Here is a 72,089-nt window from a genome sequence, read left to right as displayed (position 1 = left end):
CTTACTTGACAGAGATAGGAGTGCTTTGGGACAAGGAGAATGATGACATCGAGGCTAAAGCTCTAGGACCATATGATGTTACTCATGTACTAGAGCTAAACATGGGAAGGGCTTCTAAGTTCACTATTCAACAGTTATTTGAGCAGATGCAAGCTGATATGCAAGAGAACAGGGCTGAGTTGATTGCGACTCATGCAGAGTTGAGTGCCACTAGAGGTGAGTTGATTCAGACTCGTGCGGATCTAAGCCGAGTCCAGACTAAGCAGTCAATGATGATGAGGGAGTTATCACTACTTCTTCGTGCTTTGGTTCAACGTACAGATATAGATATCTCACATCTGCTTGCATCATCCACTGTTGGACCATCTACCTCTGCTCCTACTATGCTCCCTGGGTCTCCATCCTCGATGCCTATTGAGACCGCCGTGCTGCATGCTACAGACTCAACTACACTTGGTGATGATAGGACTGTGACTAAGCCCCCTATTCGTGAGGATGATATTTCTAGGCCATAGGGGGCCATGATAGATGTCGTGGATGCTTTGAGTACTCACTGAATTGTTGCCACTACAACCGCCCCGGCTTCCCAGACCACTGCTACTGATGCTCCTCCACAGACCACGGAGGAGCCCTCCACATCGACTTGAGGGAGTTTCTTCTTAACCTACTCTACTTTATTTGTGTGCATTAGGGACAACACATGGTTCTAAGTGTAGGGTTGGGGTTATTCATTTTTTTGTGTGGATGAATGTACTTAACTATTACAATGTTTGTTTCTTTTGATACTTTTGGGGCTGTTATCTTCACTGAATTAACGGCTTATAATAGTTAATAAATTCATCTATAAGTAGTAGCTCTCAGTCTCTTGTTGTTTACATTTGTAGTAAGTAAACAAATCAAAAAAAAAATAGAGGACTTTTCCCGATGACGGACTACCTAGACAATTCTCTCGAGGATCGGTTCTTTTCCAAGGGATGAATTTGTGAACCGGGTATTAGTTTTTCTTTTTTAGAGTAGTGTATGATATAAAGACTCAGGCTAAATTCAGCACATTCTGTGACTTGTTTGATACCAACAGAGTTAGACCTGAGCATGTGGATTATAAGTTTCTCCATGTGTTTGTGAGAACTATTTTTGCCTTGAAAAGTTGAATAGTTTTTTTGTCACGCTTAGGCTCATTTTCTTGACTCCTGTGCTGTGTGCATTAAAATTGTGGCTTAACTCCATACTTTCTTTGATTGAAAGTTGGAATGTAGCCATCCTAATGTCACGACCCAATTCTCCCTCCGTAAGACGTCGTGACGGCAACTAGTCTCTACGACTAGGTAAGCCTAACAAAAGCGAAAATAACAACAATGGAGGCAAAACCTAACAACTAACTGCAACAGATAACTAAATAACTAGTAACAATGCCGCTCGACAGTTAAAATAACCAACACTCTAGTAAAACACAGTATTCCCAAAACCCGAAATATCACAAGTCACAAGCTACAGAAATAAACTAGTATCTCTATACACCAGAGTTTAATAAAAGAAGTACGAAAGGTAAATGACACAGGGGGAATAGAAGTGGACTCTGAGGTCTGCGAACGCGGCAGATGTACCTTGAAGTCTCCATACAACAACAAGAACACTCAGCTAATAGCAGGGCTAATAAAAAGTACCTGGATCTGCACACAAAACATGTGCAGAAGAGTAGCATGAGTACTCCACAATGGTACCTAGTAAGTGCCAAGCCTAACCTCAGCCGAGTACTGACGAGGTCAGGTCAGGCTCACTGGTAAATAATAAATAAGGCAGGAGAATATACAGTATAATAAGAGACTAGAATTTAGCATAAGGAAACACAACAAAGCAACAATACAACACAGGGGTAAACAACAGGGATCCCAAAAGTAAATGTATAGGGAGAACTCCTGAGGAACCGCCTCGTAGTCTCAAAAGTAAACACACAGTTCAAACCGATAAATAAAATAGTTAACAGTAAGATTTCCACAGTTAATACTGATAAAGAACAAGGAAAAGCAGGAAATCAACTAGGCATGCTTCACTGAGTTCAAATAAGCAGTTATAGCACGTATATACGCGATATTAGACTAAATAGGATAACTACACAGGTTAGTATAGTGCAATTAAGAATGAAAAATAGATTACTACTCCGAAAAATGGTAATAACCCAAATTAAAGGAAAACAAGATGTTACTCAGTAAAATTGGATTTTACAACAAATAGCCCGTGTACGTACTCGTCACCTCGCGTACACAACACTCACATATCACAACAGTACCAAATCCTAAGGGGATTTCCTCCACACAAGGTTAGGCAAGCCACTTACCTCAAACCAAGATCAATCAATCAGTAAGAATGCCCTTTCCTTGATTATCCGACTTTGAATGTCCCAAATCTAGCCAAAACAATTACATATCATAAATACAACTATAATAGACTAATCTACTTAATGAAATCAAGACTTTAACAAATATTTTGAAATGCGTCCTAAAATGTCGACCCGGGCCCACATCTCGGAATCGGGTAAAAGTCACAAAATACGAACACCCAATCAACCACAAGTTCACTCGTACCAAAATTATCTAAATCCGATATCAAAATCCGAATCAAAACTCAAAACTTAGTTGAAAAACTTCCAACCTTTTCCCCCAAATTTCTCAGCCAAATTCCTTAATTAAATGATGACAACAACTATAGATTAGTAGAATATAACCATAAATGAGTTTAGAATCATTACCCCAAAGTTCTCTCTGAAACATCCTTGAATTATCACCTCAATCCGAGCTCTCAAAGACCCAAAATTGAAAATGGGATAAAACCCTCGAACTTGGCCTTTTCTGCCCAGCAATTTCGCACCTGCGGACCTCTAATCGCACCTGCGGAAATTCCATTGCAGGTACGGAAATGGCTTACGGTGGCTGGGACTGCTTCTGTGATCAGGTGGTCGCACCTGCGGACAATGGTCCGCTTCTGTGGTCTCCCTCCACGCCTGTGGTTCCTCTAGCGCATCTGCGGACATCGCATATGCTGCATTTTTCAGGCAACTGCGAGCCCTGATCAAACCTCCTAACTCTGCTTCCGTGAGATATTGCTCGTACCTGTGGGCTTGCACCTGCGGTCAGACTTGCGTAGGTGCGATTACACCAGAACCAGAAAGTCTTCAACAACTAGCCTAAGTCCAAAAACCAATCTGTTAAGCATCCGACACACACCCGAGGCCCCCGAGACCTCAACCAAACATATCAACAAGTCCAAAAACACCATACGAACTTAGTCGAGCCCTTGAATCACATAAAACAATGCTAAAAATATGAATCACCCTCCGATTCAAACTTAATAAATTGGAAACTTCAAATTTCTACAACCGATGCCGAAACCTATCAAATCATGTCCGATTAACCCCAAATTTTGCACACAAGTCATATTCAACATTATGGATCTACTCTAACTACTAGAATCGGAATCCGACCCCGATATCAAAAAGTCCACTTCCGATCAAACATCCCAAAAATTCAACTTTCGCCATTTCAAGCCTAATTTAGCTACATGCCTCCAAAACACCATCCGGACATGCTCCTAAGTCCTAAATCACCCAATGAAGCTAACGGAACATATGAAACTCCATTCCGGAGTCGTCCTCACACAGTTCCAACTACGATCAAAATCCTAAGACTTAAGCTTCCGTTTTAGGGACTAAGTGTCCCAAAATACTCCGAAACCACGAACAAAACCTCCCGACAAGTCACATAAGCAGAAAAAGATATGGGGGAAGCAGTAAACAGGGGATCGGGGCTATTACTCTCAAAATGACCGGCCAGGTCGTTGCATCTGCCTCCTCTTAAAACAACCATTCGTCCTCAAACGAGTATAGAGACATACCTGAAGTGATGAAATAATGAGGATAACGGCTGTGCATATCGAGTTTGGTCCCCCAAGTCGCCTCCTCGACTGGATGACCCCTCCATTGAACCTTCACGGAAGCACTGTTCTTTGACTTCAGCTTTCGAACCTGCCTGTCCAAAATAGCCACCGGCTCCTCAACATAAGATGAATCCTTGTCCAACTGGACTGAGCTGAAATCCAATACATGAGACAGATCGCCGTGATACTTTCGGAGCATCGAAAAATAGAATACTGGATGAACTCCTGCTAGGCTGGGAGGCAAGGCAAGCTCATAAGCAACCTCCCCAATACGTCGCAACACCTCAAATGGGTTGATAAACCTTGGACTCAGCTTGCCCTGATTTTCGAACCTCATAAAACCCTTCATGGGTGACACCCGGAGAAGGACCCGCTCTCCAACCATGAATGCAACATCGCGAACATTCCGATCCGCATAACTCTTCTGTCTGGACTGGGCTATGTGAAGTTGATCCTGAATCACCTTAACCTTCTCCAAAGCATCCTGAACAAGTCTGTACCCAATAGCCTAGCCTCGCCTGGCTCAAACCAACCATCTGGAGATCGACACCGCCTACCATACAGAGCCTCATGTTGTACATCCCTCCAAAACCATGATGTAAATTGCGTACCCCGGTCAGATATGATAAGATACCGGTACGCCATGAAGCCTGACAATCTCGCAGATATAAATTCGAGCCAACTGCTCGGAAGATGGGTAGTCATCACAGGAATGAAATGAGCTGACTTGGTCAGCCTATGCACAATTACCCAAACTGCATCAAACTTCCACTGAGTCCGTGGAAGCCCAACAACGAAATCCATAGTGATCCGCTCCCATTTCCACTTCGGAATCTCTAACTTCTGAAGTAATCCGCCTGGCTGTTGATGCTCATACGTTACCTATTGGCAATTCAGACACTGATCTACATATTCCACTATGTCCTTCTTCATTCTCCTCCACCAGTAATGTTGTCTCAAGTCCTGATACATCTTCGCGACACCCAGATGAATGGAGTACCGCGAATTGTGAGCCTCCTGGGGAATCAACTCATGCAACCCATCTACATTGGGCACACATAGCCTGCCTTGCATCCCCAATGCACCATCATTTCCAATCGTGACCTCCTAAGCATCAATGTGCTGAACTGTGTCCTTAAGGACAAGCAGATGAGGGTCATCATACTGACGCTCCCTGATACGATCATAAAGCAAAGACCGAGAGACTACACAAGCCAATGCTCGACTCGGCTTAGAAATATCCAATCTAACAAACTGGCTAGCTAAGGCCTGAACATCCAACGCCATGGCCTCTCTGCTACTGGTAGATATACTAAGCTCCCCAAACTCTTCGCCCGATGGCTCAAAGCATCGGCCACTACATTGGCCTTCCCGGGATGGTACAAAATAGTAATATCATAATCCTTAAGTAGCTCCAACCACCTCCGCTGATGCAAGTTAAGATCCTTCTATTTGAACAGAAGCTGCAAACTCCGGTGATCGGTGTAAATCTCACAAAGGACACCGTAAAAATAGTGCCGCCAAATCTTCAAGGCATGGACAATAGCCGCTAACTCAAGGTCGTGGATAGGATAGTTCTTTTCATGCACCTTCAGCTGTTTGGACGCGTAGGCAATCACCCTACGGTTCTACATTAACTCCGCGCTGAGACCAATCCGCGACACATCATAATATACTGTATAAGAACCCGAACCTGTAGGCAATACCAATATTGGGGATGCAGTCAAAGCTGTATTGAGCTTCTGAAAGCTTTTGGGTCAGCCTGGTCATAGGTGTTGCAATAGATGAGAAACCCTTTGCAAATCGATGGTAATACCCCGCCAAACCAAGAAAACTCTGAATCTCTGTAGCTGAGCACGGTCTGGGCCAACTCTGCACTGCTTTAACCTTCTTTGGATCTACCTTGATCCCATCACACGATACTACATGACCCAAAAATTCCACTGACTCTAGCCAAAACTCACACTTTGAAAATTTTGCATATAACCTCTTTTCTAGGGTTTGAAGCATAGTCATCAGGTGCTGCTCATGATCCTCCCGAGTCCGGGAGTAGACTAGAATGTCATCAATAAACACAATGATGAATGAGTCAAGATAGGGTCGGAACTCACTGTGCATCAAGTGCATAAATACTGCTGGGGCGTTGGTCAGCCCAAATGACATCACAAGGAACTCGTAGTGACCATACCGAGTCCTAAAAGCAGATTTTGGGATGTCTGCCTCCCAAATCTTCCACTGATGATAGCCTGAACGTAAGTCAATCTTGGAAAATACTCTGGCACCCTATAACTGATCAAATAAGTCATCAATACGAGGCAATTGATACCTGTTCTTCACTGTAACTTTGTTCATCTGGCGATAATCAATGCACATACGCATAGAACCATCCTTTTTCTTCACAAACAAGACAGGAGCACCCCAAGGTGACACACTGGGCCGAATGAAGCCCTTATCAAGAAGCTCCTATAACAGCTCCTTTAACTCCTGAGGAGCCATACGATATGGAGGAATAGAGATGGGCTGAGTTCCCGGCAATAAATCAATGCCAAAGTCAATATCTCTGTCGGGCGGCATGCCCTGTAGATCAGCTGGAAATACATCTGAAAATTCCCTCACTACTGGGACTGACTCAACTATAGGGGTATCAAAACTGAAATCTCTCACATAAGCTAGATACGCGTCACACCTCTTCTCAACCATTCGTTGAGCTTTAGGAAATGAAATAACTCTGCTGGGAGTATACTCTAAGGTACCTCTCCACTCTAATCATTGTAATCCTGGCATAGCCAGTGTAACAGTCTTAGCGTGACAATCAAGAATAGCATAATGGGGCGACAACTAGTCCATGCCCAAGATAACATCAAAGTCTACCATACTGAGCAATAGTAAATCGGCTATGGTTTCTAAACCACTAAGAGCAACCAAACACGACCGATACACACGGTCCACAAGAAGAGAATCTCCCATAGGAGTAGACACATAAACAGGGGAACTTACAGAATCCCGAGATACGCCCAAGTACGGGGCAAAATAAGAGGACACATAGGAATAAGTAGAGCCTGGATCAAATAAGACCGATGCATCTCTATGACAGACCGGAACAATACCTGTAATGACATAGTCGGAAGCAACTGTCTCTGTACGAGCTGGAAGAGAATAATATCTGGCCTGGCCTCCCCCTCTAGGGCAACCTCGACCTCCACCTCGAGCTGGCTGAGTAGGTGGGGCAGTAGATGGTGCTGGAATCATAGCCCGAGGACCCGGTGGAGCAGGCGGTAGCTGAGAAGTTTGTGGAGATGCACCTCTCCTAAGTCTGGGGAAATCCCTCACCATATGGTGAGTGTCGCCAAATAGAAAATAAACTCTCGGAGGGCGTGGCTGCTGTGACTGGCTCGGGCCAGGTCTGCTGGACTGACCGCTAAAATCACTCCGTGCAAGAGGCACACTAGATACTGGTGGTTCTTAATAAGGCTCTTGGGGCCTAGAAGGGACCGAAATACCACTGGCGACTGGAAGAGCTGAATGAACTGGGCGACTCCCATAGCCCCTACCATGACGAACTATAGCTGTGGAACGAGTACCACTACAAGTGCCAAACTCTCGAGACCGCTTGGCCTCCCTCTCCTCTCTCTCCCGAGCAAGCATACCCTCCAATCTCCTAGCAATACTCACAACCTACTGGTAAGAAATATCCATCCCTAACTTCCGGGTCATGTTAAGCCTGATACTGGGGTGGAGTCCCTCAATATACCGACGAACCCTCTCTCGAACTGTGGCAACCAAGGCTAGTGCATGTCGGGCCAAATCACTGAAGCAAACTGCATACTCTGATACAGTCATAGCATCCTGGCGCAACTGCTCAAACTTCGCGCGCCATGCATCCCCGAGGCTCTGAGGGACACACTCTCTCAAAAACATGTCCGAGAACTGAGTCTATGTAAGTGAAGCTGCCTCAGCTGGACTACTCAACTCATACGCACACTACCACTGATAGGCTTCTCCTCTAAGCTGTAATGTAGTAAAAGAAAACCCACTCGACTTCGCTATGAACATAGTACGAAGAATATGGTGACAATCCTCCAGAAAACCCTGGGCATCCTCTGACGCCAATCCACTGAAGGTAGGAGGGTGGTACTTCTTGTACATCTCAGGTCTGAGCTGCTCCGCCTCAGAAACTACTGCCCTAAGCTCGGGCTGAGCTGGAGCTACCGGCTGCATCGGTAAAATCTCTGGAACCTGGTCGACCTGAACTAGCTGCTCTAGAGTACCGACGATGGGAGTCTGTGCTCCTCCCCGGGCCTGAGATTTGGCAGGAGCAAGTGGAATCAATCCAGCTTGAGCTAAGATGCTGAACATGCTCAGAAACTAGGCTAGAGTCTCCTGGAGGGCTGGTGCAACAACAAGTATCTTAGGTGTCTGCTCTCTAGCTTGAGCTACTAGGGGCTCCTCTGTGGAAGCTCGTGCGGGTGCTCTGGCTGCACCGCGTGGACGTCCTCGGCCTCTACCCCGGCCTCGACCTCTCACGGCTCTAGCAGGGGGCACAGGTGCCTGGTCATTAGATCCGCCTGTATGTGTCCTCACCATCTGTGAGAGAATAGAATACAAAAAATTAGAATTTTGAAGTCAATAATTTTCGCACGACAAGGAATCAAGGAGCGTAATTGTTTTCCTAACAGTTCCGCCTCCCGAAGATAAGTACAGAGGTCTCCCTACCGATCCGTGAGACTCTAATAAATCATCTTATGACTCACGACAACTACGAACCTATATGCTCTGATACCAACTTGTCACGACCCAATTCTCCCTCCGTAAGACGTCGTGACGACATGTAGTCTCTACGATTAGGTAAGCCTAACAAAAGCGGAAATAACAAAAATGGAGGCAAAACATAACAACTAACTGTAACAGATAACTAAATAACTGGTAACAATGTCGCTCGCCATTTAAAATAACCAACACTCTAGTAATACATAGTATTCCCAAAACCTAAAACATCATAAGTCACAAGCTACAAAAGGAAACTAGTATCTCTATACACCAGAGTCTAATAAAAAAAGTACGTAAGGTAAATGACACATAAGAGAATAGAAGGGGACTCTAAGGTCTGCGAACGCGGCAGATATACCTTAAAGTCTCCGTGCAGCAACAAGCACTCTCAGCTAATAGCGAGGCTGATAAAAAGTACCTAGATCTGCACACAAAACATGTGCAGAAGAGTAGCATGAGTACAACACAATGGTACCTAATAAGTGCCAAGCCTAACCTCGATCAAGTAGTGACGAGGTCAGGTCAGGCCCACTGGTAAATAATAAATAAGACAGGAGAATATACAGTATTATAAGAGACTAGAATTTAGCAAAAGGAAACACAACAAAGCAACGGTACAACACAGATGGGTAAACAGTAAGGGATCTCCCGAGATGTCGTCTCGTAGTCCCAAAAGTAAATGTACAGGTAGAACTCCCGAGTATCCGCCTCGTAGTCTCAAAAGTAAACACACATCTCAAACCGATAAATACAAAAGTTAACAACAAGATTTCCACAGTTAATACTGATAAAGAACAAGGAAAAGCAGGAAATCAACTAGGCATGCTTCACAAAGTTCAAATAAGAAGTTAAAGCACGTAGACATGCGATATTAGACTAAACAGGATAACTACACAGGTTAGTATAACTCAATTAATAATGAAAAACAAATTACTACTCCGAAAAATAGTATAACCCAAAATAAAGGAAAACAAGTTGCTACTTAGTAAAATCGGGTTTTACAACAAATAGCCCGTGTACGTACTCGTCACCTCACGTACATGGCGCTTACATATCATAACAGTACCAAATCCTAAGGGGATTTCCCCCACACAAGGTTAGGCAAGCCACTTACCTCGAACCAAGATCAATCAATCAGTAAGAATGCCCTTTCCTCGATTATCCGACTCTGAATGGCCCAAATCTAGCAAAAAATAATTACATATCATAAATGCAACTATAATAGACTAATCTAATTAATGAAATCAAGACTTTAACAAAAAATCCAAAATTCGTCCTAAAAGGTCGACCCTGGACCATGTCTCGAAATCGGGTAAAAGTCACAAAATACGAACACCCAATCAACCACGAGTTTACTCATACCAAAAGTATCCAAATCCGATATCAAAATCCGAATCAAAACTCAAAACATAGTTGAAGAACTTCCAACCTTTTCCCCGAAATTTCTCAACCAAATTCCTTAATTAAATGATGAAAACAACTATAGATTAGTGGAATATAACCATAAACGTGTTAAGAATCATTACCCCAATGTTCTCTCTGAAAAATCCTTTAATTATTGCCTCAATCCGAGCTCTCAAAGACCCAAAATTGAAAATGGGATAAAACCCTCGAACATGGCCTTTTCTGCCTAGCGATTTCGCACTTGCGGACCTCTAGTTGCACCTGCGACGCCGCACCTGCGGAAATTCTATCGCAGGTGCGGAAATGGCTTAAGGTTAATGGGACCACTTTTTCGATCAAGTGGTCGCACCTGCAGACAATGGTCCGCTTCTGCGGTCTCCCTCCGCGTCTGCGGTTCCTCTAGCACATCTGCGGACATCGCATATGTGGCATTTTCCATGCACCTGCGACCCCTGACAAAACCTCCCAACTCCACTTCCATGCCATATTGCTCGCACCTGCGGTCTTGCACCCGCGGTCAGACTTGCACAGGTGCAATCACATCAGAACCAGAAAATCTTCAGCAATTAGCCTAAGTCCAAAAATCATTTCGTGAAGCATCCGAAACACACCCGAGGCCCCCGGGACCTCAACCAAACATATCAACCAGTCTCAAAATACCATACGAACTTAGTCGAGCCCTTGAATCACATCAAACAATGCTAAAAACACGAATCACCCTCCAATTCAAACTTAATGAATTTGAAACTTCAAATTTCTACAATTGATGCCGAAACTTATCAAATCACGTTAGATTGACCACAAAATTTGCACACAAGTCATATTCAACATTACAAACCTACTCCAACTTTCAGAATCAGAATCCGACCCCGATATCAAAAAGTCCACTGCCGGTCAAACTTCTCAAAAATTCAACTATTTCCATTTCAAGCCTAATTTAGCTACAGTCCTCCAAAACACCATCCGGACGCGCTCCTAAGTCCAAAATCACCCAACGGAGCTAACAGAACCGACAAAACTCCATTCTGGAGTCGTCCTCACACAGTTTCAACTACGGTCAAAATACTCCGAAACCACGAACAAAACCTCTTGACAAGTCACATAAGTAGAAAAAGATACGGGGAAGCAGTAAACAGGGGATCAGGGCTATTACTCTCAAAACGGCCTGCCAGGTCGTTACACCCAAGTGAATCATGTGCCATTGTGTGGTGAGACTTTTGTATATGTGTTTTGTAGTACATTTGTGTCTAGAACTTGTCCTGCATGTGAGTTGAAGCGAAATCCTAGGGTTTTCTCGGTTTGAAATATGATTTTAGGCCTTCTTTGATCCTTTTGAATTGTAATGCTACAACAAATAAAATCATCCCTAGTTAGCCATTTTGAGCCTGTAGACCTTTAATTTGGCACCCACAGTACGAGCCTGTACCTTTTTGTTTTTAAGTGAAACTTTTGATCCTTTCACCCTTTAAAGCACTTTAATTGTGAAATGAGCGATAAATGAGGTAAGGAGGGGATTTGGGTGGCTTTTGAGTGGAACCAATGAAAAGGAGAAATGTGCACTTATTTTGTTAAATAATACACAACTGGCATAAATTGAAAAAAAAAGAATAAAAAGAAGGAAGAATAGAGATGAGTAAATATCTTATTTTTGCTAGCGGAGTGTAAATGACGATAGTTCTTAAAGAAAAAGGGAACCTTGTTGGGAGTGATTTTAGTTGTGAAATTGAAGTTGAGATTGAAGAATTTGCGCTTAAAGTTGATTATGTGATGTGTTAAAGTGCTTAGGAGGGTGAACCACTAGTCCTAAATATATCCTATCCGTCCCTTAGCCCACATTATAACCATGAAAAGTCCTAATTGATTTTAGATCGAGCGAGGTTACATTAGTAGAGATTTATATTAAGGGCAAGCATATGGTACCTTTTGTGCGCATGTGAACTTCTTTGAGAGAGTGAGTGATTTCCTCAAATTACGTTTGAATTTTATTTGAGTGTGTGGACTATCTTTCTTTGATTTGTGGTGAGGGCATATGTTTCATGATGGATATGTGACTTTATTAAGCTCTTCAGACAAAGTGAGTAAGTTGGCCTGAAAGTAGTTATGCTAAGGAGTCACTTTCTGAGGTTGAGATGTACCAAATTTGCTATTTGATTGGTTTGAATTGGTTAATAGCGTGCTAGAGATGACTTTAACATGGAGAATAAAGTCTGAGAATGTATATGCAAGGGGATAATTGTTGGTATCAACCAAAGTCATGGGTGCTTGAGCGTAAGTGAATTTGTGGCTTTATAGCGATAAGCTTAATTTTGGTCGATCTGTTGTAGGTTAATTCTACTTTTCTCGAGGGCGAACAAAGGTTTAAGTGTGGGGTGGTGATGTTGGGAATATTTCTATATGTTATAATGTTACTTTACTCACGTTTCAACAACTTTTTAATGCTATTTGATCTTTAAAATGCCCAACATGGGTTAATTATTGATTTTATGACTAATTGAGTTGTGTGTGATGATTTAGGATATTTGAAGTGCAAAAATATGAAGAAAAGGTGCTCCAGCCATAGAAGAAGAGGTTGGATGCGTCGCATCCAACCTAGGAAAAATCGTATTTTGAGCACCCTTAGTAGTGAAGTCGGGCCAAGGCATCCACCTTAGCATCCGCACCTGGGCACAACAGAGATGAAGGAACAAACATCCACCCTAGCATGCGAAGCTGAAGAAGTGGAAGCTGAGTCAGATTAGGAAAAGAAGAACTTTGGCCCACGACTTTTGTACGCAATATATAAGCCAAAAATGCCTCTTTTAGGTCATCGAACACATTGGGAAGCGGAAAAAAGCCATTACAAAGCTTGGAAACCACGAAATTTGTCTTGAGTTCTGAATTTTTCCTTATTTTATTGATTTTTATGTATTTTTAGGAATTACTTGAGATTCTTACCATGAGCATGCGTGGCTAAGAACCCTATTATTCTGGAGTCATGGGTGCTACATGAATGTTGACGTTTGAAGTTTAAATTGACGAGTTTGAGTTTATTATATTGGGTTATTTACTTAATTCTATTTTTAATTATTTTGCTGAGCAGCTAACAGTGAAATACTATCTAAGAATCTAGAGTTGAACTAGAAAGTGGGAATTGTAGATTGCATATAGAATTAAATAGAGCAAGTTCTTGAACCCGGGCATCGTGGAACGAATTCACAATTAGGATAGAAATATACCTAATTTCCTTGCTTGGTTGAAATACAGGAAGTGTAAATGCTTGAATAGGCGAGTAAGAACTCGACATATTCTTATGAGTAATATCAACCCTGTCAATCAACAATCCAGATAAAACAATTAGTCATTTTAAGCCAAGAACGCAACATGATTGTTAGCTAGCCTGTGACCCTGGAATATCCTCTCCTACAGATTGTTATTCGAAATTGCTTAAGTGTTGTGGTTGCATCCTAGTTATTTCATTGCTTGATGGTTTCTTAGGTAGTAAATTACTCACTTACACATTTTGTGAGAAATCTCTTGAATCGACAAGTTAATTGTCAAAAGTTAATCATAAGTCTCCTTGGGAAGGATACTCTACTCATTACTTTATTACTTGATGACCATGTATACTTGCGTTAGTGTGTTTGGTCGCAACAAGCTTTTGAACTATTGTATAGCCATTTGAGTCCCCATAATCATGTTAAAGATTATGTTTATGCCGTTGATGCTTAATTGGACATAATGATCATTTGATGGATAGATTACATGTTAAAGTTGTAAACATATATTATATACACGAATATATCATACATAGAGATTATCTCTTATTCATATGCATAAACTCAAGCATATGGTTCTATGATATAGACTAAGATCATGGCATGTGAGTTTTCTATGTAGTTGAGATGAACGTGCGACGACCCGATAGGTCATTTTGAGTTCTAGCCCTTATTTTGGTGTCTCGAGGTCTTGAATAGCTTAGTTACATATTTCTCGATTTGCGTACGTAGTGTGTGTCTTTTTCCGAAAAGATTTTATGTGAAAAGTTGAAGAAAACATGATTTTAGCTTTAAAAATGACTTGAGTTGACTAAGGTCAACATTTTGTGTAAACGACCCCGAATCGGTATTTTGATGATCCCGGTGGGTCCTTATCGTGATTTTGGATATGGGAGTATACCCGAAATTGAATTCGGAAGTTCCTAACTTTATTTGACTTGATTTCTTAAAAACTAGTAATTTGAAGGTTTAAAGAATTCCTAGGTTTGACCGTAGGTTGACTTTATGGCTACTAGGTTCAAATTTTAGTTCCAGGACTTGGTATAGGTCTATTTTACTATTTAAAACTTGTCTGCAAAATTTGGTGCAAAACGGAGTTGGTTTGATAGGATTCGAGCGCTCGGTTGTGAATTTGGACGTTCTAGAGTTTCTTTGAAAATTTCATGCATTTTGATATCCGATTCATAGTTATAGGTCTTATTTTGGTGTTCTGATCAAGCGAGAAAGTTCGTACGATGTTATTACACTTATGTGCATATTTGGTTTGGAGCCCGAGGGGCTCGAGTGAGTTTCAGATAGGCTACAGACCATTTGAACTCAGAAAAATTGCTTGTTCAACCATCTGCTGGTGTCTGTGCAACGTGCTTCACGATCATGAAAGGGAAACTGGGACACGGGTGGAGTTCTTTTATGCGAACGTAGAGAACCGGTCGTGAACGCGAAGCAGTGGAGGGATTACCCTTCACGAACGCGACCGTTCACAAGCGAACATGAAGGTTTAAGGGGATTCTGGGGGAGGCTTGTGGTTACCCTACGCGAATGCGGGCGTTGGCTCGCGAACGCGAAGGCATGTGGGATCAAGCCTTTGCGAACACGAAGGGTTTACCTCGAATGTGATGGCCTTATGGCCACGAATGCTTCGCGATCGCGTCAGGTGTCTTGTGAACGCGAAGAACATCTGACGCCCACTGATTTAAAGTTTTAAAATTGGGATCTCTTCTCATTTTTCACCATTTTCAAGTTTGAGCTCAGCCTAGAGGCGATTTTGAAGAGATGTTTCGTCCCAACTTCATAGGTTAGTAGATTTTAACTTATTTCCTTACATTTCCATAAACACACATTGATTTTAACCTTTAATCTATGCTTTTTCATGGTAGATATTAGGGATTTAGGTAGAAATTTAGAATTTTGAGAAATTGAGATTTAGACCTCAAATTCAAGTTGGATTTCGAAACTAATCACATAACCGGGCTCGTGGGTGAATGAGTAATTGGATTTTGGTCCGAATCTCGGGTTTTGACCAAGCGGGCCTGGGGTTGAGATTTTTCCAAAATCATTAAAGATTGAATCGTTTTCACTCGTGGGTAGTTCTTAAAGCCTATTTTAAATTATTTGAACTATATTTGGTTAGATTTGATTGGTTTGGAGGCTAAATCTAGAGTAAAAGCCATGATTGAGCATTGAATTGGTTGCGGAGTGAGGTACGTATCGTGGTTAACCTTGACTTGAGGGATTAGGACTTATTGGTCTATTTGCTATGTGTTTTATATGTAGGGACAATGTATATATGAGGTGACGAGTATCTATGCGTTGTCATTGGGTTAAAGCATGCAGGTGGAAATTGTTTCTTTGTATTAAATTGTTTGATTAATTATGTTATCCATGATTAGGTTTAGATTATTACTTCTTTTAATTATTCGTTTCGTATTCATTGTTTATTTCAAAGATGTTGTATATTTTGATTGTTGAGTTTGATATCGTGTCACTATAACTGAAGTGAAATTGTTTCCCCGCCTTGGTTTTTATTATTCAGATTTGTATTGTTGCTTGGTGAGGAAGAGAGAAAAGCATGAAGGGTGTTGTCGTGCCTTATTTGCATTCATGATCATATATTGAGAGATTTGAGAGTAAAAGCCCGAAGGGTGATGCCGTGCCGGTGAGTAAAAGCACGAAGGGTGATGTTGTGCCATTATATTCATGATATTACGTGGTGAGGATGAGAGAAAAAGCAAGAAGGGTGATGCCGTGCCATTCATCTTCATTTCATTGCCTTGTTTGGTTTCCAGTTTTGGTGATTTACTTGGTTACATTGTTGTTTATTTCGTAGAATGTTATTTGGTGATTTCGTACCTGCATTTTCTATGATATCTCCCCTTTCGCATGTCCCCTCCCAGTTAATATTTTATCATTCTTCTTGTTATTTTGCTGCTTTAATATGCTTGTACAAGGTTTTTACGTGGGTGGCTTGCCATAGTTTCGTCACTACTTCGTCGAGATTAGGCTCTACTCTTACGGAGTACAGTGAATCGGTTTTACTAATTCTACACTTATGCACTTCTTGTGCAGATAGTGGTATTGGTACCACTGGCGCTTAGAGGTGCGTCTGCTTTAATCTCTTTCACTTTGGAGAATTGAGGTAGATCTGTTGGCGTTCACAGACCTTGAAGTCCCCTTCCATTTCCTATCTTTACTATTTATCTAGCTTCAAACTGTTGTATTTGCTTCAGACCATGTATGTAGTATTCTAGTAGCTCATGTACTTGTGACTCCAAATTTCTGGGAGTAATTAGTATCACATTGCTTATATTCATGCTGCGTTAAATTCAGAATTTATTTCTCATTAAATATCATCACTTTATTTTTAACTATTAAAATTTTGTTAACTACCTTATTCACGTCGGCTTGCCTAGAAAGTAGATGTTAGGCGCCATCACTGTCCCGATGTTGGAAATTCTGGGTCGTGACAAGTTGGTATCAGAGCACTAGGTTACTTAGGTCTTACGAGTCATGAGCAAGATTAGTAGAGTCTGGAGGATTGGTACAGAGACGCCTGTACCTATCTTCTAGAGGCTATGGAGTTTTAGGAAAATTTCACTTCTATCTTTCCTTATCGTGCGATTTTATTCTATCGTTGATGTTTGAATCATTCCATTCGTATTCTCTCGCAGATGGTGAGAACACACACATTATCTACAACCAGACAAGAGCCAAAACTCCCTGTTGCAGCCACTACCAGGGGTAGAGGTCGAGGTTGAGCCAAAGGCCGAGGCAGAGGCAGAGCTCAGCCTAGAGCTCGTGCAGCAGTACCCGGTGTGGAGCCTCAAATTGATCATGCGGAGGATATTCCAGCTCAAACTGCACCAGTCGGAACCGCTCAGGTCCCGGAGGGATTTATAGCCACTCCCGTGCTTTAGGACTCTCTAGTCCATTTAGTAGGCCTTATTGAGTGTGTGGCCCAGACCGGTGCATTTCTGGTGGCACCAGTTGTCTCTAGTCCATTTAGTAGGCCTAGAAGGATCAAGATGATTCGTGGTCAGAATAGGGATGCAATATTTGAGAAGAAGCCTCATCATTCTGGTAGTTTCAGTGGTGCCTCGTCTAGAGGCAGGGGTTCATTTGGTAGGGTCTATCCTCCCAAGACATTTCAGTCAGCGCTTCAGGCATCCCTCGGTGCTTCGGATAGTCATGGTTCTTAAGTGTCTCATCTTGAGTAGCTAGTCTATAGTGCACCATCAGCACCTATTAGTACACCTCTGATCCAGAGTTATCAGGGTGGTTTTCCCGGTCAACTGGGCTAGTTCCAGGGTCAACAGTCTCAGCAGCCGAGGGCTTGTTATACTTGTGGAGATCCGAGGTACGTTGCTAGATTTTGCCCTAGGTCAAAGGGCGGCATGCCCCAACAGAGTTCTCGTGCCATGGTTCCGGCACCTGTTGATTCACCGCCCACTTGGCCAGCTAGAGGTAGGGTTCAGGCTACCAAAGGTGGAGGTCCAGCCATTAGAGGTGGAGGTCAGGCTGTTAGAGGTTGGAGGCCAACCAGCTAGAGGCCGTCTGAGAGGCGGAGGTCAGAGTGGTGGCCCCCAACCCTATTGTTATGCATTTCCAGCTAGAACTGAGGCAGAGTCATCTGACGCTGTCATCACAGGTATTATTCCAGTTTGCCATAGAGATGCCTAAGTTTTATTTGATCCCGACTCTACTTATTCCTACGTGTCATCCTATTTTGCTTTATATCTGGTTATGCCTCGTGATTCTTTAAGTGCTCCTGTATATGTGTCCCTGCCTGTGGGATATTCTATAATTGTAGATCGTATTTATCGCTCGTGTGTGGTTTTTATCGGGAGCCTTGAGAATAGTATAGATCTCCTACTTCTTGATATGGTGAACTTTGATGTTATTTTGGGCATGGAATGGCTGTCACCTTATCATGCTATATTGGACTGTCATGCCAAAACGGTGACCGTATCCATGCCGGGGTTGCCTCTATTAGAGTGGAGAGGGACTTCTGACCATTCTACTAGTAGGGTTATTTCTTATGAGAAGGCTCAACATATAGTCGAGAGAGTATGTCTAGCATATTTGGTCTATATTGTTGATCCCAGTGTAGAGGTTCCTTCCATGGATTCAATAGCAGTTGTGCGTGAGTTTCTAGAGGTGTTTCTTGCAGATTTGTTCGGGATGCCACCCGACAGAGATATCGACTTCTGTATTGACTTGGCTCCAGGAACTCAGCCCATTTCTATTCCACCCTACCATATGGCCCCAGCTGAGTTGAAGGAACTGACCGAGCAATTGCAAGATTTGCTTGATAAGGGATTTATTAGACCTAGTGTCTTGCCCTGGGGTGCACCGGTGTTGTTCGTGAAGAAGAAGGATGGTGCGATGAGGATGTGTATTGATTATCGGCAGTTGAACAAAGTCACTATCAAGAACAAGTATCCTTTGCCGAGGATTGATGACTTATTTGATCAGCTTCAGGGTGCCAAGGTGTTTTCGAAGATTGATTTGAGGTCTGACTACCATCAGTTGAATATTAGGGCATTGGATGTCCCTAAGATAGCTTTCCGGACAAGGTATGGGCATTATGATTTCCTAGTGATGTCATTTGACTTGACAAATGCCCTAGCATCATTTATGGATTTGATGAACCGGGGATTCAAGCCATATATGGATTCTTTTGTGATCGTCTTCATTGATGATATTTTAGTATACTCCCGCAGTCGAGAGGAGTATGAGTAGCATCTTCGGATTGCCATGTTTTCAAAGAGTGAGTTCTGGCTGGATTCGGTTTCTGTTTTGGAGCACATGGTATCTTTCGAGGGCATTAAGTGGATCCTAAGAAGATTGAGGTTGTTCAGAACTATCCAAGACCTACTTCAGCTATAGAGATTCAAAGCTTCTTGGGTTTGGTGGGTTATTATCGCCGGTTCGTGGAGGGTATTTCATCTATTGCAACCCCATTGACTAGATTGACCCAGAATGGTGCTCCATTCAGATGGTCCGAGGAGTGTGAGGCGAGCTTGAAAAAGCTCAAGACTGCTTTGACTACAACTCCGATGTTGGTGTTGCTTATGGGTTTGGGGTCTTACATTGTGTATTGTGATTTGTCACATATTGGGCTTGGCGCAATGTTGATGCAAGACAGTAAGATATCATATGCGTCTCGTCAGTTGAAGGTTCATGAAAAGAATTACTCTGTTCATGACTTAGAGTTGGCAACTATTGTCCATGCATTGAAGATTTGGAGGCATTACCTCTACGGCATGTCCTGCAAGGTATTCACTGATCTTTAGAGTCTACGACACTTGTTCGAGCAAAAGGAACTAAATTTGAGGAAATAGAGGTGGTTACAATTGTTAAAAGACTATGATATCACCTTTTTGTACCATCCCAGGAAGGCTAATGTGATGGCCGATGTCTTGAGTAGAAAGGCTGTGAGTATGGATAACCTTGCATATATTCCAGTTGGTAAGAGACTGCTAGCATCGGATGTTCAGGCCTTGGCCAATCAGTTCGTGAGCTTAGATGTTTTGGAGCCTAGTCGGGTTCTTGCTTGCACGGTCTCTCGGTCTTCTTTGTATGACCGCATCGAGAGCGTGAGTATGATGACCCCTATTTGCTTTTCCGTAAGGACACGGTGTAGCACGGTGATGCCAAGTAGGTTTCTATTGGAGAGGATGGGGTGTTGCGGATGCAAGGTCAGATTTGTGTGCCACAGCTCGTGGTGATGCTAAGGAGGTTTCGTGAGTTGATTCTTTAGGAGGCCCACAGTTCGCGGTATTCCATTCATTCGGGTGCCGCCAAGATGTATTAGGATTTGAGGCAGCATTATTGGTGGAGAAGAATGAAGAAAGATATAGTTGAGTATGTGGCTCGATGTTTGAATTGCCAGCCGGTGAAGTATGAGCATCAGAGACTTGGCAGTTTGCTTCAGAGACTTGGCAGTTTGCTTCAGAGACTTGAGATTCCCGAGTGGAAGTGGGAGCGTATTACCAATGATTTCATTGTTGGGCTCCCACAGACTTTGAGGAAACATGATGCAGTATGGTTCATTGTGGATAGGTTGACCAATTCAGTGCACTTCATTCCTTGGCAACTACCTATTCTTTAGAGCGGCTGGTTGAGATCTATATCCGTGAGATTGTTGTTATACCCCATGTTTTTGTACGTAAGAGTACGTCATAAGTCAATTGATGTAAACTCATAAATGAGATCATCTTTGAAGGTACATAAATTAAGTAACTCATGTTATCTTGGAGGTTACAAATATTCAGATCATCAATAACAAGTACCAAGAGGGTTGGAAGGCTTAGAAACTAAACGAATTGAAGAAAATAAGTGTCGTCGGAAGTCGACAAGTTGGGAATGTTATAACATGTACTTTTTTGGTGAGGCTAGGATGCTTAACATGATAATGAGGTTATGTTATGAGTTATTTTAGTCTTATGATAGTCATGTGTGTCACGCCCATCTTCGGGAAGCGCGACCAACGCTCAACCGAGTGAACCCGGCCGAGCAAGCCTGTTAGATACTTTCTACCCAATTAACCCATGACCAAGAGAAGACGTGATTTCATTAATTATACAATAGGAGTCTCATTCATACAATCCTAAATCACTTCATCGGTCATTGCGCTTTTAAGTCCCAAAAATACACATTTCTTAAAGTTCTAGTGGAACAAGTGATCAAACACAACATGACTTGTTTAACATTCCCAAACACCCATATACAACCCACATAATGTCTACGGAGACTCTAAAGATACAAAAGAGAGTAAACATGGTGCCGACAACAAGGTCCCGCTATACCTCAAAAAGTGACCATAATATAAACAAAAGGTACAATACATGACCCCGGAATGAAATGGGACTCACGGAGTTCGCTGAGAAGAGGATGCAGCACTATCTGTGATCCGCACTGTCTGCTATGTAACCACCTGCATCCATTTAAAAATGTAGCGCCCCCAGCAAAAGGGACGTTAGTACCGTCAAATAGCACTAGTATGTATAGCTAAACACCAACTCAATAGAATGAATAACAATATAAGAGGAACAACCAAGAATTCAATAAGGGATTCAAATAATAGTAAAACAACAAGTTAAGGATCATATACAATTTCAAGACAATTTCCATATTACTAGGTTGGGTGACCTTTAGTACCGATGTTCCACAATTCACAATACCTCCGTATTCTTACACGGAGTCCGATCTCGTCTAGGCCGCTTCATCTGAGACATTTCCACAATTTTATTATAACTTTTCAGCACAGTACTACCATGTGTACGGCATGGCGTCCGATCACGGCCCGATCGGCTAGGTCATCTCACTTGAGACATCAATCCTTTTCAAAATTTCATCCATAATACATCCGTGTTCTTACACGGAGTCCGATCTCGGCCCGACCGGCTAGGCCATCTCATTTGAGATATTACCTTTTTAGTGAATCATCTCACATCGTACTTCTTTCATGTACTTTCGATTTATTGACACTAGTGATTACGATTACAAAGTCATTCTTGGCACTTGGCCGTATTTCATAGTTATAGACCCCTTTTTCACATTCAATATCATTATCAAAATCAATAGGGCTCCCCATATAAGACATTAAATTTACATATGAGCAATTTGGGAATCTTAGGCACATAGAGGCTTTTCATACAATTTGGCATAACAACGTTTATTTCGACCTTGACATGAAGTCTTAACATTTCTAACATATATTCCATATTTTAAAACACATCCTCAATGACAAGATAACATGATGAAACATTTAGAATAAATATTGAACTTACATCCTTCAACACAAACATGTTAGAAATCGCCAATTTTATAATGATCAAGGGCTTACTCCAATTACATGATCACTGTGGGGTTCGATTCTAAGAAGAAGGGGGTTTAGCCATCATACCTCAATTGAGCTCCTTAAAATTCTAAGATGTTCTGGAATATTAGCCACTTCAATCTATTTTACCAATATAACAAAATTGAAACAAAATTAGGAAGATGGACATGGTTTTATCTCATTTGAGCATATTATCAAACACTATGTGTGTAACAAGGTTTTTAAAGTCCTTTGATGAAAGATTCTACCACCCCTCAACCCATTCTTAGCTCACAACCTTCCCCACATACTATAAGAACACATGCATGCGAGATATCCATCCCTACACCTAAGATTTTGTCTTTCTAATTATCCCCTTTTTACTAAATTTTTGAAACTAAGAGTTAGGGCATAGATTCTTACCAATGATGTGAGAGCATTCTTGATAATCTACAAGGGTTTAGCAACAATTGATGGATATAGTGTGAAGGTTATTTCCTCTCTTTAAGAAACTTCTCCCTCACTTTAGAACTATCAAAAAATAGCTCAAATGGTGTTTAATATGTGTTTTTAACGGAATAGGGTCGGGTTTAAAAATCCAAAAAATGATGCTCCAGAACAAGGTCTGCAATCGCATAATCGATATGCGGATCGCATATCAGTCACATAACTGCTGACCAAAACGACCAAAAATTGGTCCATGTTTGCGGTCACTAAGCGGTCCGCATAACTGTTCTGCAGTCGCATAATACATCGTAGAACAGTTATGCGGTCGCATAGTTGACCGCATAATTTCATCCAAACTGGCCCAACTAACTGCCTCACTCTGCGGCCATTATGCGGTCCGCAGAGTGATTCTGCGGTAGCATAATGGACTGCAGATATGCATAACACTGCCAAACATTTGCCTTTACTTTCCGGTGCATTATTCAACCCAAAAAGTCCGAACCCGGGTCTCTACTATTATTAACCTCTACGCCTACTTTGGCATCACTGAACCTGGGTTTTTAGGAAAATTTTACGGGGCCTTACATCCTCCCCCACTTAAGATCATTCATCCTCGAATGAGGATCAGAGTCCATTATTAGCACCTTGTGCAACTCAGTTAACATATCCTACATTAGCAACCCCAAATTTAACTAACTCTCTAAATTCTCAAAAATTTCGCCAGAGTTTCGTTTGTAACTAGGCCTATCCACCTGTCAGAGAACCCAAGAAACACATCTTACAAACATGCATAGAACCCAACGACATAGCATAACTCATAACCACACCAATCGTGGCCTCATGTAAACAACATATAATCAAAAGGAGCATCTTTACATTAACTGAACAAGTGATACAAAATTCTTAGGCGACAGGTTCATAAAAGAAAGGATTACACAACTATTCAAACAAGTGAGGATACTTCTTCTTCATCTCTTCCTCGGCCTCCCACGTGGCCTTTTCAACCTGCTGGTTTCGCCATAACACTTTCACGAAGGCAATTTCTTTATTCCTCAACTTCCGGACTTGCCAATCAAGAATGGCAACTAGAATCTCTTCATATGACAATTCTTAATTAACCTCAATGGTCTCAACCGACACAATAGCTGAATGGATCTCCAACTACCTTTTTCAACATAGACACATAGAATACCGGGTGCACTAATGATATCTCGGGTGGTAGCTCAAGTTTGTACGCCACCAGACCGATCCTTTGGATGATTTTGTATGGCCTGACATACCTCAGACTCAATTTACCCTTTTTCCCAAACCACATAATACCCTTCATTGGGGAAACCCTCAAGAATACCAAATTATCTTCTTTGAAATCTAAGTCTCTGCGATGAACATTCGAATAGGATTTCTGACGACTCTAAGCAGTTTTCAACTGCTCTTTTATGATCTTAACTTTTTCCATAGCCTGATGTACAAGGTCTGGCCCTATCAACTATGCTTCACCAATCTCAAACAAACCAATGGGAGATCTACATCTCCTACCATATAATGCCTCAAATGGTTCCATCTGGATACTTGCATGAAAGCTGTTCTTGTAAGCAAATTCTATGAGTGGCAAATGATCATCCCAACTACTGTTCTGCGGTCCACATAACTGTTCTGCGGTCGCATAATACATCGTAGAACAGTTATGCGGTCGCATAGTTGACCGCATAATTTCATCCAAACTGGCCCAACTAACTGCCTCACTCTGCGGCCATTATGCGGTCCACAGAGTGATTCTGCGGTAGCATAATGGACTGCAGATATGCATAACACTGCCAAACATTTGCCTTTACTTTCCGGTGCATTATTCAACCCAAAAAGTCCGAACCCGGGTCTCTACTATTATTAACCTCTACGCCTACTTTGGCATCACTGAACCTGAGTTTTTAGGAAAATTTTACGGGGCCTTACATCCTCCCCCACTTAAGATCATTCATCCTCGAATGAGGATCAGAGTCCATTATTAGCACCTTGTGCAACTCAGTTAACATATCCTACATTAGCAACCCCAAATTTAACTAACTCTCTAAATTCTCAAAAATTTTGCCAGAGTTTCGTTTATAACTAGGCCTATCCACCTGTCAGAGAACCCAAGAAACACATCTTACAAACATGCATAGAACCCAACGACATAGCATAACTCATAACCACACCAATCGTGGCCTCATGTAAACAACATATAATCAAAAGGAGCATCTTTACATTAACTGAACAAGTGATACAAAATTCTTAGGCGACAGGTTCATAAAAGAAAGGATTACACAACTATTCAAACAAGTGAGGATACTTCTTCTTTATCTCTTCCTCGGCCTCCCACGTGGCCTTTTCAACCTGCTGGTTTCGCCATAACACTTTCACGAAGGCAATTTCTTTATTCCTCAACTTCCGGACTTGCCAATCAAGAATGGCAACTAGAATCTCTTCATATGACAATTCTTAATTAACCTCAATGGTCTCAACCGACACAATAGCTGATGGATCTCCAACTACCTTTTTCAACATAGACACATAGAATACCGGGTGCACTAATGATATCTCGGGTGGTAGCTCAAGTTTGTACGCCACCAGACCGATCCTTTGGATGATTTTGTATGGCCTGACATACCTCAGACTCAATTTACCCTTTTTCCCAAACCACATAATACCCTTCATGGGGGAAACCCTCAAGAATACCAAATTATCTTCTTTGAAATCTAAGTCTCTGCGATGAACATTCGAATAGGATTTCTGACGACTCTAAGCAGTTTTCAACCGCTCTTTTATGATCTTAACTTTTTCCATAGCCTGATGTACAAGGTCTGGCCCTATCAACTATGCTTCACCAATCTCAAACAAACCAATGGGAGATCTACATCTCCTACCATATAATGCCTCAAATGGTTCCATCTGGATACTTGCATGAAAGCTGTTCTTATAAGCAAATTCTATGAGTGGCAAATGATCATCTCAACTACCCTTGAAATCAAGAACACAAGCACGCAATATATCCTTAAGCGTCTGAATAGTCCGCTCTTCTTTCCCGTCGGTCTGTGGATAGAAAGTTGTACTAAGATTCACCTGAGTACCCAAACCTTGCTGAAATTTCCTCCAAATTTTGGCCGTGAACTGAGCCCCTCGATCGGAAATGATAGAAACTGGAGTGCCATGTAGCGTGACTATTTCCTTGATATACAACTGAGCATATTGTTCCGCTATGTCGGTAGATTTAAGTGGCAAGAAGTGTGCTGATTTCGTGAGTCGGTCCACGATCACCCAAATTGAGTCAAACTTGCATGGAGTGCGTGGTAATACTACTACAAAATCCATATTAATCATCTCCCGCTTCCACATTGGAATTTCTATGTTCTCCTTTTCATGTCATTCCACCAATTAGACTTGTCGTGATACATCTTCGTAGAACCTGGATGTACAAAATACATAGAAGCGTGAGCTTCGGTCATGATTCTTTCCCGGAGACCATCTACATTGGGAACACATAGTCGCCCTTGGTACCTTAGTGCACCATCATCCATGCTAAGAGCAAAAGTCGTAGTCTTATGTTTTTGAATCCCCTCCTTCAATTGCACCAAAAATGGATCGTTGTATTGCTTCTCTTTGACTTCTACAACAAGCGATGATTCTGCCCTATTTTGCACAATTACCCCTTCTTTATTGGAGTCCGTAAACGAACTTCCAAACTAACCAATCGATAGACTTCCTTGGCTAATGGACTTTGATATGCCTCCAAGTTTTCCACACTACCCATAGATTTCTGGCTAAGAGCATCCGCCACAATATTGGCTTTCCCCGGGTGATATAGAATATCGATGTCGTAATCCTTGAGTAACTCAAGCCATCTTCTCTGCCTCAGATTCAGTTGCTTTTGTTTGAAAATATATTGAAGGCTCTTATGGTCCGTGAATATATCCACATGGACCCCATATAAATAATGATGCCAAATTTTAATGCAAATACCACTGCCGCAAGTTCTAAATCATGTGTTGGATAGTTCTTTTCATGATTCTTGAGTTGCCTAGAAGCATAAGCTATCACCTTGCCATGTTGCATTAATACACATCCAAGCCCGATTTTTGAAGCATCACAATATACCACAAATCCATCTATACCCCCTGGTAGAGTCAACATCGGTGCCGTAGTCAATCTTTCTTTCAATTCCTGAAAACTCTTTTCTCAAGCATCTGACCATTGGAGCTTAATTGCCTTCTGCGTCAATTTAGTCAATGGAGAGGCAAGAGTAGAAAACCCCTCAACAAACTTTCTATAATATCCAGCTAAGCCTAAGAAACTGCGAATCTCTGTTGGAGTTGTTGGCCTCGGCTAATTCTTCACAGCTGAAATTTTCTGAGGATCATTCTTAATTCCCTCACTAGAGACTATATGACCCAAGAATGTGATCGATTCAAGCCAAAATTCACACTTTAAAAACTTTGCATATAACTGGTGCTGATGTAGGGTTTGCAGAACTACCTTGAGATGATCAGCATGGTCTTCTCGACTTCCTGAATATACAAGAATATCGTCAATAAATATTATCACAAAAGAGTCGAGGAATGACTTAAAAAATCGATTCATAAGATCCATGAAGGCTGCTGGGGCATTTGTTAGCCTAAAAGACATCACTAGAAACTCAAAATGCCCATACCGGGTCCTAAAAATTATTTTCGGAATATCCCTGATCTTCAATTGGTGATACCGGGATCTTAAATAATATTTGGAGAAGTACCCGGCACCTTGCAATTAATCAAACAAGTCATTTATCCTTGGAAGTGGGTACTTATTCTTGATTGTGACCTTGTTAAGCTGCCGATAGTCAATACACATTCTCAACGACCGATCTTTCTTTCTTACAAAAAGGACCAGTGCGCCCCATGGAGACATACTCGGTCGGATGAAATCCTTCTCTAACAAATCCTTCAACTGTTCCTCTAGTTCCTTCTATTCTGCTGGTGCCATTCTGTAAGGTGGAATAGATATAGGCTGCATGCCTGGCATCACATCAATCCCAAAATCAATCTCCCTGTCTGGCGGAATCCCAGGGAGCTGATCAGAAAAGACCTCCAAATATTCTTTCACAACTGGCAGTGACTCAAGTGTAGGTGCCTCAGCATCGGTGTCCGTAACCCAGACCAAGTGATAGATACACCCCTTGTTAATCATCTTCGTGGCCTTAAGGTAAGAAATAAACCTACCCTTCGGCACCACATTAACCCCCTTCCACTCAACAACTGGCTCGCATGGAAATTCAAACCTCACAGATCTAGTTCGGCAGTCGAGCTTAGCAAAGCATGAATAAAGCCAATCTATCCAAATAATTACATCAAAATCAACCATCCCCAATTTAATGAGATCGGCCACGGTGTCCCGACCACGCACCGTGACAACACAACCCCTATAAACTCATGCAGCCACAATAGACTCGCTAACCGGAGTAGATATATAGAACGACTCAGGAAGCTGTTCCGGTTCTATACGAAATTCCATAGCAACATAAGGGGTAATATAGGACAAGTGGAATCGGGATCAATAAGAGCATATACATCATGAGTTTGGACAGTCAATATACCTGTGACAACATCTGGAGAAGCCTCTGCATTCTGGCGACCACTCATAGTATAGAAACTGCTGGGTCCTCCTGAACTCTACACTCCACCCCTAGCTGCACCACGCCCTGCGGGTGTTGGAGTGCCTCGAGCTGGAGGTGGTGCTACAGATGTAGTAGCTGCAGAACTGGGTGGCTGTGCCATGCCCCTGCCCGCACCCTGGCGGGACAAAACTGCAATCTCTCTGAATGTGACCCCTTAATCTGCATCCGTAGCATATGGGTAAGTCAGTGTAGTATATTCCCAGGTGCATCTTTACTTAACGAGGGCATGGGGGCCTCATCTGCTGCTGGAATCTACCACCATGACGACCCTGCTGATAGGAGCCCCTGTTGCCCTGACTGGGCCTAAAATAGCTCCATTGCTGCTGTTGACTAGGCCCTGATGGAGGTGCACTAGATGAAGACTGAGCAAAGGACTGGGATGGTCCTGACGACCTTCCCCTGGATGTTAACTTGCCACCACCAGAAGAACCACCAAAGTTGCCTGCAGACCGGGCCTTATTACTCCCCTCTCGCTCCATTCTGTTCCTCACTTTGTGGGTCTTTGTGGCTTGAGCGAATGCCACCATCCTTCCATAGTTCATATCAGAATTCAAGGCTGTTGTAGCGGCCTCATTAATTACCAATTGACTAAGGCCCTGTACAAATCGGCGAACTCTAGCCTCCATAGTGGGCAGCATGTAAATAGCATATTTAGACAGGTACGCAAATCTCATATGGTAATCCCACACTCAGGCTACCTTTCCTAAATTTCTCAAACTCATTAGCACGGGCTGCCTTAGTCTCGACAAGTAAGAAATGATCAATAAAGGCATCGGCAAACTCACCCCACCTCGCCGGAGGGCTCCCTTCTTCACGAGACTCCTCCCATAGTTTGAACCAAGAATATGCCACCTCTTTCTGGCAGTAGGAGGCTAATTCCACTGCCTCTATTTCAGTAGCACGCATAACTCTGAGAGTCTTGTGCATCTCATCAATAAAGTCCTGGGGATCCTCCTCTAGGTTAGTATCCATGAACATTAAAGAATCCAACTAGAGAAACGTGTTCACCCTGGAATTAGTAGAATCCCCTGGTTGACTGGAAGAGGTGGGTGGAACATTTGACCTCTGGTCCTGGGAAGCCACTATCTGAGCCAACATCTGTATGACTCTTCTAAGATCAACATCAGAAACACCAAAATCGGAAGCTGGAACTGGAGGTGGAACTGATATATCTGTTGGAGGGACTGTTGCACCCTTAGTAGGTGTAGGGATAGGTGCGGTCTGATCAGTTGTAGTAGATTCATGCAGTGTAGTAACTGGAGGAATACGGGTGCTCACCCGCAACATCAATTATAGGGTCAACTGTCACTCCTGGGGTGACATCGGCTCTTTGGCCAGTTATTGCCTTCTTCTTAGGTGCCATATACTGAAAGTTAAAGTAAAGCACGAATCAAAGGAGTACAATCTTACCATCAGTTTTATCGCACACTCGAGAACATGAAAGAAGGGTATTATTCCTAAATGCCCATGTAGAATCCTAATTATAGATGTGGTCGACAACACACCGATAATAAGGACTCTACTAGACATGACTCCTAGACAACCTAGGACACTTTAGAACCTTAGACTCTGATACCATGTTTGTCACACCCCTTAATCGGGAAGCGCGACCGGCGCTCAACCGAGTGAACCCGGCCGAGCAAGCTTGTTAGATACTTTCTACCCAAGTAACCCATGACCAAGAGAAGACGTGATTTCATTAATTATACAGTATGAGTCTCATTCATACAATCCGAAATCATTTCATTAGTCATTACATTTTTAAGTCCCAAAAATACACATTTCTTAAGGTTCAAGTGGAACAAGTGATCAAATACAACATGGCTTATTTAACATGCCCAACACCCATATACAACCCACATAGTGTCTACGGAGCCTCTAAAGATACAAAAGAGAGTAAAGATGGTGCCGGCAACAAGGCCCCGACTATACCTCAAAAAGTGACCATAATATAAACAAAATGTACAATACATGACCCCAGAATGAAATGGGGCTCACGGAGTCTGCTGAGAAGAGGATGCAACACTATCTGTGATCCGCACTGTCTGCTATGTAACCACCTGCATCCATTTAAAGATGCAGTGCCCCCGGCAAAAGGGACGTTAGTACCGTCTAATAACACTAGTATGTATAGCTAAACACCAACTCAATAGAATGAATAATAGTATAAGAGGAACAACCAAGAATTCAATAAGGGCTTCAAATAATAGTAAAACAACAAGTTAAGGATCATATACATTTTCAAGACAATTTCCATATTACTAGGTTGGGTGACCTTTAGTACCGATGTTCCATAATTCACAATACCTCCATATTCTTACACAAAGTTCGATCTCGGCCCAATCGGCTAGGCTGCCTCGTCTGAGACATTTCTACAATTTCATTATAACTTTCCACCACAGTACCACCATGTGTGCGGCATGGCGTCCGATCACGGCCCGATCGGCTAGGTCATCTCACTTGAGACATCAACCCTTTTCACAATTTCATCAACAATACCACTGTCTTCTTACATGGAGTCCGATCTCGGCCCGACCGGCTAGGCCATCTCATTTGAGACATTACCTTTTTTAGTCAATCATCTTACATCGTACTTCTTTTATGTACTTTCGATTCATTGACACTAGTGATTATGATTACAAAGTCATTCTTGGCACTTGGCCGTATTTCATAGTTCCAGACCCCTTTTCTACTTTCAATATCATTATCAAAATCAATAGGGCTCCTCATTCAAGACATGAAATTTACATATGAGAAATTTAGGAATCTTAGGTACATAGAGGCTTTTCATACAATTTGGCATAACAACCTTTATTTCGATCTTGACATGAAGTGTTAACATTTCTAACACATATTCCACATTTTAAACACATCCTCAATGATAACATTTCATGATGAAGCATTTAGAATAAATATTGAACTTACATCCTTCCACACAAACACGTTAGAGATCGCCAATTTTATAATGATCAAGGGCTTACTCCAATTACATGATCACCGTGGGGTTCGTTTCTAAGAAGAAAGGGGTTTAGCTAACATATCTCAATTGAGCTCCTTAAAACTCTAAGTTGTTTCGGAATATTAGCCACTTCAATCTATTTTAGCAATATAACAAAATTGAACCGAAATTAGGAAGATGGACATGGTTTTAACTCACTTGAGCGTGTTATCAAACACTATGTGTGTAGCAAGGTTTTTAAGGCCCTTTGATGAAAGATTCTACCACCCCTCAACCCATTATTAGCTCACAACCTCCCCCACATACTATAAGAACACATGAATGCAAGATATCCATCCCTACACCCAAGATTTTGTCTTTCTAATTATCCCCTTTTTACTAAAATTTTGAAACTAAGAGTTAGGGCATAGATTCTCACCAGTGATGTGAAAACGTTCTTGATAATCTACAAGGGTTTAGCAACAATTGATGGATATAGTGTGAAGGTTATTTCCTCTCTTTAAGAAACTTCTCCCTCACTTTAGAACTATCAGAAAATAGCTCAAATGGTGTTTAATATGTGTTTTTAACGGAATAGGGTCGGGTTTAAAAACCCAAAAAATGATGTTCCGGAACAAGGTCTGCGATAGCATAATCGATATGCCGACCGCATATCGGTCGCATAACTGCTGACCAAAACAACCAAAAATTGGTCCATGTCTGCGGTTAATATGCGGTCCGCATAACTGTTTTGCGGACGCATAATGCACTGCAGAATAGTTATGCGGACCGCATAGTGACCGCATAATTTCATCCAAACTGGCCCAACTAACTACCTCACTATGCGGCCATTATGCAGTCCGCAAAGTGATTTTGTGGTCGCATAATGGACTGCAGAAACGCATAACACTACCAAACATTTTCCTTTACTTTCCAGTGCATTGTTCAACCCAAAAAGTCCAAACCCGGGTTTCTACTATTATTAACCTCTATGCCTACTTTGGCATCATGAAACCCGAATTTTTAGGAAACTTTTACGGGGCCTTAAAGTGCGTTACGTTTTGAAGTCAAGCGAGTTGTGTGTTACACTCCATATTTTCGTAAGAAAAAGTGCATCGTAAGCAAATTACTGTAATACCAAAAATGAGATAATCTTTGAAAGTATATAAAGTAATGTATCATGTTACCTCTAAGTTTACCGATATTGAAGATCATGAACAACAAGTATAAAGAGGGTTGGAAGGTTCAGAAACTAAAGGAATTGAAGAAAATAATATTTCGTCGAAAGTCGACAAGTTGGGAATGTTATAACCCTTACCTCTGGGGTGAGACTAGGGTTCTTAACATGATAAGAGGGTTATGTTATGATTTGTTTTAGTATTATTATAGTCATGTGTTAAGTTTTGATGTCAAGTGAGTTGTGGAACAAAAGTCGATGAAAGTCATCACAAGTTACGTTCATAAGGTTTACTAAAATTTGGGTCAAAATGTCATTGCGATGTTGTCCCAATATACTTAAGAGTTACGGGGTGATCCACCCATAATATTGAATATATATGAGTCTATTTTCTAACTCATTAAACCATTTGTCAATACAACATTGAAGCAGAGAGATATATACATTTTTGCGAGGCTGCGCAGGCTGCTAGGTGACAAGTAGGCGTGTCACCTTCTTGCTTAAATGAGAGAACTACGTATGTCCAAAAAGGGGCCAGTTCGAGTCAGCCAAAGAGACCTTTTAAGGTCCTATTTACTTCATATATCACAATGATAATAGGGCATAAAAACCAGAGATAATATCCTTTCAAATATTGAACACAAACCCTAATTGATTTTCTCTTCTTTTCAAGTTCTAGTTAGAGGAAAACCTAGGGTTTGAAGAACCAAGATAGGAGATGAGATATTCAACAAATAAGGTAAGTATACTTCTCTCTTTCATCCATTTCTTTCTACTAGAAATGTATGAAAAGTCGTTCTATAATTGTAAGAACTCATGGGACGGTGATCGGAAGCCGTGAGTTCGAGTTATTCAACTTGTAGTGGACTGTTTTGTGGGCTGTTTCGTGTTGCTGTTAGATTGCATGTTTTGATACTGTTTTAGGGAATTTTGTAGGAGAAAGGATGTGGATAAACACCACATAAATGCAGGGTGTGGGCTGGTCATTCATCGTAATAGTTTTGGGTTGTTTGACACTACTACGGTGGCCGTTATGTGTATGAAGAGATTGGGGTGTGTTGGGCTGTTTTGTGGTATTTTGTTATCGATATAAGGTTGGAAAATGATGTATATATGTTGTTATTGTTGTGTTCTTGTGTTTTTGGTGTTGTCTCGAATTGGGAGAAAGTAAAGATTATAGGGGAGATGCTGCCCGTTTTAATATAAAATAAGATTGTCGTTCGTTGTGCGATAGTTGTACCTTTCGTAAGTTAATGATAGTATTATTATCATGTTGCAGATTAAGTGTCACAGACCAAATATTAATAGTTGTGATGGCACCTAACTCGACCCGCTAGGTAGGCCAACTAACAGTCAATACAATCCAAATGAAATTATAGGAAAATAATGAAGAATTATCTAAACGTTTACAAATTAACCTAAGAACTAGTAGTACAAATCATGTGCTTCTAAGACATAGAATTTACAAAGCTGATACAAATAATTACACGATCTGTTCGAAAGCTGCATAAATAGATTAACAAAATCTAAAGCTACCAAGGACAAGTGGCAGCTATATCCGGAATGCATGAACAACTTCAGGGTCAGCTCCAGACATCACCAGCAGCTCCGCTCCAAAAGTCTACACGCAAGGTACAAAAGTGTAGTATGAGTACAACCGACCCCATGTACCCAGTAAGTATTTTTTCTAACCTCGTCAAAGTAGTGGCGAGGCTTTTTTAGTAAAAAGATGCTCACTAATAAAAATCTGTACCGAAATCTAGCAATAGAACTATACTACAGTATAACAATATAGAGAACACGAAACAAATGTACAAAACAATAATAGAGTACTAGAAGAGATTACAATTCAACAGTTTCCAATATCTCAACCAATCTTTTCCTTAGAGCGAAACCAATAAACCACAATAGTCACCCCATAACTTTCATAACGTGAGGAATATACTGTGATATCAAGTCAATTGCACGGCAACACCCTTCATGCATTTATCTCATCCTCACTAAATATGCATACAACAATACCAACCGGATGGCAGAAATGTCGATAACAATAATGACAAAGTAGGGAATACGCAAGCAATAATGAATGAGAATGTACACAAAGGCATAAGTAACAGACTAGGCGGAAAGCATAGAGGTGATGACAACAATCAGGAAAAGGAATGTAACAATTAACTAGCATGGTGGAGGCATAAATACAAATATAACGAATAAGAGGGGAACACATGATCTTTATGTGTTAACAAGTAGAAGCATGAATGACTAACACGGTAGAAGGCATGTACTAAGTGAAACCGAAATAGATACGACAAAGATATAATTATGACAACAGGAAGTAGGCATGGTATTTGCAAGTTTAGCAAGTAGAAGGCATGAGTGACACAATAACAAATAAGATAAAGAACAACAACATGGCATTAGCGACAAGTCAAATAAGAACCATAAATACAACAATAACAACTCAATGTAACGGCATGAACGTATACACAAAGGAAAGATATCACAACATAATGCATGTCCCTCGTCCTCACATAACATGGCACGGTATCACCCTTCGTGCTTTTACTCACAAATGATATGGCACGGCATCACCCTTCATGCTTTTACTCTCAATAATATGGCACGGCATCACCCTTCGTGCTTTTACTCTCAATAATATGGCACGGCATCACCGTTCGTGATTTACACTCTCCCTCACATGATAATGTATAAACAAAGGCACGACATCACCCTTCGTGCTTTACACTCTTCCTTAGCACGACATCACCCTTCGTGCTTTTACTCTCAATAATATGGCATGACATCACCCTTCGTGCTTTACACTCTCCTTCACATGATAATATATAAACAAAGGCAGGACATCACCCTTCGTGCTTTACACTTTTCCTTACCAAGCATATGTATATCAATGACAAACAAGGCAGGAAGAATAAATAACGTCAAGGAGATTGTTTAAACGAATATTCCAAATGAATCCCAATCACAACTTTCCAAGCCAGCAATAGTTCAATAAACCCACAAGAACCTTATTATTCAAGTATTTCAACAAATCCCACAAATGATCTACAACACAAGTATAGAATCTAGTATCTCAAGGATATCGGCCGTAGAAATGTATTAATGAGTACGCATAGTAATAACCAAATTAGACACATCAATGTATTCTCAGAATCTCATCAAATTTGATAAAGTTATAATAATCTAAGTCTTAGTTTCTAAAATCTAATACTACGTTCATAGTATCTAGGAGTCAAGTAAGGCATGAATCAAGGTCACGTGATTTTACAAGACACAATTTATAACATAATTTACCCTCGAGCATGGTTAACCCTAGACATGCATATATGCTCGTCACCTCATATATGTATCACCCCCGTATGTCGCAAATAATTTCAAATAGTAGGAAAACTTCCCTCAATAAAGTTTGGCAAGACACCTACCTCGCGCCAAAGATCAACTCAAAGCTCAACCACATCTTTTTTCCTTTCAAAGAAGCCTCCGAACCAATAGAATCTAGCAATTTCCCAACAAAACGATTCACATTAAGCCTTAGGAACTACCCACGATTGCAAAAGATTCAATTTAGGATATTATTGAAAAAGTCAACTCCCTGGGCCGCTTGGTCCAAACCCAAAATTCGGACCAAAACCCGAGTACCCATTCACCTCCGAGCCCGGTTATGTAATTTATTTTGAAATCCGACCTCAATTTGAGGTCTAAATCCCAATTTTACAAAAATCTTTAATTCTACCCAAACCCCCAATTTCCACCATGAAGACACAAGATTTTTGGTTGAAATCTTAGGAAATGTAGTGAAAGATTGAAAGAAACTAGTTCAGAATCACTTACCAATGATTTGGGGAAGAAAGGTTCTTTGAAAAATCGCCTCTAGGGTTTCTTGTTTTGAAAATGGGAGAGAATGAACCAAAATCCCGTCTATGTCCCTTTTTGATCAGTTGCAGATGTCGCATTTGCGACCTGGAGTTCGCAAATGTGAAGAATCAATCACAAATGCGAAGACCTTTATATCTCTGCTTTCATCGCATTTGCGATGAATTTTTTGCAAATGCGAACCCTGACCTTCCGCAAATGCGACCACCTAATCGCAATTACCCTGACCCACTTCGTAAATGCGAACATAAGGTGGCCCAGCTACTCTTCACAAATTCGACGAGTTACTCGCAACTTCGAACCCATCAGAGGTCGCAAATGCAATGCCTGATCTCGCAAATACGAGATCAGAGGCCTGCACCAGAACTGAAACACCAGCTGAGTTTTCTAAGTCCAAACCACTCTGTAGCCTATCCGAAACTCACCCGAGCCCTCGGGGCTCTAAACCAACTATGCACACAAGTCTTAGAACATCATACGAACTTGCTGGCGTGATCAAATCGCCAAAATAACACCTAGAACTATGCATTGAATACCACAATCAAATAAAAATTTCAATAAAACTTTAAAACTTCTTCTTCAACAACCGGACGTCTGAGTTACGTCAAACCAACTCCGTTTCTCACCAAATTTGACAGACAAGTCATAAATAAAGTGTAACACCCCGAAAAATTTTGAAGTATTTAAATGTAAAGCCCCGTAAAGGTTCGCAAATAAATTTAAGGTTTCGTGGTGCTGGAGTAGGTAGACGTGTTTGAGGATTTTAGAGGCGACTGGTGTCACATAAGTGTTATCTCTCTTTGAGGCCGACTATTGCCAAATAAGCCATGAATGGAATGGAACAATTGTTGATGTCCTTTTCATGACTCATTTCTTTTTAATCTCAGAATCATGAACATTTTCCCTACGTTATCAATGCCTACTAGGAAACTCTATGACTCGTTTGTTGAACCAATGATGTCACCACAACGAATCACCATGTCAGCGTTATTAGTAGTGACCTTCATGTCTCTTAGGATATAACCTCCTGAAATGCCGTGCTCAGCACGTTAATGGATTCTTGAATAATTCCAGCGAAATCCCGAACCTCGTTGTTCCTGTTTGTAGCAAAAGTATTGAGTGTTGTAGGTTTAAACATGTCAAAAAAAAAAGCATCATCTCGTGAGCAAATATATTGGATGGGAAATTTTATGGTCATATTCAAGCTAACACATCTTAAAGAAATTGTTGGAGGTCGCCAAAGGATTAGTTTGGGTGTTTGGAATAGAAATTTAGATTTGAAGAAAGTGAATAGGTTATTATCAATATGTTTTCCATGAGGATGCTATGTGAATTGTTAATAGAGGTAAAGTATGTGTAGTTACATTAGGCCGTATAAAATGTTGAGGTAAATAGGCTAAACTATGAGTATGATGTTTCCCTATTACTTTTCTCCATGTACCCGGTATTTCATATGTCTTTGTCTAATAAGGTGAAGTTAATGGATAATGATATTGTGAGGAGCAACTATTTGCTATCCTTGTTAGAAAAGTCCGGGAGTCGAGATTGACTCCGGTAATGTGTTTTGGCGAAGTCTCTAAGTCGAGCAGACCACATTGAGGGGCAAAAGTATTGAGGAAATAAAATGTTCCCACTTGAGTGTATATTTAAATGATTGTGGATTGAAAGGTACTCCCTTTATGTTACGATTTATATATGTGCGGTTCTTGTCAAAATGCTACTTGAGATAATATAATGCATGTAATGTTGAGATTCGTGATGTTGATATACATAGAGGTGCTTTGTTGAGTTGTGGATGTGTTGTTAGGAGTTGTTTTGGTGTTACTCTGGCTGGTGGATAGGCCCAGTTACAGGGGAGACTCTGACAAAATGTTTGGAAATTAAGGGAGTTAGCCAAATTTTGAAACTACTCGTGTGTGTGAACTAACAGTTGGGCCACATTGAATGCTAATGACGGATTTTGACCCTCATTCGAGGACAAATGATCCTAAGCGGGGGATAATGTAACACCCCTGAAAATTTTGAAGTATTTAAGTGTAAATCCCTGTAAAAGTTCGCAAATGAATTTAAGGTATCGTGGTACCGGAGTAGGTATACGTGTTTTGGCAAAAAAATGCATTTCTGCGGTCCATTACGTGACCACAGAACCACTCTACGGGCCGCATAATGGACGCAGAAGTGAGGCAGGAGAGGGTCATTCTGGAAGCGATAATGCGGTCGACTATGCGACCTCATAACATTTCAGCGGTGCATTATGCGACCGCATAGTGACAACAAACACAGAAAGATTTTTGGTCATTTTGGTCAGCAATTATGCAACCGATATGCGGTCCGCATACTGATTATGCGATCGCAGAATCTATTGCGGAGCTTCATTTTTGGGTTTTTACAACCCAACCCAACTTTGTTTAATACATGAAAAGGGTCATTTTTGAGCAAAACTTCTGATGTTTTAGAGAGAAGGGAGAGTGCTTTAGAGAGAGATAGGAAACCCCAGGCTAATTATTCATCAAGTCTTGCTCAAATCTTGGAAGATTAACAAGGAAATCTCACAAGTTCTTCATCTAAGAGGTAAGGTTCCATACCATAGTTTTCAATTTCGAATTTGGGAAGAAGATGATTGATTAGGAGAGTGATTCTTGGGTATGAGAGTATTATTTATACATGCATGTATCAATAAGATTTATGGAAAGATTGTTGAGCTTAAATAAGTAATGATTGGGTTGTGGAGTGAAGAAAATCTTGTAGAAGAACCTTGTGGTTAAATTTGCACACCTAGTATTTGATAAAATGCTCAAATGAGCTGAGACCGTGAATATCTTCCTAATTATGGTTCAATTTTGTTATGTCTCAAAATAGTTTGGGATTGCTAGAGTTTCCGGAATGTTGTAGTAATTTAAGGAAAGCTCAATTGAGGTAAGTTGGCTAAACTTTCTTTCTTGGAATCGAAATCCATAATGTTCCCGTGAGTTTCAAAGTATGGGTTGCGTATTAAAATGTTGTGGATTTGAATCGTATTTCAAATGAAATCTAGTATGCCAAATTATGTGAAAAATCTCAATATTCTTAAGACTCGAAATTGCTCATATGTGTACCTAAAGTCTGGATTGGAAATGTATTATTGTTGATAACTTATAAAGGTGGTTGGAAATGAAATAATTGAATTGGGGATATAGTATGTGGCCAACGTGCCAAGAATTTAAGTTACGATTGTCGCTAGGAGTGCAAATGATTTGAGAGAATGAAATAAAGAATATGAAATGAGCCTCGACTCGATTGTTTGAAAACGATTTTGAAATTAGAATTGCCTAAAGGCTATTGTACTCAATTCATGCCCATAAGTGGTTGCTTTAACTAATGCCTTGCTTTATAAATATATCTAGTGTGATTCGAGTTCTATATACTAATGTGTTGAAATTGTACATTTTCATTTTTGGGGAAAAGTATTTCAAGAATAAATGGGGTGTCACTTGTTGATGATTTGAACTTGAGCATCAATTGCCAATTATTTTACTCCATTTTTCGGAAAGAATCTGTTGTGCTTAAATTGTTCATTTCTACTGAATTTAAAGTTGTTATTTCCGGAATATTCTATATATTGATATTTGATGGTGATCATGAAATTGAAAGAAGTGAAAGTGTGGAATATGAAATACGACCATCGTGTCAGGAATAAAGAATCTTGTGAATGGCCTAATGAGCCAAGAAAATATTGTCGTTGTGAATGACTGGAAATACTAATGAGAATTTATACAATGTGAAAGATGTTGAGGTGAGTACAATTGTATTTATGATATTTTTGTTTTCAAATCAAATCAAAAATGTTTTTGGGAGCATTATTAGCAAAACCGAGGAAGGGTGGGTCATAAGGCCCACACCTGAAACTACACGTGCCGGTGTAGGGGTGGATTGTGATTATTCTCCTTATTTGGGATGCAATTGGAATCTTTGGGAAATTGGGATATTATTCCCCTTAATTGGGATGAAACTGGAACCTTTGTGGATAGGAAAAGTCAACCCACACGGCATATGTGAGAAGGCAGCCTAGCTGATCGGGTGGAGATCAGATGCCATATTGCGCATATGGTGGTACTACTCTTGGTAATATTCTTTCGCATCACTTGTAAAATCACATTGTTCGTGGGGAGATTGCCTAGCCGATCGGGCGTGATTGGATTCCGTGCTAACAAAGACGGTGGTATATCGGTGTTAATGATCTCCCAACCAAAATTGTATATGAAGTTCGTAGTTTGAAAATTATTATGTTTTAACTGAACATTTGGATATTGTTGATTGTGACTTGCTGTTTCTATGTGTTGCCTTTTCTTATATGGGCGTCCTATTTTCAAAGAGGATTTTTAGCTATATATACTAGTGCTATTCGACAGTACTAACGTCCCTTTTTTTGGCGGCGCTGTATCTTTAATGGATGCAGGTGGTTCTACAACAGGCGGCATTGATCATTGATAGCAGTACACTCTTTTCAGCTGATTTGGTGAGCCCCACTTCATTTCGGGGTCATGTATCTTTTGTTTCTCATATACTGTATTTTGAGGTATAGCCGAGGCCTTGTTGCCGGCATTTGCATATTATTCTTCTATTAGACTTAGAGGCTTCGTAGACAGGTTGTGGGTTGTGGTTGATGTTGGGAATTGAACTAGAAATGTTGGTATTTAGAAATCATGTTTTTCATTAATTATATAAACTCGTAATATTTTGGAAATTGTGTATGAAGCTGCTAATAGGAATGAAAAGGATGTTAATAAAAATCTTTTCAGTGTTTGATTAATGGAGTACATCTCCTCTTTATACATGGATGAGTTTGTGTAGAAAGAAATCTAATAGGCTTGCTCGGCCGGGTTCTCTCGGTTGAGCGTCGGTCGCGCTCCCCTAGTTTGGGGAGTGACATATAGCAATGAACCTATATTGGGTTTTGGAACCAAAATACGGACCCAGTATCAATAATTTCAAACATCGATCAAACCTTTAGGCTCATTAAGCCTTTAAAATTTCAAAGTTGAACAAAATGCGATAACTTGAGCTAGGGACTTCCGAATTCGATTTCGGGCATACGCCCAATTCCTAAATCACGATACGGACCCATTGGGACCGTCAAAATACAGATTCGAGTCTGTTTACTCAAAATGTTGATCAAAGTTAACTCAAATGGGTTTTAAGGCAAAGATTTCATATTTTTATCAGTTTTTAACATAAAAGCTTTCCGAAAAAATACCCAGACTGTGCACGTAAATCAAGAAGGGCTAAAATGAGGTATTTGAGGCTTCAAAACACAGAATTAGGTTCTAAAACATAAGGTGACCTATCGGTTCATCACATAATACATCATGCGGGGATACTCGTGCCCTAAACTACCGAGAAAAGTGCAAGTTCTGAAAGCGACCAGTCGGGTCATTACATCCTCCACCACTTAAACATACGTTCGTCCTCGAACGTGCCAGGAGTCGTTCCAAAGCTATCCAATCATGGTGTAACCTTACTATGCATATACACGGGGGTGATCCCATGTCACCCTGCTCCATATAAGCCTGCCAGCGCAACATAACTAGAGATCCTTACTTCAACCTTGGTCCTTAAACCTTAGAACCCAATCTCTAACATCCCGAATTCATTACAAGACCCGAATCTCACATCTACACACTGTATAAACCTGAACAAGTTGTATTAGGTAGTTCCATAACCCCAAGATAAAATCACACGGTACACTCCATCACTCCGACATTCATAGCAGGAACTGCTGACCACCATTATTGCCCAAAAACATATCCGGTGCCGGTAGCAAGCTTCATATCGATTTGAGCCTTGTTCAAAACCTTCATACCCTGCCAATGATGAAAGAAACTCACATAACCTATTAACTACTAATCTGATCAATAAACCAAGAAACTCATTCGTCCGACAAGGGCCATTGCCCAAATCCTCAGCAGTATTTAGTATTATTCTTCCAAACCTTCCTAATCCCAATACAATAGTGCCATTCTCAAGTCTAGAAACCTCATCTCAGTAAATACAAGCAGCCACACCGACAAGTATCAACAATAATCATATGGAACCCACACAACACGGTCCGGAACACCAACAAGTAATAATTCGGACATGACAAATAACAGTAAGAGAGTTAAATAAGAAGACTACTAAAAAAGTTAAGCAGGCAGGGAAATTTAGTAGTTTTCGATAGACTATTTTCAACAAGGTGGAAGCAAAACTACACGAAGTAACCATCAGGAGTTACATTTAATCACAGTATCGTTGCAGCGTGCAACCCGATCCCATCAAATCAATCTACACAGGGTACCCATCGAGCCATAATATTCGGGCTCACTGATCACATATACGTCAATATCAAACACAATAGAGTGCACAAAATATAACTGTTGGAAACATTATTAGGAACACACAATACTGAGAAGAACAAGCATAACTATAGTGCAATAAGCAAATCAACATCACGAAGGCCATCTCGCCCATAGAGCCATGAGGCCTAAACTGAATTGCAATATGCGTACGAAGAACCATGTACCCCTCACAACCCGTCATAACATAAGAGAGGAGCACATAGCACATACTAAGGCCTGAATAGCATCTATTTCACCCGACGTTATACCTGTGGTAACAGCTGCACATGAGCAATCAAATCCGATCCTATATAGAATACACATCCTTATTGGGCCTACCAATGGACCCCAAATCAACTCCGGTCATCCCCGAATGGATATATAGCCCTTCAAAAGTCCACAACCACGAATCAATCCGCTTCTGAGAACCCCCAGTCTCTAAATCCATAGAACACAAGAATCATCCTACCTGATCCCAACTCCACCGCCCAAATGTCTAACACATCTCTCGTATACAATCATCCCTTGAGGAATACTTATATAATTCATCCGTACCACATAAAAAAAATCTGAATCTCAATAGTCGACTAACCAGGCGAGCACCGCAATATCAATGTTTCATCTGTAAGTCAAAACACAATGCGTCTTCTGAAATGTACACCCTTCTCAGGCAACACCAAGTAGTGATAGCATCCATCTAGACATCTGAAATTGTCCGTGCTGTCTAAGAATTCATGACCCTCCCTTCAAAACTGAACCGTGACTATGCACATGGAAAACTCAATCCCGATCAATCAGAAACCTTCTATTTAATCTCATCCAGGAGGAAATCCCAATACGCAACATGTTCATCACACCGGTTGGAAATATTCACCTCGAACCGTGATAAAAATCATCGAGAACCGCTTGGAATCCATTTGCACATAACAAAGCTATCAGAACCGAATCCCTCTAACTTAACCAAGCCACACAGTTGCCCAAAACCTATGAGCATTGCCACGGAACACCTGTGGAGACCCACCACATCATAAGTACCCAAAGAACCGACCATATCATTACCGTGTTGATCCAATTTACTATAAAACCGCCATGTTTCCTCTGAGTTCCTTCTAAATTACCCTCAAGTTGATACCCCTCCTTGCGAGAACACCATGATCCTTACCCCAAACCTCGCCATAAGAGATTCTACCATTAAAACCACAACACCCTAAGGCCTATAAGCTATTGCATTCCCTCTTAGCACCCCAAAGTACCACAACCGAGACACCCACTCTGAAGAGACCTTATGTGAATCTAAAGTCATTTCCTCCACAACTTAGTCTTTCTGATACTGAAATGCATAATCCATAATGATATAGAAATACCACGAGCCTCGACACCATCCAACGTAAATCTTATATTCTAGCCACAACTACTAAGCCACCAATTAATCTTCATGAGTCTGAACTCATCAATAAGGCATGAGAATCAAATTCACCCCATAATTAAACAACATGGAAAACCTTCCAACACACTCATAACTCAGGACTACATGCCTCAAGCAAACTCTTCTCTTCATATTCAGGTCATCTGAACACAACACGCAGTCACATCCTACTCATCATTTAGTCATCCAACCACTCACCGACCACAAATTCCACTCATAGGTACACTACCGAATGTATAAGCCCAAAGGCACATGCACACAGAACCGAAATTTCCGTGCTCAAGCTACAGTCAAAACCCGGCCTCAAGTCCTCCAGACTGACCCAATATCAGTACATAGAAATCATATCTCGCACCTCATCCAAAGAATCACAAGCCGTCGATACTAAGCCAATACCGAGCGCTCACATGCGTATACGAATGCGTGGAAGGAATTCAAAAAGTTACGCTACAAGCTAAATCAATGCCGCACGATAAGGAAAGAAAGATTGGAAGTTTATCCAAAATACCCTGCAGCCTCTCTAAGATAAGTATGGACATCATCGATCCACAAATCTCTACTAGACACTTGCTCATGACTCGTAGAACCTATGAACTTAGTGCTCAGATACTAACTTGTCGCGACCCAAATATCACTAGCCGTGATGGAACCTAACTCGACTCGCTCGGTAAGCCAACTAATACTCAATACAATCCAAATGAAATTGTAGGAAAATTATAAAGAATTATCTGAACATTTACAAATTAACCCAAGAACTGGTAGTACAAATCATGAGCTTCTAAGACTTAGAATTTGCAAAGATGATGCAAATAATTACACGATATGTTCGAAAGCTGCAGAAACAGATTAACAAAATCTAAAGCTACCAAGGACAAGTGGCAGCAATATCTGGAATGCACGAACATCTGCAAGGTCAGCTCCCAACATCATCAGCAGCTCCGCTCCAAAAGTCTGCACCCAAGGTGCAAAAGTGTAGTATGAGTACAACCGACCCCATGTACCCAATAAGTATTCCGTCTAACCTCGTCAAAGTAGTGGCGAGGCTTTTTAGTAAAAAGATGCTCACTAATAAAAATTTGTACCGAAATCTAACAATAGAACTATACTACAGTATAACAGTGTAGAGAAAACGAAACGAATGTACAAAATAACAATAGAGTACTAGAAGAGATCACAATTCAACAGTTTCCAATATCTCAACCAATCTTTTCCTTAGAGCAAAACCAATAAACCACAATAGTCACCCCATAACTTTCATAACGTGAGGAATATACTGTGATATCAAGTCAATTGCACGGCAACACCCTTCGTGCATTTATCTCATCCTCACTAAATATGCATACAACAGTACCAACCGGATGGCATAAATGCGGATAACAGTAATGAAAAATTTTGAAATACGCAAGCAATAATGAATGAGAATGTACATAAAGGCATAAGTAATAGACTAGGCAGAAAGCATAGAGGTGATGATAACAATCGGGAAAAGGAATATGACTTCAACTAACTAGCATGGTGGAGGCATAAATAGAAATATAACGAATAAGAGGGGAACACATGATCTTTATACGTTAACAAGAAGAAGCATGAATTACTAACACGGTAGAAGGCAAGTACTAAGTGAAACCCAAATAGATACGACAAAGATATAATTATGACAATAGGAAGGAGGAATGGTATTTGCAAGTTTAGCTAGTAGAAGGCATGAGTGACATAATAACAAATAAGATAAAGAACAAGAACATGGCATTAACGACAAGTCAAATAAGAACCATAAATACAACAATAACAACTCAATGTAACGGCATGAACGTATAAACAAAGGAAAGATATCACAACCTAATGCATGTCCCTCGTCCTCACATAACTTGGCACGGCATCACCCTTCACGCTTTTACTCACAAATGATATGGCATGACATTACCCTTTGTGCTTTTACTCTCAATAATATGGAACGGCATCACCCTTCGTGCTTTTACTCTCAATAATATGGCACGACATCACCCTTTGTGCTCTTACTCTCAATAATATGGCACGACATCACCCTTCGTGCTTTTACTCTCAGTAATATGGCACAACATCACCCTTCGTGCTTTTACTCTCAATAATATGGCACGGCATCACCCTTCGTGCTTTTACTCTCAATAATATGGCACGACATCACCCTTCGTTCTTTACACTCTCCCTCACATGATAATATATAAACAAAGGCACGACATCACCCTTCGTGCTTTACACTCTTCCTTACCAAGCATATGTATATCAATGACAAACAAGGCAGGAAGCATAAATAACGTCAAGAAGAGTGTTTAAATGAATATTCCAAATGAATCCTAATCACAACTTTCCAAGCCAGCAATAGTTCAATAAACCCACAAGAACATTATTATTCAAGTATTTCAACAAATCTCACAAATGATCTACAACACAAGTATAGAATCTAGTATCTCAAGGATATCGGCCGTAGCAATGTATTAATGAGTACGCATAGTAATAACCGAATTAGACATATCAATGTATTCTTAGAATCTAATCAAATTTGATCAGGTTATAATAATCTAAGTCTTAGTTTCTAACGTCTAATACTACATTCATAGTATCTAGGAGTCAAGTAAGGCATGAAGCAAGAACGTCACGTGATTCTACAAGACACAATTTATAACATAATTTACCCTCGAGCATGGTTAACCCTAGACATGTATATATGCTCGTCACCTCATATATGTATCACCCCCGCATGTAGCAAATAATGTCAAATAGTAGGAAAACTTCCCTCAACAAAGTTAGGCAAGACACTTACCTCGCGCCAAAGATCAACTCAAAGCTCAACCACATGTTTTTTCCTTTCAAAAAGGCCTCCTAACCAATAGAATATAGCAATTTATCAACAAAATGATTCACATTAAGCCTTAGAAACTTCCCACGATTGCAAAAGATTCAATTTAGGTCATTATTGAAAAAGTCAACAAAAGTCAACTCCCGGGCCCGCTTGGTCCAAACCCAAAATTCGGACCAAAACCTGAGTACTCATTCACCCTCGAGCCCGGTTATGTAATTTGTTTTAAAATCCAACCTCAATTTGACGTCTAAATCCAAATTTTACAAAAATCCCTAATTCTACCCAAACCCCAAATTTCCACCATGAAAACACAAGATTTTTGATTGAAATCTTAGGAAATTCAGTGAAAGATTAAAAGAAACTAGTTTAGAATCACTTACCAATGATTTGGGGAAGAAAGGTTCTTTGAAAAATTGCCTATAGGGTTTCTTGTTTTTAAAATGTGAGAGAATGAACCAAAATCCCGTCTATGTCCCATTTTGATCAGTTGCAGATGTCGCATTTGCGACCTGGAGTTCGAAAAAGTGAAGAATCAATCGCAAAATGCGAAGCCCTTCACATCTCTGCTTTCATCGCATTTGCGATGAATTGTTCGCAAATGTGAACTCTGACCTTCCGTAAATGCGACCACCTGATCGCAATTGCAATCCTGTACTCCCCTGACCCACTTTGCAAATGCGAACATAAGGTGGCCCAGCTACTCTTCACAAATGCGACGAGTTACTCGCAATTACGAACCCATCAGAGGTCGCAAATGCGATGCCTGATCTCGTAAATGCGAGATCAGAGGCCTGCACCAGAACTGAAACACCAACTGCGTTTTTCTAAGTCCAAACCACTTTGTAGCCTATCCGAAACTCACCCGAGCCCTCGGGGCTCTAAACCAACTATGCACGCCAGTCTTACAACATCATACGAACATGCTCGCGTGATCAAATCGCAAAAATAACACCTAGAACTATGAATTGAACACAACAATCAATAAAATTTTAAGAAAACTTTAAAACATCTATTTCAACAACCGGACGTCTGAGTCACGTCAAACCAACTATGTTTTCACCAAATTTGACAGACAAGTCATAAATATAGTGTAACACCCAGGACAATTTTGAAGAAAGTGAATGGGTTATTCTTAATATTTTCTCCATGAGGATGCTATGTGAATTGTTAATAGAGGTAAAGTATGTGTAGTTACATTAGGCCTTATGAAATCTTGAGGGAAATAGGCTTAACTATGAGTATGATGTTTCCCTATTACTTTTCTCCCTGTACCCGGTGTTTCATATGTCCATGTCTAATAAGGTGAAGTTAATGGATAATGATATTGATAGGAGCAACTATTTGCTATCCTTGTTAGAAAAGTCCAGGAGTCGAGATTGTCTCCGTTAATGTGATATGGCGAAGTCTCTCAGTTGAGGAGACCACATTGAGGAGCAAAGGTGTTAAGGAAATAAAATATTCCCACTTGAGTGTATAGTTAAATGATTGTGGATCGAAAGGTACTCCCTTTATGTTATGATTTATATATGTGCGGTTCTTGTCCAAATGCTACTTGAGATAATGTAATGCATGTAATGTTGAGATTCGTGATGTTGATATACATAGAGGTGCTTTGTTGAGTTGTGGATGTGTTTTTAGGAGTTATTTTGGTGACACTCTGACAGGTGGATAGGCCCAGTTACAGGGGAGACTCTGGCGAAATGTTTGGAAATTTAGGGAGTTAGCCAAATTTTGAAACTACTAGTGTGTGTGAACTAACAGTTGGGCCGCATTGAATGCTAATGACGGATTTTGACCCTCATTCAAGGATGAATGATCCTAAGCGGGGGATAACGTAACACCTCGAAAAATTTTGAAGTATTTAAGTGTAAAGCCCCGTAAAATGTCACGAATGAATTTAAGGTTTCGTGGTACCGGAGTAGGTATACGTGTTTTGGCAAAAAAAAGCATTTCTGCGGTCCATTATGTGACCGCAGAACCACTCTGCGGGCCGCATAATGGACGCAGAAGTGAGGTAGGAGAGGGTTCGTCTGGAAGCGATTATGCGGTCGACTATGCAACCGCATAACATTTCAGCGGTGCATTATGCGACCGCATAACAGTTATACGGACCGCATAGTGACTGCAGACACAGACAGATTTTTGGTCGTTTTGGTCTGCAATTATGCGACCAATATGCGGTCCGCATATTGACTATGCGATCGCATATGCGATCGTAGAACCTATTTCGGAGCTTCATTTTTGGGTTTTTACAACCCGACCCAACTTCGTTTAATACACGCAAGGGTCATTTTTGAGCAAAAATTCTGATATTTTAGAGAGAAGGGAGAGTGCTTTAGAGTGAGAGAGAGGAAAACCTAGGCTAATTATTCATCAAGTCTTGCTCAAAACTTGGAAGATTAACAAGGAAATCTCACAAGTTATTCATCTAAGAGGTAAGGTTCCATACCCTAGTTTTCAATTTCGAATTTGGGAAGAAGATGGTTGATTGGGAGTGTGATTCTTGGGTATGAGAGTATTATTTATACATGCATGTATCAATAAGATTTGGGAAAAGATTGTTGAACTTAAATAAGTAAGGATTGGGTTTCAGAGTGAAGGAAATCTTGTAGAAGAACCTTGTGGTTAAATTTGCACACCTAGTATTTGATAAACTGCTCAAATGAGCTGAGACCATGAATATCTTCCTAATTGTGGTTCAATTTTGTTATGTCTCAAAATAGATTGGGATTGCTAGAGTTTTCGGAACGTTATAGTAATTTAATGAAAGCTCAATTGAGTTATGTTGGCTAAACTTTCTCTCTTGGAATCGAACTCTATAATGTTCCCGTTAGTTTCAAAGTATGGGTTGCATATTAAAATGTTGTGGATTTGAATTGTATTTCAAATGAAACCTAGTATGCCAAAAGGTGTGAGAAAATCTCAATATTCTTAAGACTCAAAATTTCTCATATTGTACCTAAAGCCTGGATTGGAAATGTATTATTGTTGATAACCTATAAAGATGGTTGGAAATGAAATAATTGAATTGGGGATATAGTACGTGGCCAACATGCCAAGATTTTAAGTTACGACTGTCGCTAGCAGTGCAGGTGATTTGAGAGAATGAAATAAAGATTATGAAATGAGCCTCGACTCAATTGTTTGAAAACGATTTCGAAAATAGAATTGCCTCAAGGCTTTTGTACTCAATTCATGCCCATAGGTGGCTGCTTTAACTAATGCCTTGCTTTATAAATATATCCAGTGTGATTCGAGTTCTATATACTCATGTGTCGAAATTGTACATTGTCATTTTTGGGAAAAAGTATTTCAAGAATAAATGGGGTGTCACTTGTTGATGATTTGAACTTCCACATCAACTGCCAATTATTTTACTCCATTTTTCGGAAAGAAATCTATTGTGCTTAAATTGTTCATTTCTAATGAACATAAAGTTGTGATTTCTGGAATAATCTATATCTTGTTATTTGATGGTGATCTTGAAATTGAAAGAGGTGAAAGTGTGGAATATGAAATACGGCCATCGTGCCAGGAATAAAGAATCTTGTGAATGGCCTAATGAGCCAATGAAATATTGTCATTGTGAATGACTGGAAATACTAATGAGAATTTATACAATGTGAAAGATATTGAGGTGAGAACAATTGTATTTCTGATATTTATGTTTGCAAATCAAATTGAAAATGTTTTTGGGAGCATCATTAGCAAAACCGAGGAAGGGTGGGTCATAACGCCCACACCTGAAACTACACGTGTGGGGGTGGATTGTGATTATTTCCCTTATTTGGGATGAAATTGGAATCTTTGGGAAATTGTGATATTATTCCCCTTAATTTGGATAAAACTGGAACCTTTGTGTATAGTAAAATTCAACCCACACGGCATATGTGGGAAGGCGGCCCAGATGATCGGGTGGAGATCAGACGCCATATTGTGCATATGGTGGTACTACTCTTGGTAATAACTTTCTTTCGCATTAGTTATCAAACAACATTGTTCGTGGGGAGATGGCCTAGCTGATCGGGCGTGATCGGACTCCGTGCTAACAAAGACGGTGGTATATCGATGCTAATGATCTCCCAACCAAAATTGTATATGAAGTTTGTATTTTGAAAATTATTATGTTTTAACTGAACATTCGGATATTGTTGATTGTGACTTGCTGTTTCTATGTGTTGCCTTTTCTTATATGGGCATCCTATTTTGAAAGAGGATTTTTAGCTATACATACTAGTGCTATTCGACAGTACTACCGTCCCTTTTTGTCGGCAGCGCTGCATCTTTAATGGATGCAGGTGGTTCTACAGCAGGCGGCATTGATCAGTGATAGCAGTACACTCTTTTCAGCTTATTTGGTGAGCCCCACTTCATTTCGGGGTCATGTATCTTTTGTTTCTCATGTACTATGTTTTGAGGTATAGCCGGGGCCTTATTGCCAGTATTTCCATACTACTCTTCTATTGTACTTAGAGGCTCTGTAGACAGGTTGTGGGTTGTGGTTGATGTTGGGAATTGAACTAGAAATGTTGGTATTTGGAAATCATGTTTTTCATTAATTATATAAACTCGTTATATTTTGGAAATTGTGTATGAGGCTGCTAATGGGAATGATAAGGATGTTGTTAATAAAAATCATTTTAGTGTTTGATTAATGGAGTACATCTCCTCTTTATACATAGATGAGTTTGGGTAGAAGGAAATCTAACAGGCTTGCTCGGCCGCGTTCTCTCGGTTGAGCGCCGGTCGCGCTCCCTGAGGTTGTGGTGTAACATATAGCAATGAACCTATATCGGGTTCCGGAACCAAAATACGGACACGGTATCAACCATTTCAAACATCGATCAAACCTTTAGACTCATTAAGCCTTTATACTTTCAAATTTCAACAAAATGCGATAACTCGAGCTAGGGACTTCCGAATTCGATTACGGGCATACGCCCAAGTCCTAAATCACGATACGGACCCATCGGGACCGTCAAAACACAAATCCGAGTTTGTTTGCTCAAACCTTGACATAAGTCATCTCAAATGGGTTTTAAGGCAAAGATTTCATATTTTTATCAGTTTTTAACATAAATACTTTCCGGAAAAACACCCGATTTGTGCACGTAAATCGAGAAGGGCTAAAATGAGGTATTTGAGGCTTCGAAACATAGAATTAGGTTCTAAAACATAAGATGACCTATCGGTTCATCACATAATACTTCATGCGGGGATACTCGCGCCCTCAAACTACCGAGAAATGTGCAAGTTCTCAAAACGACCAGTCGGGTCGTTACATCCTCCACCACTTAATCATACGTTCGTCCTCGAACGTGCCAGGTGTCATTCCAAAGCTATCCAATCACGGTGTAACCTTGCTATGCATATACCCGGGGGGGTGATCCCACGTCACCCTGCTCCATATAAGCCTACCAGCGTAACATAACTCGAGATCCTTACTTTAACCTTGGTCATTAAACCTTAGAACCCAATGTCTAACATCCCAAATTCATTACAAGACCCGAATCTCACATCTACATACTGTATAAACCTGAACAAGTTGTATTAGGTCATAACCATAACCCCAAGATAAAATCACACGGTACACCCCATTACTCCGACATTCATAGCAGGAACTGCTGACCACTGTTATTGCCTAAAAACAAATCCGGTGCCGGTAGCAAGCCTCATATCGATTAGAGCCTCGTTCAAAACCTCCATACCATGCCGATGATGAAAGAAACACACATAACCTCTTAACCACTCATCTGATCAATAAACCAAGAAACTCATTCGTCCAACTAGGGCCATTGCACAAATGCTCAGTAGTATTTAGTATTATTCTTCCAAACCTTCCTCATCCCAATACAATAGTTCCATTCTCATGTCTTGAAACCTCATCTCAGTCAATACAAGCAGCCCCACCGACAAGTATCAAAAATATCATATGGAACCCATACAACACGTTCCCGAAAACCAACAAGTAATAATTCGGACATGACAGATAATAGTAAGAGAGTTAAATAAGAAGACTACTAAACAAGTTAAGCAGGCAGTGAAAGTTTAGCATTTTCCTATGAACTACTTTCAACAAGGTGGAAGCAAAACTACACGAAGTAAGCATCAGGAGTTACATTTCATCACAGTACCGTTGCGGTGTGTAACCCGATCCCACCATATCAATCCAATTAGGGTACCCATCGAGTCATAATACTCGGGCTCACGAATCACATGTGCATAAATATCAAACACAATAGAGTGCACAATATATAACTGTGGGAAACATTATTAGGAACACACAATAATGAGAAGGACAAGCACAACTATGGTGCAATAAGCAAATCAACATCACGAAGGCCATCTCGCCCAAAGAGCCATGAGGCCTAAACTGAATCACAATATACGTACGAAGAACCATGTACCCCTCACAACCCGTCATAGCATAAGAGAGGAGCACATAACACAGACCAAGGCACGAATAGCATCTATTTCACCAGACATTATATCTGTGGTAACAGCTGCACAAGAGCAATTAAATCCGATCCTATACAGAATACACATCCTCATTGGGCCTACCAATGGACCGCCAAATCAACTCCGGTCATCCCCGAACGGATAAATAGCCCTTCAAAAGTCCACAACCACGAAACAATCTGCTTCTGAGAACCCCTAGTCTCCAAATCCATAGAACATATGAATCATCCTACCTGATCCCAACTCCACCGCCCAAATGGCTAACACATCTCTCGTATATAATTATCCCATGAAGAATACTTCTATTATTCTTCCGTACCACATAACAAAATCTGAATCTCAATAGTCGACTAACCGGGCGAGCACCGCAATATCAATGTTTCATCTGTAAGTCAAAATACAATGCATCTTCTGAAATGCACACCCTTCTTAGGCAACATCAAGTAGTGATAGCATCCATCTAGACATCTGAAATCGTCCGTGCTGTTTAAGAATTCATGACCTTTCCTTAAAAACTTAACCGTGACCCTGCAGATGAAAAACTCAGTCCCGATCAGTTAGAAACCTTCTATTTGATCTCATCGAGGAGGAAATCCCAATACGCAACATGTTCCTCACACCGGTAGGAAATATTCAACTCGAACCGTGATAGAAATCATCGAGAGCCGCTTGGAATCCATTTACACATAACCAAGCTATCAAAACCGAATCCCTCTAACTTAACCAAGCCACGCAGTTGCCCAAAACCCATGAGCATTGCCACGGAGCACCTGTGGAGACCTACCACATCATAAGTACCCAAAGAATCGATCATATCATTACTGTGTTGATCCAATTTACTATGAAACCGTCATGTTTCCTCTGAGTTCCTTCCAAATTACCCTCATGTTGATACCCCTCCTTGTGAGAACACCATGATCCTTACCCCAAAGCTTTCCATAAGAGATTCTACCATAAAAATCACAGCGCTCTAAGGCCCATAAGCTGCTGCATTCCCTCTTAGCACCACAAAGTACCACAACCGAGACACCCACTCTAAAGAGACTTTCTGTGAATCTAAAGTCGTTTCCTCCACCACTTAGTCTTCCTGATATTGAAATGCATAATCCATAATGATATAGAAATACCGCGAGCCTCGACACCATCCAACGTAAATCTTATATTCTAGCCACAACTACTATGCCACCACTTAATCTTCCTGAGTCTGAACTTATCAATAAGGCATGAGAATCAAATTTGCCCCACAATTAAACAACATGGCAAACCTTCCAACACACTCATAACTCGGGACTACACGCCTCAAGCAAACCCTTCTCTTCATATTCAGGTCATCTGAACACAACCCGCAGTCATATCCTACTCATCATTTAGTCATCCAACCACTCGCTGACCACAAATTCCACTCATAGGTACACTACCGAACATATAAGCCCAAAGGCACATGCACACAAAACCAAAATTCCCGTGCTCAAGCTACAATCAAAACCCGGACTCAAGTCCTCCAGACTGACTCATCCTCAGTACACAGAAATCATATCTCGCACCTCATCCATGGAATCACAAGCCCTCGATACTCATCCAATACCGAGCGCTCACATGCGCATACAAATACGTGGAAACAATTCAAAGAGTTACGCTACAAGCTGAATCAATGCCACACGATAAGGAAAGAAAGATGGGAAGTTTATCCTAAATACACTGCAGCCTCTCGAAGATAGGTATGGACGTCATCGTACCGATCCACAAAACTCTACTAGACACTTGCTCATGACTCGTAGAACCTAGTGCTCTGATACCAACTTGTCATGACCCAAAAATCACTAGCCGTGATGGAACCTAACTTGACTTGCTAGGTAAGCCAACTAACACTCAATACAATCCAAATGAAATTGTAGGAAAATAATGAAGAATTATCTGAAAGTTTACAAATTAACCCAAGAACTAATAGTACAAATCATGAGCTTCTAAGACTTAGAATTTGCAAAGATGATGCAAATAATTACACGATCTGTTCGAAAGCTACATAAACAGATTAACAAAATCTAAAGCTACCAAGGACAAGTGGCATCTATATCCGGAACGCATGAACATCTTCAGGCTTATCTCCCGACATCACCAGCAGCTCCGCTCCAAAAGTCTTCATACAAGGTGCAGAAGTGTAGTATGAGTACAACTAACCCCATGTACCTAGTAATTATTTCGTCTAACCTCGTCGAAGTAGTGACAGGGCCTTTTAGTAAAAAGATGCTCACTAATAAAAATCTATACCGAAATCTAGCAATAGAACTATACTACAGTATAACAGTATAGAGAACGCGAAACGAATGTACAAAACAATAACAGAGTTCTAGAAGAGATCACTATTCAACAGTTTCCAATATCTCAATCAATCTTTTCCTTAGAGCGAAACCAATAAACCATATTAGTCACCCCATAACTTTCATAACGTGAGGAATATACTGTGATATCAAGTCAATTGCATGACAACACCCTTCGTGCATTTATCTCATCCTCACCAAATATGCATACAACAGTACTAACAGGATGGAAGAAATGCCGATAACAGTAATGACAAAGTAGGAATTACGCAAGTAGCAATAATGAACGAGAATGTACATAAGGGCATCAGTAACAGACTAGGCAGAAATCCTAGAGGTGATGATAACAATCAGGAAAAGGAATGTAACTTCAACTAACTAGCATGGTGGAGGCATAAATACAAATATAACTAAAATGAGGGGAACACATGATCTTTATGCGTTAACAAGTAGAAGCATGAATGACTAATATGGTATAAGGCATGTACTAAGTGAAACTGAAATAGATACAACAAAGATATAATTATGACAGCAGGAAGTAGGCATGGTATTTGCAAGTTTAGCAAGTAGAAGGCATGAGTGACACAATAACAAATAAGATAAAGAACAAGAACATGGCATTAACGACAAGTCAAATAAGAACCATAAATACAACAATAACAACTCAATGTAACGACATGAACGTAAACACAAAGGAAAGATATCACAACATAATGCATGCCCCTCGTCCTCACATAACATGGCACGGCATCACCCTTCGTACTTTTACTCACAAATGATATGGCACGGCATCACCCTTGGTTTTTTTACTCTCAATAATATGGCACGACATCACCCTTCGTGCTTTTACTCTCAATAATATGGCACGACGTCACCCTTTGTGCTCTTACTCTCAATAATATGGCACGACATCACCCTTCGTGCTTTTACTCTCAGTAATATGGCACAACATCACCCTTCGTGCTTTTACTCTCAATAATATGGCACGGCATCACCCTTTGTACTGTTACTCTCAATAATATGGCACGACATCACCCTTCGTGCTTTACACTCTCCCTCACATGATAATGTATAAACAAAGGCACGACATCACCCTTCGTGCTTTACACTCTTCCTTACCAAGTATCTGTATATCAATGACAAACAAGGCAGGAAGCATAAATAATGTCAAGGAGAGTGTTTAAACGAATATTCCAAATGAATTCCAATCACAACTTTCCAAGCCAACAATAGTTCAATAAACCCGCAAGAACCTTATTATTCAAGTATTTCAACAAATCTCACAAATGATCTACAACACAAGTATAGAATCTAGTATCTCAAGGATATCGGCCGTAGCAATGTATTAATGAGTACGCATAGTAATAACCGAATTAGACACATCAATGTATTCTCAAAATCTCATCAAATTTGATCTAGTTATAATAATCTAAGTCTTAGTTTCTAACGTCTAATACTACGGTCATAGTATCTAGGATTCAAGTAAGGCATGAAGCAAGAAGGTCACGTGATTCTACAAGACACAATTTATAACATAATTTACCCTCGAGCATGGTTAACCCTGGACAGGCATATATGCTCGTCACCTCATATATATATCACCACCGCATGTAGCAAATAATGTCAAATAGTAGGAAAACTCCCCTCAACAAAGTTAGGCAACCCACTTACCTCGTGCAAAAGATCAACTCAAATCTCAACCACATCTTTTTTCCTTTCAAAGAAGCCGCTGAACCAATAGAATCTAGCAATTTACCAACAAAACGATTCACATTAAGCCTTAAGAACTACCCACGATTGTAAAAGATTCAATTTAGGTCATTATTGAAAATGTCAACAAAAGTCAACTCCCGGGCACGCTTGGTCCAAACCCAAAATTTGGACCAAAACCCGAGTACCCATTCACCCCCGAGCCCGGGTATGTAATTTATTTTGAAATTCGACCTCAATTTGAGGTCTAAATTCAAATTTCACAAAAATCCCTAATTCTACCCAAACCCCCCATTTCCACCATGAAAACACAAGATTTTTGGTAGAAATCTTAGGAAATGTAGTGAAATATTGAAAGAAACTAGTTTAGAATCACTTACCAGTGATTTGGGGAAGAAAGGATCTTTGAAAAATCGCCTCTAGGGTTTCTTGTTTTGAAAATGTGAGAGAATGAACCAAAATCCCGTCTATGTCCCATTTTGATCCGTTGCAGATGTCGCATTTGCGACCTGGAGTTCTTAAATGTGAAGAATCAATCGCAAATGCGAAGACCTTTACATCTCTTCTTTCATCTCATTTGCGATGAATTGTTTGCAAATGCGAATCTGACCTTCCACAAATGCGACCACCTGATCGCAATTGCGATCATGTACTCCCCTGACCCACTTCGTAAATGTGAACATAAGGTGGCCCAGCTACTCTTCAAAAATGCGATGAGTTACTGGCAATTGCGAACCCATCAGAGGTCGCAAATGCGATGCCTGATCTCGCAAATGCGAGATCAGAGGCCTGCACTAGAACTGAAACACCAGCTGAGTTTTTCTAAGTCCAAACCATTCTGTAGCCTATCTGAAACTTACCCGAGCCCTCGGGTCACTAACCAACTACGCACACAAGTCTTAGAACATCATACGAACATGCTCGCGCGATCAATTCACCAAAAAAACACCTAGAACTACGAATTGAACACCACAATCAATTAAAATTTTCAAGAAAGCTTTAAAATATCTATTTTAACAACCGGACGTCCGAGTCACATCAAACCAACTCTGTTTCTCCCAAATTTGACAAACAAGTCATAAATATAGTGTAACACCCCGGAAAATTTCAAATTATTTTAGTGTAAAGCCTCGTAAGAGTTTGCAAATGAATTTAAGGTTTCGTGGTGCCGGAGTAGGTATACGTGTTTGAGGATTTTAGAGGCGACTGGTGTCATATAAGTGTTATCTGTATTTGAGGCCTACTATTGCCAAATAAGGCACGAATCGAATAAAATAATTTTTGATGTCCTTTTCATGACTCATTTCTTTTAAATCTCAGAATTATGAACATTTTCCCTACGTTATCAATGCCTACTAGGAAACTCTATGACTCGTTTGTTGAACCAATGATGTCACCATAACGAATTACCATGTCAGCGCTATTGGTAGTGACCTTCATGTCTCTTAGGATATAACCTCCTGAAATGCCGTGCTCAGCACATTGATGGATTCTTGAATAATTCCAGCAAAATCCCGAACCTCGCTGTTCCTGTTTGTAGCAAATCTATTGAGTGTTGTAGGTTCAAACATGTCAAAAAAGAAGGATCATCCCGTGAGCAAATATATTGGATGGGAAATTTTATGGTCATATTCATGCTAACACATCTTAAAGAAATTGTTGGAGATCGCCAAAGGGTTAGTTTGGGTGTTTGGCATAGAAATTTAGATTTGAATAAAGTGAATGGGTTATTCTCAATATTTTCTCCATGAGGAAGCTATGTGTATTGTTAATAGAGGTAAAGTATGTGTAGTTACATTAGGCCGTATAAAATGTTGAGGTAAATAGGCTAAACTATGAGTATGATGTTTCCCTATTACTTTTCTCCATGTACCCGGTATTTCATATGTCTTTGTCTAATAAGGTGAAGTTAATGGATAATGATATTGTGAGGAGCAACTATTTGCTATCCTTGTTAGAAAAGTCCGGGAGTTGAGATTGTTTCCGTTAATGTGTTATGGCGAAGTCTCTAAGTCGAGGAGACCACATTGAGGGGCAAAAGTGTTAAGGAAATAAAATGTTCCCACTTGAGTGTATAGTTAAATGATTATGGATCGAAAGGTACTCCCTTTATGTTATGATTTATATATGTGCGGTTCTTGTCCAAATGCTACTTGAGATAATGTAATGCATGTAATGCTGAGATTCGTGATGTTGATATACATAGAGGTGCTTTTTTGAGTTGTGGATGTGTTGTTAGGAGTTGTTTATGTGTTACTCTGACAGTGGATAGGTCAAGTTATAGGGGATACTCTAGCGAAATGTTTGGAAATTTAGGGAGTTAGCCAAATTTTGAAACTACTGGTGTGTGTGAACTAACAGTTGGGCCACATTGAATGCTAATGACTGATTTTGACCCTTATTCGAGGACGAATGATCCTAAGCGGAAATAATGTAAAGCCCCCGAAAATTTTGAAGTATTTAAGTGTAAAGCCCCGAAAACTTTCGCAAAGGAATTTAAGGTTTCATGGTACTGGAGTAGGTATACGTGTTTTGGCAGAAAAAAGCATTTCTACGGTCCATTATGCGACCGCAGAACCACTCTACGGGACGCATAATGGATGCAGAAGTGAGGCAGGAGAGGGTCAGTCTGGAAGCGATTATGAGGTCGACTATGCGACCGCATAACATTTCAGCGGTGCATTATGCGACCGCATAACTGTTATGCGGACTGCATAGTGACCGCAGACACAGACAGATTTTTGGTCGTTTTGGTCAGCAATTATGTGACCGATATGTGGTCCGCATATTGATTATGCGATCGCAGAACCTATTTCGGAGCTTCATTTTTAGGTTTTTACAAACTGACCCAACTTCATTTAATACACGCAAAGGGTCATTTTTGAGCAAAAATTCTGATGTTTTAGAGAGAAGGGAGAGTGCTTTAGAGAGAGAGAGAGAGGAAACCCTAGGCTAATTATTCATCAAGTCGTGCTCAAATCTTGGAAGATTAACAAGGAAGTCTCACAAGTTTTTCATCTAAGAGGTAAGGTTCAATACCCTGGTTTTCAATTTCGAATCTGGGAAGAAGATGGTTGATTAGGAGTGTGATTCTTGGGTATGAAAGTATTATTTATACATGCATGTATCAATTAGATTTGTGGAAAGATTGTTGAGCTTAAGTAAGTAAGGATTGAGTTGTGGAGTGAAGGAAATCTTGTAGAAGAACATTGTGGTTAAATTTGCACACCTAGTGTTTGATAAAATGCTCAAATGAGCTGAGACCATGAATATCTTCCTAATTATGGTTCAATTTTATTATGTCTAAAAATAGATTGGGATTGCTAGAATTTTCGGAACATTGTAGTAATTTAAGGAAAGCTCAATTGAGGTATGTTGGCTAAACTTTCTCTCTTGGAATTGAACTCCATAATGTTCCCGTGAGTTTCAAAGTAAGGGTTGCGTATTAAAATGTTGTGGATTTGAATCATATTTCAAATGAAAGCTAGTATGCCAAATTGTGTGAGAAAATCTCAATATTCTTAAGACTTGAAATTTTTTATATGTGTACCTAACGTCTGGATTGGAAATGTATTATTGTTGATAACCTATAAAGGTGGTTGGAAATGAAATAATTGAATTGGGGATATAGCATGTGGCCAACGTGCCAAGAATTTAAGTTACGACTGTCGCTAGTAGTGCAGATGATTTGAGAGAATGAAATAAAGAATATGAAATGAGCCTCGACTTGATTGTTTGAAAACGATTTCGAAAATAGAATTGCCTAAAGGCTTTTGTACTCAATTCATGCCCATAAGTGGCTGCCTTAACTAATCCCTTGCTTTATAAATATATCTAGTGTGATTCGAGTTTTATATACTCATGTGTTGAAATTGTACATTGTCATTTTTGGGGAAAAGTATTTCAAGAATAAATGGGGTGTCACTTGTTAATGATTTGAAATTGCGCATCAATTGCCAATTATTTTACTCCATTTTTCGGAAAGAAATCTGTTGTGTTTAAATTATTCATTTCTAATGAATTTAAAGTTGTGATTTCCGGAATATTCTATATCTTGATATTTGATGGTGATCTTGAAATTGAAAGAGGTGAAAGTGTGGAATATGAAATACGGCTATCGTGCCAGGAATAAAGAATCTTATGAATGGCCTAATAAGCCAAGGAAATATTGTCGTTGTGAATGACTGGAAATACTAATGAGAATTTATACAATGTGAAAGATATTGAGGTGAATACAATTGTATTTATGATATTTCTATTTTCAAATCAAATCGAAAACGTTTTTGGGAGCATCATTAGCAAAACCGAGGAAGGGTGGGTCATAAGGCCCACACCTGAAACTACACGTGCCGGTGTAGGGGTGGATTGTGATTATTTTCCTTATTTGGGATGCAATTGGAATTTGTGGGAAATTGTGATATTATTCCCCTTAATTGGGATGAAACTGGAACCTTTGTGGATAGGAAAAGTCAACCCACATGGCATATGTGGGAAGGCGGCCTAGCTGATCGGGTGGAGATCAAACGCTATATTGTGCATATGGTGGTACTACTCTTGGTAATAACTTTCTTTCACATCACTTGTAAAACCACATTGTTCGTGGGGAGATGGCCTAGCCGATCGGGCGTGATCGGACTACGTGCTAACAAAGACGGTAGTATATCGGTGCTAATGATCTCCCAACCAAAATTGTTTATGAAGTTCGTATTTTGAAAATTATTATGTTTTAACTGAACATTTGGATATTGTTGATTATGACTTGTTGTTTCTATGTGTTACTTTTTCTTATGTGGGAATTCTATTTTGAAAGAGGGCTTTTAGCTATACATACTAGTGCTATTCGACAGTACTACCGTCTTATTTGTCGGGGGCACTGTATCTTTAGTGGATGAAGGTGGTTCTACAGCAGGCGGCATTGATCAGTGATAGCAGTACACTCTTTTCAGCTAATTTGGTGAGCCCCACTTCATTTCGGGGTCATGTATCTTTTTTTTCTCATGTACTGTGTTTTGAGGTATAGACGGGGCCTTGTTGCCGGCATTTCCATATTACTCTTCTATTGTACTTAGAGGCTCCGTAGACAGGTTGTGGGTTCTAGTTGATATTGGGAATTGAACTAGAAATGTTGTTATTTGGAAATCATGTTTTTGGAAGTTGTGTATGAAGCTGCTAATGGGAATGACAAGGATGTTGTTAATAAAAATATTTTCAGTGTTTGATTAATGGAGTACATCTCCTCTTTATACATGGATGAGTTTGGGTAGAAGAAAATCTAACAGGCTTGCTCGGCCGGGTTCTCTCGGTTGAGCACCGGTCTCGCTCCCCGAGTTTGGGGCGTGACATATAGCAATGAACCTATACCGGGTTCCAGAACCAAAATACGGACCCGGTATCAACAATTTCAAACATCAATCAAACCTTTAGACTCATTAAGCCTTTAAACTTTCAAATTTCAACAAAATGCGATAACTCGAGCTAGGGACTTCCGAATTCGATTCCGCGCATATGCCCAAGTCCCAAATCACGATATGGACCCATCGGCACCGTCAAAACATGGATCCGAGTATGTTTGCTCAAAGCGTTGACCAAAGTCAACTCAAATGGGTTTTAAGGTAAATATTTCATATTTTTATCAGTTTTTAACATAAAAGCTTTTCGGAAAAACACCCGAACTGTGCATGTAAATCGAGAAAAGCTAAAATGAGGTTTTTGAGGCTTCGAAACACAAACTTAAGTTCCAAAACATAAGATGACCTATCAGTTCATCACATAATACATCATGCTGGGATACTCGTGCCCTCAAACTACCGAGAAAAGTGCAAGTTCTCAAAATGACCAGTCGGGTCGTTACATTATCCACCACTTAAACATACGTTCGTCCTCGAACGTGCCAGGAGTCGTTCCAAAGCTATCCAATCATGGTGTAACCTTACTATGCATATACCCGGGGATGATCCCACGTCACCCTGCTCCATATAAGCCTGCCAACGCAACATAACTAGAGATCCTTACTTTAACCTTGGTCCTTAAACCTTAGAACCCAATCTCCAACATCCCTAATTCATTACAAGGCCCGAATCTCACATCTACACACTGTATAAACCTGAACAAGTTGTATTAGGTCATAACCATAACCCCAAGATAAAATCACATGGTACACCTCATCACTCCGACATTCATAGCAGGAATTGCTGACCACTGTTATTGCCCAAAAATAAATCCGATGCCGGTAGCAAGCATCATATCGATTAGAGCCCCGTTCAAAACCTTCATACCCTGCTGATGATGAAAGAAACACACATAACCTCTTAACCACTCATCTGATCAATAAACCAAGAAACTCATTCGTCCGACCAGGGCCATTGCCCAAATCCTCAGCAGTATTTAGTATTATTCTTCCAAACCTTCCTCATCCCAATAAAATAGTGCCATTCTCAAGTCTAGAAACCTCATCTCAGTCAATACAAGAAGTCCCACCGACAAGTATCAACAATAATAAAATGGAACCCACACAACACGGTCCCGAACACCAACAAGTAATAATTCAGACATGACTGATAACAGTAAGAAAGTTAAATAAGAAGATTACTAAACAAGTTAAGCAGGCAAGGAAATTTTAGCATTTTCCTATGAACTATTTTCAACAAGGTGGAAGCAAAACTAGACGAAGTAAGCATCAGGAGTTACATTTCATCATAGTAACGTTGCGGCGTGCAACCCGATCCCATCATATCAATCCACATAGGGTATCCATCAAGCTATAATACTCGGGCTCACTGATCACATGTGCGTCAATATCAAACACAATAGAGTGCAGAAAATATAACTGTGGGAAACATTATTAGGAACATACAATACTGAGAAAGACAAGCACAACTATGGTGCAATAAGCAAATCAACATCACGAAGGCCATCTCGCCCATAGAGCCATGAGGCCTAAACTGAATTGCAATATTCGTACGAAGAACCATGTACCCCTCACAACCCGTCATAGCATAAGAGAGGAGCACACAACACAGACCAAGGCACGGATAACATCTATTTTGCCCGACATTATACCTGTGGTAACAGCTGCACAGGAGCAATCAAATCCGATCCTATACAGAATACACATCCTCATTGGGCCTACCAATGGACCCCCAAATCAACTCCGGTCATCCCCGAACGGATAAATAGCCCTTCAAAAGTCCACAACCACGAAACAATCTGCTTCTGAGAACCTCCAGTCTCCAAATCCATAGAACACACGAATCATCCTACCTGATCCCAACTCCACCGCCCAAATGTCTAACACATCTCTCGTATACAATCATCCCATGGGGAATACTTCTATAATTCTTCCGTACCACATAACAAAATATAAATCTCAACAGTCAACTAACCAGGCGAGCACCGCAATATCAATGTTTCATCTGTAAGTCAAAACACAATGCGTCTTCTGAAATGCATACCCTTTTCAAGCAACACCAAGTAGTGATAGCATCCATCTAGACATTTGAAATCGTCTGTGCTGTCTAAGAATTCATGACCTTCCCTTCAAAACTGAACCGTGACTATACACATGGAAAACTCAATCCCGATCAGTCAGAAACCTTCTATTTGATCTCATCCAGGAGGAAATCCTAATACGCAACATGTTTCTCACACCGGTAGGAAATATTCACCTCTTGCCATGATAGAAATCATCGAGAACCGCTTGGAATCCGTTTGCACATAACCAAGCTATCAGAACTGAATCCCTCTAACTTAACCAAGCCACGCAGTTGCCCAAAACCCATGAGCATTGCCATGGAACACCTGTGGAGATCCACCACATCATAAGTACCCAAAGAACCGATCATATCATTACCGTGTTGATCCAATTTACTATCAAACTGCCCTGTTTCCTTTGAGTTCCTTCCAAATTACCCTCAATTTGATACCCCTCCTTGCGAGAACACCATTAACCTTACCCCAAAGCTTGCCATAAGAGATTTAACCATAAAAACCACAATGCCCTAAGGTTCATAAGCTGCTGTATTCCCTCTTATCACCCCAAAGTACCACAACCGAGAAACCCACTCTAAGGAGACCTTCTGTGAATCTAAAGTCGTTTCCTCCACCACTTAGTCTTCCTGATACTGAAATGCATAATCCACAATGATATAGAAATACCACGAGCCTCGACACCATCCAACGTAAATCTTATATTCTAGCCACAACTACTATGCCACCACTTAATCTTCCTGAGTCTAAACTCATCAATGAGGAATGAGAATCAAATTCGCCCCACAATTAAACAACATGGAAAACCTTCCAACACACTCATAACTCGGGACTACACACCACAAGCAAACTCTTCTCTTCACATTCAGGTCATCTGAACATAGCCCGTAGTCACATCCTACTCATCATTTAGTCATCCAACCACTCGTCGATGATAAATTCCACTCATAGGTACACTACCGAACATATAAGCCCAAAGGCACAAGCACACAAAACCGAAATGCCCGTGCTTAAGCTACAATCAAAACCCGGCCTCAAGTCCTCCAGACTGACCCATCCTCAGCACACAAAAATCACATATCGCACCTCATCCATGGAATCACAAGCCGTCCATACTCAACCGATACCGAACGCTCACATGTGCATACGAATGTGTGGAAAGAATTCAAAGAGTTACGCTTCAAGCTGAATCAATGCTACACGATAAAGAAAGAAAGATGAGAAGTTTATCCTAAATACCCTGCAACCTCTCAACGATAGGTATGGATGTCATGGTACCGATCCGCAAACCTATACTAGATACTTGCTCATGACTCGTAGAACCTATGAACCTAGTGCTATGATACCAACTTGTCACGACCCAAAAATCAATAGCCATGATAGAACCTTACTCGACTCGCTAGGTAAGCCAACTAACACTCAATACAATCCAAATGAAATTGTAGGAAAATAATGAAGAATTATCTGAACGTTCACAAATTAACCTAAGAACTGGTAGTACAAATCATGAGCATCTAAGACTTAGAATTTGCAAAGATGATGCAAATAATTACACAATCTGTTCGAAAGCTACATAAATAGATTATCAAAATCTAAAGCTACCAAGGACAAGTGGCAGCTATATCCAGAATGCACGAACATCTTTAGGGTCATCTCTCGTCATCACCAGCAGCTCTGCTCCAAAAGTCTTCACGCAAGGTGCAGAAATGTAGTATGAGTACAACCGGCCCCATGTACCTAGTAAGTATTTCGTCTAACCTCGTCGAAGTAGTGGCAAGTCTTTTTTTGTAAAACGATGCTCACTAATAAAAATCTGTACCGAAATCTAGCAATGGAACTATACTACATTATAACAGTATAAAGAACAGGAAACAAATGTACAAAACAATAACAGAGTACTAGAAGAGATCACAATTCAACAGTTTCCAATATCTCAATCAATCTTTTCCTTAGAGAGAAACTAATAAACCACAATAGTCACCCCATAACTTTCATAACGTGAGTAATATACTCTAATATCAAGTCAATGGAATGGCAATACCCTTCGTGCATTTATCTCATCCTCACCAAACATGCATACAACAGTAATGACAAAGTAGGAAATACACAAGTAGGAATAATGAATGAGAATGTACCTAAGGGAATCAGTAACAGACTAGGCGGAAAGATAGAGGTGATGACAACAATCAGGAAAAGGAATGTAACTTCAAATAACTAGCATAGTGGAGGCAAAAATACAAATATAACGAATAAGAGGGGAACACGTGATGTTTATGCGTTAACAAGTAGAAGCATGAATGACTAACACGGTAGAAGGCATGTACTAAGTGCAACCCAAATAGATACGACAAAGATATAATTATGACAGCAGGAAGTAGGCATGGTATTTGCAAGTTTAGCAAGTAGAAGACATGAATGACACAATAACAAATAAGATAAAGAACAAGAACAGGGCATTAACGACAAGTCACATAAGAACCATAAATACAACAATAACAGCTCAATGTAACAGCATAAACGTATACACAAAGGAAAGATATCACAACATAATGCACGTCCCTCGTCCTCACATAACATGGCACGGCATCATCCTTCGTGCTTTTATCACAAATGATATGGCACGACATCACCCTTCGTGCTTTTACTCTCAATAATATGGCATGGCATCACCCTTCATGCTTTTACTCTCAATAATATGGCACGGCATCACCATTCATGCTTTTACTCTCAATAATATGGCACGACATCACCCTTTGTGCTTTTACTCTCAGTAATATGGCACAACATCACCCTTTGTTCTTTTACTCTAAATAATATGGCACGACATTACCCTTCGTGCTTTTACTCCTAATAATATGGCACGACATCACCCTTCGTGCTTTTCACACTCCCTCACATGATAATGTATAAACAAAGGTACGACGTCACCCTTTGTGCTTTAAACTCTTCCTTACCAAGCATATGTATATCAATGACAAACAAGGCAGGAAGCATAAATAACATCAAGGAGAGTGTTTAAACAAATATTCCAAATGAATCCCAATCACAACTTTCCAAGATTTTTGGTTGCAATCTTAGGAAATGTAGTGAAAGATTGAAAGAAACTAGTTTAGAATCACTTACCAATGATTTGTGGAAGAAAGGTTCTTTGAAAAATTGCCTCTAGGGTTTCTCGTTTTGAAAATTTGAAAGAATGAACTAAAATCCCATTTAAGTCCCATTTTGATATGTTGCAGATGTCGCATTTGCGACCTGGGGTTCACAAATTCGAACCCCGCAAATGCGAAGAATCAATCGCAAATGCGAAGACCTTCACATCTTTGCTTTTATCGCATTTGCAATGAATTGTTCGCAAATGCGAACTCTGACCTTTCACAAATGAGACCACCTGATCGCAATTGCGATCCTGTACTCCCCTGACCCACATTGCAAATACGAACATAAGGTGGCCCAGCTACTCTTCACAAATGCGAAGAGTTACTCGCAAATGCGAACCCATCAGAGGTCGAAAATGCGATGCCTGATCTCGCAAATGCCAGATCAGAGGCCTACTCCCGAACTGAAATACCAGCTGAGTTTTTCTATGTCCAAACCCCTATGTAGCCTATCCGAAACTCACCCGAGCCCTCAGGGCTCTGAACAAACTATGCAGACAAGTCTAAAAAAACATCATACGAACTTACTCGCACGATCAAATCGCCAAATTAATACCTAGAACCATGAATTGAACACCAAAATCAAATGAAATTTTCTAGAAAACTTTAAAACTTCCATTTCAATAACTGGACGTCCGAGTCACGTCAAACCAACTCCGTTTCTCACCAAATTTGACAGACAAGTCATAAATATAGCAATGAACCTATACCGGGTTCCAGAACTAAAATACGGACCCAGTATCAATAATTTCAAATATCGATCAAACCTTTAGACTCATTAAGCCTTTAAACTTTCAAATTTTAACAAAATGCGATAACTTTAGCTAGGGACTTCCGAATTCGATTCCGGGCATATGCCCAAGTCCCAAAATACCATACGAACCCATCGGGACCGTCAAAATATGGATCCGAGTCTGTTTGCTCAAAATGTTGACCAAAGTCAACTAAAATGTGTTTTAAGGCAAAGATTTCATATTTTTATCACTATTTAACATAAAAGCTTTACGGGAAAACACCCAGACTGTGCACGTAAATCGAGGAGAGCCAAAATGAGGTATTTGAGGCTTCGAAACATAGAATTAGGTTCTAAAACATAAGATGACCTATTGGTTCATCACATAATACATCATGCAGGGATATTCGTGCCCTCAAACTACCGAGAAAAGTGCAAGTGCTCAAAACGACCAGTCGGGTCGTTACATTAAGGTGCAAAGAGACGCGTTCAATGTTGTTATTGGAAAGATTGTGACAAGGTATGTTAAGGTTAAACCTTTCCTTCATTTTGGCATCATCCCGTAGCAACATACGTTTGATAACGAGACATAAAGAGAAGTTTATATTACTTTATTTATATATATTATCTTAGTCTCATAAGCTACAGTATCCTCCCTTATCGGGACCTTATATTCAGTTAAGTATTATTTTCTTCCACTCAAGAGAGTAGAGAGATATATATATATATATATATATATATATATATATATATATATATATATATATATATATATATATGTAGAACTACAAGTGTTACAATATTTTTACCACCATCGAGCTATAATCGGTGGGCAGGCCCCTATTGGGCAACCTCCGATCAGACGGTAAGTTATATACCGATCCTGTTGTGGTTGAGTGCCTATGAGTAAGCCCAGAATGGCCGATATACCGAGCCTAGTATGTCTAAGCGCCTATGAGTGAGCCTACTACAGTCGAGCAGTTACACATTCCAAGCCTTATAGGGCCGGACAAGTATTTTACTTACTATATTGAGAGAGTTGAGAGAGTTGAGTCAGTATTAATAGGTAAGTATATCTCCAGATCATCTTTGGCTTTGAGTTATTTTTAGTTATTACATTATCATTTTAGTTTCAGCTTTCAGTTATTCTATTGCCTTATATACTCGGTACATTATTTCGTACTGACATCCCTTTTGCTGGGTATGCTGCATGTCATGCCTGCAGGTCCTGATAGACAGCTGGGTAGACCTTCCCAATATATAGAGTCAAACAACTTGGTTGGTAAGCTCTATTTCCTTGGGGTTACCAGGTCTAGACCTTGAAGTCCATTTTATATATACATGTTTAATGGGTAGGTCGAGGCCCTTTCCCGACCATGATACAGTTTAGTTATCTCTAGAGGCTTGTAGACGAGTCCTGTATATTTTGTATATCAGTATTATAGCCTTACCAGCCCTGTGTACATGTTAGTTTTTTATTGTTGGCTGTAGACATTCATGGTGGCCTCGTAGGCCTTAGTTTATAAGGTAGACCTTGACGGCCTAAGTTGAGGGTTACCCTCCAGAGTTCACAGTTACAGAGTAGTAAGCTCGAGCCAAATATGGCACCGGGTGCCGGCCATGCTTTCCCAAGTTTGGGGCGTGGTAATTTTTCGTCTACACGGTGTGCTGGTGTCCATTATTTTTTATCGGGGCACACAGTTCTCGTCGCACGTTTATAGGGCCGTAAAACGTGAGTTAGGCACACGAGTTGAGTTGAGTATAACATTTCACCCACAGACAGATGGGCAATCCGAGCACACCATTCAGATCTTGGAGGATATGCTTCGAGCCCGTGTTATGGATTTCGAGGGTTCTTGGGATCAGTTCTTGCTGCTTGCAGAGTTTACCTATAATAACAGCTACCAATTGAGTATTCAGATGGCTCCTTATGAGGCCTTATATGGGAGGCGGTGTCGTTTTCCCGTTAGTTGGTTTGAGCTAGGAGAGGTTTGATTTTTGGGTACTGATTTGATTTAGGAGGCCTTGGAAAATGTCAAGATGATTCATGATCAGCTTTGTACAGAATAGTCTAGATTGAAGAGTTATGCCGATCGTAGAGTTCGTGATGTTGCATTCAAGGTAGGAGAGAGGGTTTTGCTCCAGGTTTTACCCATGAAGTGTGAGATGACGTTCGAAAAGAAGGGCAAGTTGAGCCCTAAGTATATCAGATCCTTTGAGATCCTTGAAAGAGTTGGTGAGATGGCCTACAAGCTTGCATTGGCACCTAGCTTATCAGCAGTTCACGTGGTGTTCCATGTTTCCATGCTTTGTAAGTATCACAGTGATCCGTCCCATGTATTAGATTTGAGCTCAGTCCAATTGGACAAGGATTTGACTTATGAGGAGGAGCTGGTGGCTGTTCTAGCACGGTAGGTCCGAAAGTTATGGTCTAAGAGTTATCCTTCTGTTAGAGTGCAGTAGAGAGGTCAGTCGATCGATGCAGCTACGTGAGAGTCCGAGTCCGATATGCGGAGTAGATACCCCACCTTTTTACCAGTCCATGTATTTTTCTATGTTTGTTCGAGGACGGACGTTTCTTTTAGAGGTGGAGAATGTGACGACCTGATAGGCTGTTTTGAGTTATAGCCCTTATTTCTATGTTTCGAGACCTTGATTAGCTCTGTTAAGTGATTCTCGATTAAGGTACAGTCCGTGTCTTTTTCCGGAAAGATTTGATGTATTAATTTAAAGAAAATATGATTTTTAGCTTTAAAAATGACTTGAGTTGACAACGGTCAACATTTTGTGTAAATGACCCCGAATCGATATTTTAACAATCTCGGTGGGTCCGTATCGTGATTTTGGACTTGGGCGTATGCTCGAAAATTAATTCGGAAGTCCCTAACTTTATTTGACTTGATTTGTTAAAAACTAGTAATTTGAAGGTTTAAAGATTTCCTAGGTTTGACTGTAGGTTGACTTTTTGGTTAACGAGTTTGGATTTTGGTTCCGGGACTTGGTATAGGTCTATATTACTATTTAAAACTTGTATGCAAAATTTGGTGCAAAACGGAATTGGTTTGATAGGATTCGGATGCTCGATTGTGAATTTAGAAGTTCTTGAGTTTCTTTGAAAATTTCATGCATTTTGATGCCTGATTCATAGTTCTAGGTGTTATTTTGGTGTTTTGATCATGCAAGCAAGTTCATATGATTTTAGTATATTTGTGCGCATGTTTGGTTTGGAGCCCGAGGGGTTCGGTGAGTTTCAGATAGGCTACAGACCATTGCACATAAAACAATTGCTGGTTCAGCTA

Source organism: Nicotiana tabacum, chromosome 2 (genome assembly GCF_000715075.1).
Source record: "Nicotiana tabacum cultivar K326 chromosome 2, ASM71507v2, whole genome shotgun sequence".
NCBI lineage: Eukaryota > Viridiplantae > Streptophyta > Magnoliopsida > Solanales > Solanaceae > Nicotiana > Nicotiana tabacum.
This window is presented reverse-complemented; position numbering follows the sequence as displayed.